Source organism: Protomyctophum parallelum, assembly GCF_964188405.1.
Source record: "Protomyctophum parallelum genome assembly, chromosome: 2".
NCBI classification, from domain to species: Eukaryota; Metazoa; Chordata; class Actinopteri; order Myctophiformes; family Myctophidae; genus Protomyctophum; species Protomyctophum parallelum.
This window is the reverse complement of record NC_139699.1, coordinates 29,650,586-29,721,272: the sequence shown is the minus strand read 5'-3', so window position 1 is coordinate 29,721,272 and position 70,687 is coordinate 29,650,586. Positions and strand designations below refer to the sequence as shown.

The 70,687-nt window shown below is 42.4% G+C and overlaps 6 protein-coding genes across 9 annotated transcripts; 1 reads left to right on the top strand and 5 right to left on the bottom strand.

Moving 5' to 3' along the window:
* Positions 1–313: 313 nt before the first annotated feature.
* On the top strand, positions 314–4,189 carry LOC310855051 (serine protease 23-like). The gene is made up of 2 exons (XM_083759902.1): positions 314–587; positions 1,304–4,189. Exons 1-2 carry the CDS (start codon positions 559–561, stop codon positions 2,448–2,450), a joined length of 1,176 nt encoding a protein of 391 aa, XP_083616028.1. The 5' UTR covers positions 314–558; the 3' UTR covers positions 2,451–4,189.
* Positions 4,190–4,265: 76 nt separating this feature from the next.
* Positions 4,266–19,518, bottom strand: tmem39a (transmembrane protein 39A). Of its 2 annotated transcripts, none has more exons than XM_083759900.1 (9): positions 19,182–19,518; positions 17,642–17,847; positions 16,081–16,303; positions 15,685–15,768; positions 14,346–14,500; positions 12,371–12,728; positions 10,974–11,161; positions 10,452–10,572; positions 4,266–7,149 (listed from the first exon to the last, which is right to left on the bottom strand). In XM_083759900.1, the coding sequence occupies exons 2-9, from the start codon at positions 17,752–17,754 to the stop codon at positions 6,910–6,912; spliced, it is 1,482 nt and encodes a 493-aa protein (XP_083616026.1). In that variant the 5' UTR covers positions 17,755–17,847; positions 19,182–19,518; the 3' UTR covers positions 4,266–6,909. The 2 variants fall into 2 exon arrangements, with proteins under 2 accessions (XP_083616026.1, XP_083616027.1); XM_083759901.1 differs by having other exon boundaries at positions 17,642–17,844.
* Positions 19,519–20,650: 1,132 nt separating this feature from the next.
* Positions 20,651–29,595, bottom strand: LOC310854894 (immunoglobulin-like domain-containing receptor 1). 2 transcript variants are annotated; one of them, XM_083759645.1, is made up of 9 exons: positions 29,358–29,595; positions 28,392–28,562; positions 27,409–27,558; positions 25,618–25,737; positions 25,327–25,473; positions 25,054–25,173; positions 24,476–24,654; positions 21,896–22,525; positions 20,651–21,204 (listed from the first exon to the last, which is right to left on the bottom strand). In XM_083759645.1, exons 1-9 carry the CDS (start codon positions 29,404–29,406, stop codon positions 21,166–21,168), a joined length of 1,605 nt encoding a protein of 534 aa, XP_083615771.1. In that variant the 5' UTR covers positions 29,407–29,595; the 3' UTR covers positions 20,651–21,165. The 2 variants fall into 2 exon arrangements, with proteins under 2 accessions (XP_083615771.1, XP_083615772.1); XM_083759646.1 differs by having other exon boundaries at positions 21,896–22,522.
* Positions 29,596–32,606: 3,011 nt separating this feature from the next.
* Positions 32,607–49,484, bottom strand: LOC310854913 (uncharacterized protein). Of its 2 annotated transcripts, XM_083759673.1 has the most exons (10): positions 49,378–49,484; positions 46,311–46,691; positions 43,595–43,714; positions 39,730–39,786; positions 37,793–37,939; positions 36,809–36,976; positions 36,477–36,605; positions 35,569–35,977; positions 34,734–35,451; positions 32,607–33,825 (listed from the first exon to the last, which is right to left on the bottom strand). In XM_083759673.1, exons 1-10 carry the CDS (start codon positions 49,421–49,423, stop codon positions 33,790–33,792), a joined length of 2,211 nt encoding a protein of 736 aa, XP_083615799.1. In that variant the 5' UTR covers positions 49,424–49,484; the 3' UTR covers positions 32,607–33,789. The 2 variants fall into 2 exon arrangements, with proteins under 2 accessions (XP_083615799.1, XP_083615800.1); XM_083759674.1 differs by lacking the exon at positions 39,730–39,786.
* A 550-nt stretch (positions 49,485–50,034) lies between these two features.
* gpa33a (glycoprotein A33 (transmembrane), paralog a) lies at positions 50,035–54,712 on the bottom strand. The gene is made up of 7 exons (XM_083791696.1): positions 54,509–54,712; positions 53,600–53,766; positions 53,010–53,226; positions 52,608–52,772; positions 52,347–52,463; positions 51,612–51,738; positions 50,035–51,277 (listed from the first exon to the last, which is right to left on the bottom strand). The coding sequence occupies exons 1-7, from the start codon at positions 54,555–54,557 to the stop codon at positions 50,863–50,865; spliced, it is 1,257 nt and encodes a 418-aa protein (XP_083647822.1). The 5' UTR covers positions 54,558–54,712; the 3' UTR covers positions 50,035–50,862.
* Positions 54,713–58,543: 3,831 nt separating this feature from the next.
* On the bottom strand, positions 58,544–68,959 carry atic (5-aminoimidazole-4-carboxamide ribonucleotide formyltransferase/IMP cyclohydrolase). The gene is made up of 15 exons (XM_083793322.1): positions 68,729–68,959; positions 68,387–68,513; positions 67,920–68,063; positions 66,322–66,410; positions 65,709–65,860; positions 64,779–64,935; positions 64,301–64,426; positions 64,070–64,177; positions 63,749–63,834; positions 63,019–63,108; positions 62,806–62,931; positions 62,425–62,517; positions 62,130–62,312; positions 61,339–61,494; positions 58,544–58,836 (listed from the first exon to the last, which is right to left on the bottom strand). Exons 1-15 carry the CDS (start codon positions 68,745–68,747, stop codon positions 58,717–58,719), a joined length of 1,776 nt encoding a protein of 591 aa, XP_083649448.1. The 5' UTR covers positions 68,748–68,959; the 3' UTR covers positions 58,544–58,716.
* Positions 68,960–70,687: the final 1,728 nt, after the last annotated feature.

The window sequence follows — 70,687 nt, the reverse complement described above, 5'->3', positions numbered from 1 at the left end:
TCTCCACATAAATTCAAAGAGATTGCATGCGTGAATGACCAAAGAAATTATAATTAAAATGTAAATTGTATTAATTTGAAATCCACTTTATACATGTAGGCATAGCCATTATTCATGACAGTCATGTTCCCTGCAGTATAGGCCTGCACTCGCACTAATAAAAGTGTCTGATTTGCAACAGGCTAGCTCTGATTTTGAAATATAATGCAGTCTGTAGGTTATGGAGTTGCTGTAAGCGTCATGTGACCAGCTCGGGTCGGATCTGGGATGCTCTCATCTTGTCTCATAGGAGGAGGCAGATCTAACGCCGTGCGGTCCAGTAGGCAATCCACCTCCACCATGACCGACGCTCTTCTCGCACGCGTTGGGATTCCTCTTACCTTTCGCGGAATTATTTAGTTTAAGGATTTAGCTCCCGAGCAACATTACTTTATTGTTTCAGTGTGGGAGTTTACCTCTTTCAATATTTTATTCCTACTCTAGCTTGATCTGTTCTCTGATGCCAATAGCCCGCAGCTTTTCCTTTTCTAGCCCACAGCTCACCTGCAGAAGCAAACCATGTGCACGTGGAGAGAGCTCTCTCGCTGGTAAGTTAAGCTGCCTTGCCTGTCTTGCTGAATGCAGATTCAGAAAACTTTGAGAAATATGTGACAGTAGTATCCGAAAAAGTTTATTTACTATAGCTACTTGCCCGTAGCGTAGGCTATATGGTTGCTATTTTATCTCCTCCATGACGTTCTAATAGGTTACAAATTACACAATTATTATTATTATATTAGGTACAATTTAGCGATAATATAGAAAAGAATTATAATAAAATAAAATCTTAGATAAGCCTAAAATAATCTTTAGATAGGCCTGCACTATTGCATATTATTATGCATTAAAGTAGCCTATCCTATGCAGAGTCAGACAGAATATCTAACAGACCAGTAGGCTATGGGCAGGCTATAATAGCCCACTTAAGGAATTTTCCCTCAGAAATATGGCCTGATCTTTCCCCTCTCTTCCAATAATATTTGTATAATACAGTGGAAGTTTACAACTGGACATTTTCCAGAATAGATGATTTATAAATAGGTCTATACATATTGCTGCTGCTTTTATGGGATTGCTTTTATAATGAAGGTCCAGACATCCGGTTACATTCAGTGTTTGGTTAGAACGTTTGGAACCGCTACATTGGGTCATTGAGTCAGAGAGTGAGTGAGCCACAGCACTGTACCAAACAAAAATTCAGAATCACAGTTTGTTGAGGTCAGCAGTTCGACTCAACCTGTCTCATCTCCTCTGCACTCCCCAGGTTCAACATAATTCTTCCCCTACTCCTCTTCCCTCCTTCCATTTTCTCGTCCCACCCCCAGTGGATTCCCCAGCGTGTCCCTGTGGTTCTTCCACAGCAGACACAGGATCGACCCGCTCCTCACTTCCTGTCTCAAGCCCGGCTCGAGGTCACTTCTGACTGCGACCCAGAATGCCACAAGAGAGTCCCGCCCCCAAGCTACTGGGACCTGCGACGTCTCCTGGCCTATGAAACGCTCCATTCTAATGGACGACTCACTGAGACCGCCATTGGTATCTACGGATACAACCCTGATGCTGGTACAAGTCCTGCCTCCTCCCACCTCAGACAAAAGCGCCAGATCTTTGGCCACGATGGACGCTTCAGCATTGCTGGGCAGGACTACCTGTTGAAATTTCCCTTCGCGGTGGCTGTCAAACTGTCCACAGGGTGCTCTGGAACGTTGGTGGGAGACCGTCATGTTCTGACAGCGGCCCACTGTGTTCATGACGGAAAGAACTATGTGAAAGGAGCTCAGAAGCTCCGCGTCGGCTTTCTAAAACCCAAGCAGAGGGATACACCGTATTCTTCAGCTCACTCCCTCAACTTCACCAATCATGTTGAAGGTGGCGCCGCCCCTTACTCCCCGCCGGTCAATGACAGAATGAAGTTCCAGTGGATCAGGGCCAAGCGCACGCATGTGCCCAAAGGCTGGATAAAAGGGAACGCCAATGACATTGGGATGGACTATGACTATGCTCTCCTGGAACTCAAGAAGCCCCACAAGCGGCGCCACATGAAGCTGGGCATCAGCCCCCCTGCAAAGCGCTTGCCCGGTCGACGGGTCCAGTTCTCTGGTTTCGACAGCGATCGCCCCGGCCACCTTGTGTACCGTTTCTGTCGGGCTGGTGAGGAGACGTCAGACCTGCTGTACCAGCACTGTGACGCGCAGCCTGGCGCCAGTGGGTCTGGGGTCTATGCTCGCATGTGGGATGGGCGCCGGCGACGCTGGGAGCGGAAGGTGATAGGTGTGTTCTCCGGCCATCAGTGGGTGGAGCGACACGGGGCGTCCCAGGAGTTTAATGTGGCAGTGAGAATCACACCTCTGAAATATGCCCAGATCTGCTATTGGATAAAAGGCAACTATGTAGACTGCAGAGAGGGGTGATGATGTAACACCACAGTAATCAATGAAGATGTGCTTGTTACAGGTGTTGTGCTGAGATTTGACACACTGACAGAATTTCACTCACCCTCGCGTAGCCGGGCTAGGGACCTAGGGTGCACCAGAGCCTTAGATATAGACAGAGTTACGCAAACTGCATTCACTTCATGGCGGCTCTCCTACATAGACTATGCATTGAGCGTGGGGACAACCAACTGGGCCAAGTCCTGGCAGAAATGCATTGGACTCAACAGCCCAGCTTTAATGATCTTAAATCCCTTTATTTTAAATTGTTTTGTAGTAATAGTACAACATAAACATTAAAGAGACTTTAGTTGTTACTGTACAATACTTTAAAACAATTAAAATAGCTCTTGCTTACGCCGCCCTTGTTGAAAACAATGTATTTCCAACTCCAGCTTGGCTCAGTTCAGGCTGCATGAACAACGCTGAAGCGCTTGATTTCTTCCCCCTCTATATCGTAACTCTTCTATTAGATGGCTCTGGGGTGCACCACAGGTGGGGTAGAGAGCCGGGTTCTTCTCTGAGATGCTCAGAACTGAGGTGGTGCATGGCAACGGGGCTAGTGTGCACCTTATAGTGAACCGGTATGTTGTGGCGTGGAGGTAGGTGGAGGACTTGGAAGCACCACAGGCGGGTAGGGTGGGTGTGGAGGTCAATGTGGTGCTGTCTTAACCAGAGTGTTGCCAGGCTGGGGTGCACCATAGACAGGTAGATCATGCAGTTAACCATATAAAATTTGAAAATAATTATTTGTCATGACACTAAAAATGGACACAATAGAGGCATTGATTGGATATTGCCAAAAATAACGAGTTGAGTTCATGTCGAATTCTGGTATGGATTCAAATCTCGGCACAAGGGAAAGCAACAATGTACAGTGCCATTTACACATCTAAGCTTGCATTCACGCACATGGACACACCTTATTTACAAAATAGCGCATGCTCATTAACTTACTCCAAAATACTGAACTTGTACCGACAGTTTGAGAGGGAGAGAAGTCTGTTGGGTGTTATGACTTAAGTGATATCACAATATTTATGGTTCAAATGTTGATTTCAATGTTTTTCCACTACACAATTCAAGAATGTACTCACTACTCTCTTCACTTTATTTTCTGAAATAAAACTTCTGAATAGCAAAACTATTCAACTTAAGTTACAGATTGATTCAACAATAAACTATAAACCAAAGTTTGAATATTCTTCAGGGCCCCCACTAGCACTATTAAATCATTGAGGACTATACAGAAGACTTATTGTGCAGAATAATTGTGTTTTAATTTGCATTACAGCCTCTTTACTCTAATACTAAAGATTGTACTGTAGAACCTGTTTTTGCAAATTTCTAATGTAACCAATCGTTATCTTTTGTAAAAGAAAAAAAAAGTAAAACTGTCAGTTGCCAAAGCACAGAACTTTTTCTCCAAATCAAATTGTACCTTTTCACTCGACATAATGCAGTGTTTTCTGTATGTAATATGTATACTTGTGGTCAAACTGTAAATGAATGCAGTTGAATCGCCAAGCCTATGGTTTAGAATAGATCCAATGCATTAACACGTAGCTCCCTCTGGTGGGAAAATGTAAAACTGCAGGAGTCTACAATATTGTCCCAACTTGGTCACAGCCATACACTTTCGAACTGTGTTCTGTGTAACAGTCTGAACAGAAGACCTTTTTTTACAGTTTACAAAATAAACATGGGTTGCCTTCTTACCTTTACTTGCAAATGTTTTAGGAGCAAAAAACTAAACAAAACAAAAAAAAACATGCATGCCAACACATGAAATCCTTAAGTTTTAACACCGTTTTTATTGTTTCAGATGTCAAGAGGCATTTTCAGAAACGCTGAGGGAACAATGAATACTGTAAAAAGCTGAACTAGGACCAGCTTCTCGGACTCCTCCTGCACATTCCATTAACAAGGAAGGCTGATAGACAGATCGGCATCTCAATTTTACAACCTCCATGGTTGCTTGTACACACACAAAAGTGACAACATCGATTTAAGCATTCCGATGTAAAACCACACGCTCCAGTCGCGTTGTCTTGAGTGTACAGGTGGCATAGGGTAGCAGTCGACACTCGACACATCTCAGGAGTTGGATTGAGATCCCAGGCTAGAGGGATTTAGTGTCAGTTTCTCTCAAGTGTACAGTATTGCCCATCTCCTTCTCCTCCCTCACACATTATCCTTGGATGTTCCACCAATCAGAGTAATCTGAGAAGCAAGGAGGTCGAAGGGGACAGGATCTGTTAACAGGGCATATTTGATAATTGATCAAGTGAGAGAGAAGCTGGCTCCAAATCGACCTATACGCTGCCACTTCTTTTGATTGAAGGGATAATGGGGTAATGGCATAAAGGGGTGACATAATACAATAACCATTCCAACACAAATAGTGCTAGGATTTTGGCTCATGCCAACAACATAAAAGACCAACACAACAGCACCATTGACTCACGAAGTCCACTACATTCAATTGGAAAATGTCAATTCATTCAGATCTCCACACATGCATAAGGTGCACCAAGGAGTTGATTTTATGACTGACAGATTTAAGTATCATGGGGCAGAGGAAGGAATAGGCAAAGGTATGGCACTTATATTGAGCATATTCAAGAGTCAAGACTTGAGTTTAGGCCCTGTGCACCACTGGTAATCTAGATTGCGTCTCAAAAATGGTTTCCTCTTCCCCATCTGCAAGTGCTCTTCATCTAGATTAAAGTAAATAGTGCTGCATTCGGGACTGTGCAGAAAATGGCAATTTTTTCAGAAGACCAATTATCAACATTCAGTTCTACGAGTAGAACATCTGTGTGAAGATAAGACGGTTCCCCGTTACATCACCTTACCCACAGCCTGCTAATTAGTAAGTGAGAAGAGTACAAAAGGAAGGAAACCACTTTGAGTTGAGATTGAGATGCACACGGAGTGTGACCCTGCAAGGCAAAATGTAACACCATTTTGGTAACTGAGAACATACAGTAGGCCTATATACCAGGAAGAATCTCACAAACGCACTCTTGCCTCTGGTTGTCTTCGCTCTGGTTCTGTGCTTCTCCCTCATGGGAATGGAAAGCTCAATAATGGGGAGGGGGGTTGTTCTCATCAGAAATCCTACATAGTCGAATCCGTGCGAGGGTGAGTTTACTTTACATGTACATACTTGTCGAGGAGAGAGGGTTATGAGGTATGGGATGTACCAACAGACATGTATATTACCTGTATTCATTCTATGGTCTATCCAACCAACAATAAAAAAGGCAACAATACCATGGCAACATGATCCGATTTGTTATGGTTTAACCACCCAGTCACAGCAAAATAAAATAAAACAGTGACTGATAACCTTAAGGAACATGATTGAAACATAGGCCCACATCATAGCGGAAAAACCTCGACACCTGCCTACATAATGGGAAAACTTAAATAAGACAGGTAAACAACAAAATAACCGACTGTCTCCAGGCTATAGCAGTCGGCTCTTCAAAGTTAAACTTGAAATGCTCGATAACTGGGGCAGGGGTATAAAATACTGTGAGAAATTGCATACATCTGCCCTAAAATCTCATCACTCGCCAATGCCCCAGTATAACTCTCATCCTACGATAGCTGTTGCTGTGAAATAAGACGATGCTCACAATATAATACAGTAACATAACAAATGGATAAGGAATACAGCAGTCCCTGCAGAAGCGGTAAAGCACATCAGGCGTTGCTCCTATTAACTGATCTAGGTACAGGAGTTTTTGCTTCTCTTATAGGTGATGGTATAAAACACAGCCAGAGGCCCTGCTGAAAGATAAAAACGTGTCGAAGCCGCAAATAATGGGAACCATATTTGCAGCTTTACTGAGCTCTTTCGAGTGGTGCAGTGAAAACCGCCAATGCTCCATGTCATACTGCCCCCAACAGCTGCATCAATTTGATCCCCAAATGAAATGTTTAAGGGCCCTGGGGATTTGCAGAATAAGCAGAACATTGGTCAGCATTTAGGCACAATTTGTCTGCTCGGAATCTCTTCTCTGACTGGGTGTGCAAACAATCGAAACTGGCTGGCGCAGGCCAAGTCTACTGTGGGTTTGGCCACCTGCACTTAGAACATCTTTGGTGGAAGTCACCTCCCGGCATTCCCTGACTTTCCTGTCGCCTAGCAACATAATAATACCTCATACCAACGTTGTTGGCGTGGTAATGCCCGGTGTAACTGGAAACAGTATACAAAATAAAAATACTCTTTAAATAGGTATATAAACATTGCATGAAAAATAGAACCGTATCAAAAACGTAGAGTTCACAGTCCGTCCCAAAGCGCTGTCACCAAGCAAGCCCCCCCCCATTCCTGGTTCTTCCACGTGGCCAACCCTTCACCCATCTCCTCTTTACATTCAGAGTTCTTAGGTGGGGGGGCAGGTGGTGGGAGGGAGGGCCCTTATTGTGACTTGAGCCCCAAGCTGTTGGAGGACAATGGGTAGGAGTAGGCCTTTCCGAGGACGATGCGGGCCCGCAGTAATTTAAAAAGGACATAATAGTTGCAGATGAGGATGAGCCCCAGGGAGAGCGTGTGGTTCCAACGCTCGGACCGCAGCAGAGAATAGAGCTGGTACAGAACCACACTGGACTCGATCCAGATCAACAGGTTAAGGATCCGCAATGGCTTATGAAACAGGATCTAGATTAGCAAAGAGAAGAGACTGGGTCAGGCAGAAGAAAGGACAACAGAAGAACATAAGATAGATATATATACACACTATGGCCACATTTATCAATTGAGTGTAAAATCAAGTGCAGGTTTCGTAGTACACCCACGTCGCCACGGCATTTATAAAGTGATCGCAAACAGCTGATCCTTCCTTAATTTCGTTCTGACGTTAATAAATGTGACGGCTGAAATCTATCTGGCACGCCCTATGAAATCAAGCCTCGCCCTCGTTTTTGCGACATGAACACATGCAATACGTCCTGGAAACCCTGGTTACAGGAAGAAATAAAGGTTCTCCCGTGCCTTGGTGTGTTGTTAAATAAATAAAGAACATACACCTGCATGAATTGAATAAAGTTGTAGGCCTACCCTGTCTGTTTCCCTTCACCTCGCTTGCCTTGCTGTCATGCACGCACGCACCATACATGACACATCGACATCGCATCGCCATGAATGGAATACGTTTGTAGGCTGGCCTATATTAATTTTACCCATTCGTACGCAGTGCACGGCGAAGGCGTGAGACTGCGCACTGCTGTTATAAGTCCTGTGGGTGAGTGTCAGTGATGCCTGCAGGCTGCATGAGAGATAGGCTATCATGTCGTCAAGGCAGTCATAATCAACGTTGTAGTGATTTGATCATTGATGAACGAATCATAAACATATGGATGAAGGCTTGCCGCTTGCATGTGTGCTGGTATGTGTTGGCGACGCACGCCGCGGTCCCGTCCTCCCGACCCCCTAAAATGATCTCGCTTTTATCTGAACTGTCAAAGCACTTATTTAAATGGTGAATGATTAATCACTCACAGACAGTACAGTGATATAGGCATCTGATGTCATGCCGCATGCGCTCCCAAATCATCTCACAAGTGCGCTCGCATGACAAGGCCAGTAAAGCACTGTTAGATTAAGCACAAACTAATACATTGTAAACATGTTATATTGTTTTTAATTTTGCGAATTTAATTACTTGTAAAGTTGGAAATCTCTTTTTCTTTTCTTTTACATGTATATGGGTCAGTGACGTGACACCCCCAAAAAAGTGTTTTTTTTTAAACCTTTAAATAACAGGAATAAAAATGATTTACTTTTGTTCTACTCACTCTTATCTTTATGGAAACATACTTACATATGTTTTTAGATATTGTATTGGAATCAGAATTTATTCAGCATTTTGTTGTACCTGTGCCTAAAATCGTCATATGGTGTGACATGTCAATAATTGTTTATAAAATGAAAATGGAGTACACCTTTCTTAAGTTGCTCACTTTATCAAAGTCCTTTATCATAACTAACCTGTGATCAACTATAGTTTTGTGAAAATGTATTAAATCTGTATATTATTTCCGTAATCAACACTCAATGTGAGGGCCATGTTATCGGTCTTTCAATATATTTTGTATTTATTGTGACAAAACTCTCTAAAATTACACAAATATTTGTGACTCTTCCTTAGACTATTTGCTACGTAATCCATGAACATTAATGGTTTCATCATTAATAAAGGTATGATTTTTTTCACTATGTGGAATGTCACACCAAATGATTTAGTGTCACACCGTATGATCATATCTTCATTTTTCAAAGCAAACTGTGTTTTAACCTACTTATTAGTGAGTACTGAACTTTACAGATTGATTTAACAATTACTCAGGAAAAACAGCAACAGGAAAATTGCTTTAACATTGAATAACATGGCAATGACTGAATAAAACGAAATTAAACACAATTTATTGTGGATAGTTGCAGATTTTAGGTGAAAATGTTTAAAACAAATGTTTAAATGGACAAAAGAAGCATGGGACTTTGTTATATCTGTAGGAAAATACAGTTTGTATCATATGGTGTGACAAAAAAGTCATATGGCGTGACAGGAAAACAGTCACACCATTATGATAAAGTGTCACATCATATTACGTTTTCTGCACTTAACATAACATTGAGGCTACTAGCTACACATTAGCATGCTACCATCATGCTAGCTATAACAAAGCAACATAGATTTACATGTAATTATGACCAAAAAATCTAATACCTTTAGCTTTTTTAATGAAAAAGGTGTCACACCCACAGACACTTGGAAGAGTCGCATTGGTCAGCGTTCCAACAAGATCGTATTTCATGAAAATGTTAAAATGATAATTCACCACAGACACCTGTCATGCAAGTGCTGAACAGCCTTAATGAAGAAGTACCTCTCTATCCCAATGGGTGTCCAAACAATTGCCTGTTGAAATGTCCCAAAATGGTGTCACACAATATGATTTTGGTTTGGGGGACAAAATCTTTTTGATCTGAAATGACTGAAAACATTATGCTTGGACTTTGAAAAGATTAGGCTCACAAATAGAAAATGTAGCATTTTTTTCCTTAGTTTTATTTAAGTTCCTACTTTGAGAAACAAGGCCGGGACACTAGTCGCACCATATGATTTTTGCTGTGCTTGGTTGAAAATTCTGAAGAAATGAGGAATGAAATGTTTTAATCTTGAGTATGTTCAAATGAAGCATAATGTCCTGCACAATATTCAGAAGGTTTTTGACAAATATATGTTTTATTTATACATGAGTGACACTGAGGACAGCCAGGGACACCATGTTTTATATTAACATTTTAGGAGTGAAAACATAATTATGCTTAGATGCCTGTGACAGCAGTTCAGACAATGCTGCTCCGCTTGTGTACGACAGAAAAACAGCCGAGGACAAAGCATACGACAGCTCGCGACCAGACGTGACTTTTTGTCCTACTCAAGTTCAATTTCAAGCTTTGGCGGAAATGGTAAATGCCGAAGATTTCGGTAATTTTGCCGTGCACCCATATTTTGGCGTACGCACGGTTGATAAATGAGGGCCTATGTTTATCTAGTTCTTTTTTTGTACCATTTCTTGGGACAACTTCACCCATTTCGAAGTTCCAACCCATCTTCATGTAATTTGGTCCACACTAATACGTATCACAATATGGTACTGTTTTTGTCTACTTGGTCTGTGTGTAAAAGGACTGTGGACAGTTCAGACATCATTGCTAAGTAGTTTTGGACATTTCAAACATTCTGGTCGTTTATTTTATTTTATTAATCCACAATAGTCTATCATCACCAATGCAAGCTAAAGCATGACCGCACAACATCATGACAACTGAATTCCCCTCATGGCATCTATGAATCAGTGTGTGTGTGTGTGTGTGTGTGTGTGTGTGTGTGTGTGTGTGTGTGCATGCGTGTCAAATGAGTGAATGGCTGCCTGCCCATCCAACCACCTACTCACATAAAATCTTGTATGGGAAACATCGGAGGGCAGTGCCACATTATAGGGCCCTACTGCCTTGTAGAGACTGCGACTGTGTCGTACCAACACTCCCTGAGGCCAGACGGTGCTCTCTGACCAGCTGAAAGACAGACAGGTGTACAAGCATGGCTTTATCACACACCAGAAATATTTGACACAAGATTATTCTATGGATTACTTTTTCGATTAATAAAATAATTAAGCAGTGCGTTTTCTGGTGCGTTTCCGGTGTCAACGCAAACAGTGAACCATTTTGAACTTTTAGATTGGCTATCTTAAATATTTTTACTCGTTTTTACATTTTCTTTCAACTTGAAGCCTTAGCCTATAATCACATCACTTAATTATTACCCAAATACTGATTATTAATCAGCTATTAAATGATCATTTGGTTATTGGTTGGATTTTTATAATAGATTATTAAATCAATTAGTTTAGTTGCACATTTTAGTCCTGTGTGTGTGTGTGTGTGTGTGTGCGTGTGTGGCTAGAGGCACTCACAGATGCTGAGGAGCATTACTGTATGAGCCATGCTCTAGCTTTTGCCAGCGTCCTAGATGTGCTGCAGAGCGATGGAGCAGGTCACAGTAGCTGGGCGGCAGCAGCTGGCTCATCAGCATCACAAACGCATTGATCCAGACCATGATCAGATGCTCACACGACCAGCGCATGTCATAGTACTGAGTACTCTACACAAGGGGCAGAGATAAGTACACAAGGGTCAGAGATAAGTAAACAATCTAAACATATACTGAATGCATACACAAGCATTACAACCAAGCATAGTAATCCCGCATAGGGTTAGACCAATGTATATAAAAAAAAAATCTCATGCCAATACGGATACCAGCTTTTTTCTCTTTTCTTTATCAAAGCTGCTGACAGGATACAATATGTATTTTTTTCCTCTCTTTCTTCTTGGAAACATACGAGTAAAAATAATAGAATAGAATAAATATGCCCTGGAACTTGCAAAAATAATTCTCACTTCGGTATTGGACTGTCTACAAACGTCTGACAAACATACACAAGCAAAGTGTATAATATTGTCCACATCCACAACAATCTGTATTGGTAGAAATAACAACATGGGGCCACAGTTAGTCCCAGAGTCCCAGTAACTGGGAACCAAAAGATTCCCAGTTCGATCCTCGGCTCCTCCTGTCTCTATGTTGAAGTGTCGTTGAAAACATTGAACCTAACTGCTTGCGATGAGGATGGTTGGTGCCTTGCATGGTTGCCTCCACCATTGATGTGAATGAATGTGTGAATGGCTGAACGTAACGTACATTGTAAAGAGCTTTTTGTAAAAGGACTCTATAAATGCAGATCATACTGTCAACAACAGCAACAACCAAAACTAAATCTCTCTTTTACATTCATTGGTGGTGGACCAGAGGGATACAGGATACGTGAGCTGTGGGCACTAGAGACATCTGCACACCTTGATGTAAAATTGACAAACTTACTGAATTGTAGCAATTCGTAGAAATGTTAAACTTTAATTGTCGAATGTTTAAGCATGTATAAAACATTTTCCAAATATTGTATTTTGAAAATGCCAATTTAACACTGAGGCAATTGGCACTTTAACAGTGAGGTGCCCACTCCTTGGTACCCACCTATCCTGTTACCAACCGAGTATCCTTTCCTTGGGAGAGCTATTCATGTCAGCTAGGGCAGATATGGACATGCCAATATATATCTGATATTATGAAGAATGCAATATGCAAAAACGATATTTTGGTTGGACCCTACACAGGAACACAGTGGAGTGATGATGACAATAGAAATAGGAAATGCCATACGAAATGTAAATGAATACGATTTGTGTGTCCATAACAATTAAGTCGTGAAGAAAAAGTAAACTAATCACAAATGACATAACAGATACCAACCTTAACAAAGCAGAGGGGCAAGAAGGCTACGTAATAAGCGCTGAACAGAGAGTTGAACAGCACCTCCTTGATTCTGCGATTAAAGTCACTCTTCAGCTCCTCCACCTCAGAGCGAATCAGCTCTGGCGTGTGTGAATGTGTGTGTGGGGGGCAGGTGTGCCTGGGTGTGTGGGGGGTACTGGCAAACTGCTCTCTGAGGTTCTCTCGTAACAGGAAGAGGAAGTCGCGGGGCCGAAAGTACGGTGCATCCGATAGGTCACTCTGGTGGTGGTCTGCTTGGTAATCGCAGTCGGCTGTTGCCGTTTGGCCCTTTCCCCCTTCCTGGTGGAAACAGCAGAGCGGGACGTACACCCCAAATCTGGGATGGACGAACAGCAGGGGAAGAGAGGGAGGACAGCAGAAAAGAGAGACTTGTTGCTTCAAAGATGACTAGATGAGAGTTAAATCTATGATGTGATATTACAGAGCAGTTATGCCTTAAGCCTTGGTCACATCAGAAATCGCCAGTGCAAAATTCCTCTGGTGTAAAATATCAAAATGTAAAATGTGTCTGGACCTAAACTATGTGTTGGGGAGGGGCGTCAACTTGCTTTGTGAGTGTATTAATTATTCAGTTACATTTGTGCACTTGGGAGTTACAAATGGATAAACAAACAATTCACCATTTTCCCAAATCTATGCATACTATTTAAAACATTCACGCACCATGCCCAACAATACAAACGCATAACTTCTTTGGGGGATCGCAAAACAAACGTTTGTCAAAACCACAGATGACTGCTTGTTACACACTGGAAGGATTCATTTTCATTAAAAACACTGCTGCAAATGTTTAGCCATCACAATACCATACCAACAGGCTTTTACAGTAATTTGGAACTCTCAGCACTGACTATCCAGATAACACTTTCAGGAACACCCTGAAAACAGTACTGTGATACTGTAAATACCTCTTCTACTTAATGCTGTTCTACCCTTACTACTGTTATTGCTGTTCTGGTCAAGAACCTGACCTAAATGTCACATTGACAATGAAAAAGTACTACATTTATCGAGGCTACAGTGTGTGTCCAAATGTACAGGTTGCTCATCATCAGCATAACATAATATATGTGAATAAAATTCAACGTCATGTTTGCTCTTGCCAGGCAGCGTGGGAAAGATGCACTTGTTTGCCTTATCAAATCCGGGATAGACTCCACAGACACATCACCACAGGCATCCACTGTTGCCTCCATGAGGTTTTTCTGTGAGTGGGGGTTGTGGTCATACACTCTCCACCGCCACGTTGTGAAAAAATCCTCTATTGCATTTAGAAATGGGGAATAAATGCTAGCAACGGGAGAAAACAGAGAAGAAAAAATAAAGAATCTGGGTTGGCATTGAACCAGGTGTGAACCTGGTGCAGCACCATCAGATGCAGCCTGGTGGAATCTCACATTATGCAAAATGACAATATACTGGGATTGCTCTGGTTGCCCTTGTTCTCGTTCCTGTTTAAGAAAGCTATTGTGCAGCTGATCTATAAATTATAGGAGTTGTAATGTGTCATATGGACCTACTTTGACAGGCTTTGGCATTGTTAGGATCCATTGTTCCAAAGCACATGGACAGCCCCATTAATCGACTCTGTGACTGTTTTGGGAATTGTGATTGGTTAGGCTTAGGCTTAGTATTTGCACCTGGAGATAGGTGTGGTCTCTGAGTTTTGTTTGTGTGATGACTCAAGTTAATTAAACTTCAAGCATGTTTTGCTGAATGACCATATATTTCAATTAATGATTTATTGGTCACTTTTGTGGGAAGAGTTTGTATAAAGAATTGTGATTATTGAACTGTGGAAACTTGTGTGTGTGTGTGTGTGTGTGTGTGTGTGTGTGTGTGTGTGTGTGTGTGTGTGTGTGTGTGTGTGTGTTGGAGGTGACAGGGGTAAGGGGTTGTGCGCAAATCGAGAAAAACTGTAACACAGACTCACGGGTATCCAAGGAAGAGGAGGTTGAGGACAGAATGGTTCTTGCAGAGGTTAACCAGTGTCCAGCAGAGCACCCAGCCACACATGGTTAGCAGGCTGAGCCGGGCTGCAATCAGAACCACATAGCGTACCAGCGAGCCACCACTGCTCTGAGACACCTGGAGGAGTACAACCAAACAAGAGTCAGGGAAGTGGTTGTCAAACTTTTTTTAACACAATCCATGCTAGCCCTCTAGGGGAAAAAGTGCCACCAGTGCCAGACAAATGTGTGAAAAACCAAGAAAGAAGGAGAGGCCCCCTGACTAACCAGGACGTGAATCCCTCATACAGCTGTAGTAGCTGTTGGAGGGTCAGCATCACCCGGCGGTAGCATCAGCATTAGCTTTTCATGTTTTATAACCTCTTAGTTCGTCTCATTTTGAGCAGAAATTAACAAATAAGCGTGCGCGCACGTCGGATCCGTATGTAGGCTGTCTAACATCTTAGTAAAAACAAAACAGAAAAATATATACTGGATTCAATTAAATTGAAGAAAGACGAGTTCCCTCGTTCTGGCAGAGGTGGGTTGTGGAGAGAAAACGAGGTCCCGTGTTCGTGGCAACGATTAAGTGTGTGTGTGTGTGTGTGTGTGTGTGTGTGTGTGTGTGTGTGTGTGTGTGTGTGTCCTGAGCATGATGTTAAACTGCTCCGTTGTAACTACCACCGTTAATGTAGTGGGTGCAGATTTAAGATGCATTTGCAACCTCTGTGGACTGTGTGCTTCAACACGATCGCAAGCTTGCATACTACAAGGCACTGTTCACCGATGGGAGTATACCGACAGCCGGTGCTGCTTGGTGGCCCTTCCACAGCAGATACAGGGAAGAGAGGCGTTGGACCTGGCCTTCCGTCCGCTGTTGGAACAACAGTGGGTGGATTTTGGGCCCATGGGATCAGCCACGCTACGGAGAACGATATGACACTGGGGGGCACTGCAGGAGTGGACTGAGAAATTGTTTTCCTCTGGTAGTCCAGCCTGGAACATACCCGCGGACTGGAGGAGGTTTAGAACTTAGGATGCCTACACTACTTGTGCCCATGGAATGCTGGGTGACATGACATGCTTGTTGTATCGTGACTGAGGACATATGCCTTGATTTTGTTGATGTAACTTTGCTGCACCTAAACTATATAAGTCCTTGTATGCAATTTCCTCTGTGTGGACATAAATAAGTTGTTAAAATGTGTGTGTGTGTGTGTGTGTGTGTGTGTGTGTGTGTGTGTGTGTGTGTGTGTGTGTGTGTGTGTGTGTGTGTGTGTGTGTGTGTGTGTGCGTCTGTGTGTCTGCACGCGCGCATTTTACCTCTGAAACAATAGTCCAGACCAATCTCCTGGCCAACATGACTGTGATGAAGATAACCAGATGGTAGTCCATCAGATGGAAGTTCTGTACAGATGCAACACAATCAAACAAAAGGAGGACATAAGACTAATGGCATTTTTGAGGGACGCTAGCCCCTCCCAAGCACAGCTGTGTGTGTGTGTGTGTGTGTGTGTGTGTGTGTGTGTGTGTGTGTATACCACGGAATGTGATGATTTGATTGGCTGAGCACGGAATGTGATGTATGATGATAAGAGCGCCCCTCACTTCACACAAGTGTGATTTTTTTTACTCTGCACCTTTTAGGAAATATCTGAAGATGTTAATTAAGTCACACAAGTAATAATAATAGTTAATATAATTTGAGTATGTTCTCACCAGCGAGGTAGAGGCAGCAGGATGACTGTACGGGTACCACCAGACAGTCCGATAAATGTTGATGTACTGAACAAACAAGGCCACCAGCAAATAAATAAAGAGCAAGAACTCAAACAAGAGGCTGCTGTCCAATGGCAGCTCAGGGATCCTTGAGTGACGGACAGGCTCCGGGGTGATGAGGGCCGAAAGAGGCGGGGCAGACAGACCCACTGAATTACCATTCCTGCAAAAAAACAAGCAAACATGCATGTGAGCGCACACACACTTTTACCAATCTCAGAGGCATATTATCGTGCCTACTAGCAACACTGGTCTGTGATGATGTTCTGCAGGAGACGGTGTGGCAGTTACCTTTAACTGCTGTATTTATAGCACAGAGGAAGTGGTTAATACAGGGTTAAAGGTGATAAGTGATCAGCATCTACACCAGGCGTGCAGCAGAAATGCCAAAAACGACCCGAATGTTAGCATTTTTGGTGATGGTGTTAAAACCATTTGCAAAAGAAAGTCAGTAATATGGTCAGCATTTATGGATTACTCATACACATTACACATAATACGCTCAATTAGGCCCAACTGATACAGCTTCTAAAACAGTGTTTCAAGAAGCCGTTTGAAAGCAACGGAAGATATTACGATGAGACCATTTCCGTTTTCTGCCAATTGCCAAAGCAACAGATTTATAAGATAAGATTCAATGTATTTTGATAAGATCAGATTCATAATACACTGTGAATGTGCAGAGAAAAGCCATTTGTGGGCCAAGCATTGCTTGTGATTCACTTCACCGCTTTTTCTGGATCCCTATATGGACATTGCTTGATAGTGCACCACAATGAATGATGCTGAAGCTTGTGTAATAATATTGTTATGCGTTATACGTTAACAATAACTATTGCTATAAAAGTTAATAAAGATGTGTAGTATAACGCTTACTATAATGCTTACTGAGAGAACTGCATATTACAGGAGGTGCAGATGAAAATGTTTGTGTAATCATTATGAGCAGGCCACATGTGGAATTGTCGCGTCGGATCACACATTGTAAGGAAGCGGCAGGATAGCACCAGGCTTGTTGTTGAAAAAGACATGAAATTATTTTTTAGCACCATAGTAGCCGTCTGTCGATGTCGGCTCTCAGGTGCATTTTGCAACTTTTATTCACAGTGGTTGAGAATGCACCCAAATACATTTCAATTGTGCACAGCCTGCAACATATAGCAGGGTGCTCTCTGTGTGTGTGTGTGTGTGTGTGTGTGTGTGTGTGTGTGTGTGTGTGTGTGTGTGTGTGTGTGTGTGTGTGTGTGTGTGTGTGTGTGTGTGTGTGTGTGTGTGTGTGTGTGTGTGTGTGTGTGTGTGTGTGTGCGCGTGCGCACCGTGCATCAGGGGTTCCGGGGGTCCTTGTGGGGGTTCCAGGGCGTCCCCAGCTAAATGATAAATCGTTAGGAACCAAATTGGCCCTTACAGGTTTGTAACTCTGAGAGTGTACAGATGGAACAATGCACACCAAACTGGGGGTGCTTGAAATAAAAGAAAAGTTTGAGAATCACTGATCTCATACCTGTTCCTGAGGCCCATGCCATTGGTGAGGTTGCCTCCTACCAGAGTCTGCAAGGAGGGCAGAGCAGAGCGGCTTAGCTGCTGTCTGCTAGGGCCCCTGCGACCTCCTGGCATGGTCGCCAGTTACCGTGGTAACCACGGGCTACCACCAGCCGACAGACACTCCTCCCTCTCCTCTTCAGAGACCCAGCAAACACACTTAGACTGCTGGGGGAAAATATGAAAAGGTAAAAGTTCAGAGTTAGTAAAGAAAGCCACTGTCACCATGGATTATGTAAGTTATTAAAGGAGCACTTCGCCCATTTTCAACAGACCTACCTTCATATAATTGGCCCTCACTAATGCTCATAAAATGGCACCAGTTCTGTCTACTTACACCCAACTACCAGTCACATAATTGGTAGGCATGTTTGGTTATTGCAAACTTTTAATTTGTTTTATCAGTGGCTTCTATTGAGGCATGCTAACTTTCCAGGAAGACTGTAGTTTAGCTTGGAATCACCATCGATGTCACTGACAGTAGGCATGTTTCTGAACTGTGCACAGCCCGCCAATGAGACAGAGTGAGTAGACACTAGACAGTTAATTGTGCCAACTTATGAGAACCAATTATATGAACATATAAGGTTGAAAATGGGTGTGAGTGTGCTCTCCTTTTTACTTAGTTACAAAGTAAACAATGCGAAGACAGATGTCAGGTAAGTTATACAACAGTGCTTATTTAAACAATGCCATAGAGCAGCAGAGACTAAAGAGCAGACAGAGCTAAGTTTTGGATGTCATCATGACTTGGTTTGTAGTCACACAAACACCATGCAGATAAGTCTATCTGTCCCACAGAAAACAGCAGTTTGTAGACACCATATTGCAAAGGGAGCAGAACAAAACAAAACCAAATCAAACCAAAATGCAAAAAAAGGAACTGAAAGGATGTGAAGAAGAAAGAACGGACAATAAAAATGCTCAAGAGTTCATTTAGCATTTTGTAACACTGAGAAGTGTACAAAAGTAACCTTTAAACATCTGCACAGGATGCATTCTATGGGGGATGTTACTGTGTAGAATGCTGACGTGAATAATGAAGTAATCAAATCATAAGTAGAGAGATCAGTTCAACTCGTGATTTGTTGAATTGTTAGATAGGGGTTATTGTTCCTGTTAGAGGCTTGCTACGACATGCATTCACTCCATTCTAACACACACACACAGTCTCTCACACACACACACACACACACACAGCTCATTTATCAATGTGTAACCCTTGAGTGCACAGATGTATGCAGACGGACCCTTATTGCGGGGTCCATTTGGTCACATCTGTACAGTGAAGAGTTAAAGTAAACAGTAAACACTGAGGATTGTTTTACTGTGCCAGTCTGTCTGAACGGTGACATCACGCATTTGTTGTCTTTTTTTTCTCTCCTCCAACTTCTCAACACACACGTGACCTGACCAAAGCGCTGAGAATTAAAAAACGGTATCCTTTTAATCCGACAGTGTGCACGTACACGCACACACACACACAAGTGTTCGTTACTTACACGGCATCAACGTGTAACGGAGGGTGTGCTGAACGAGGATGCATCAGTTCAAGTCGACACAGCAGCAGCAGCAGCAGCGCGCCACACAGCAGTAGCACTTCTTTTCTCCATTCCCACCGTCAAATATCCTAAACTTCGCCCATGCGTTGGTGAGCTGCGAGGCCTCCGACAGCGTTGTACACTTAATTGAGCCTCGGATGAGAGGGTAAGGGCTTTAAAAACTTGTTTAAAGCTGCCTGCCGCTTTGGATGAGCAACAGTGTGAGGCATTGCACACACACACACACACACACACGCACGTACACACACACTCAAGAGAACCGACGTGGCAAAACTGCACCTCCTCCTCCTCCTCTGAACCCCGCGCGTCATCAGCACTGCGACGTAGACTGCTGAAGACCGCCGCACACTGACGTCATCAGCTGTGCGACGTGTCGTGAACTACTAAAAACAAACAGTAAACACACCTACAGCAAACATGCACACACGTTCTGTTCTGAATCCACAAACATTCACTTGGAAAGTAGTAGGCCTATAGATTTCTCGTGACGATATGTAGTACTATATTCCATGCATTTGTTGAGTAATGTGTAGTTTAGGTTTTAGCTGGAATTAAACAATGAAACATTGTTTGAGCCATAGTGCCGTACACGTGCATTCCTAGGTGTGACCCTTAAAATAGAAAAACTACAACCAGTAGACTGAGCTGTGCTTTATTGATTGTCATAATATGGCTTCATTCACACTATTTTTGAAAACACTGAAAACAAAGTGCTGTTTCACTTCCCTTCATTCACCTACTAATAGGTTCTAGACAAACATTTATCAGGCTGCAGCAGCATTCATGTCATATAGCCTATAGGTTTTCATAAAATAAAGTTTTGGTAAAATACAGTTACTTCAACACATCTTGAAAATATGAAACAAATCTGTACAAAATACACCATGTGGAGGGGAAATGAATGTTTTCATTTAGTTGATATTAGATAAAAGACCCATACATTGGCTAGCAACAATAAAAACACATGAAATGGCTTTTACAGACAAGTTGGTATAAAAATACAACAATGAACAAAAAACAATGATAATAAACAGCACCTGAGTTGGACTAAACACCCTGGCTATAACCCTCTGATCCAGTAGAGGGGGGTATTGCAAAACCTATAACTACAGCTCAGATAATACATTTTAATTACATTGTCATGGTAGAGCGCTTTTAAATCAAGATCTTATAGGCTATTCACACCAAGGCCATCTCTATGCTGACAAATCAATTACACAGAATACCTGTTCACTTCAAGTTAAGATTCAGGTTTAAAAATGTACAGTTAAAAAGAACATGAGGCCCACAAAAATAAAAAAATAAATATAACATTTCATGAATTATTGCTGTATTTGCCAAACCAGCTGCCACTTAAGGATAATTCCATGCTAGAAGGCTTTCTTACCTTTCTTTGTACCAACGAGGTCCAGGTGTTTTTTTGTGCAAAAACTCCTTATTGGCTATTCCTCCTACCATAAGCCCTCGATGAATTGAATTGAATTGAATTGAATTGAATGGGGCTGTGGGGTGTTGTGCTAAATCGCTTATTTCCATCGAAATAAGTAGTAAAGTGTGCCACTTGGGCTGCTTACATTATAAAGAGAGGGTATATACAAAAATATAATACTTTTGAGCGATGGAAATAAGCGAATTAGCACAACAGCCCCATTCAATTCCCATTCAATTAATTTAGGGCTTATGGTAGGGAAAATAGCCAATAAGGAGATTTTGCACAAAATAACACCTGGACATCTTTGGTGGGGACGTAACAACTACAAATAAAAGGTAAGAAAGCCTTCTAGCATGGAATTCTCCTTTTAAGTGTTGGTACCCAAACAGCTGCTCCTACAGTTGGCATCTACTTCACTTATTGTTGGTAAAAACAAAACAAAAAAGTAACCATCTTAAGTGGAAGCCACAGGATGTCTGACAGCGGGAAGGCTCAGACGACCAAACTGGTGCCACTGCGAGAGCTCTTGTCCTGAGAGAGACACACAGACCCACTATATCAGTGTCGACGCCTCTGTGTAGCTTTGCAGCCATGCATGTAAAAACAAGACATAGTCTAATGATGCGTCTTTGGAATTGTATTTTTGGCAAAATGTTAATAGAAGGAACATGCATGCAGCTTTGATGATTTATTGCTGGGATATTGATGACATTAGTCATCTTCAAATTTGGGCAAGGTTTTTGCCCAATCCGTGCCCCCACTTCCATAACAACAATCGCAGGGCAACGGTGTGGCTTACCATTGAATCTCTGGGAAGATCCTAGGAGGTTCGGTGGGATAGTGGATAAGAGATTAATATGAATTCACAACTTATTTTTTCACAAAATGTGAAAATTATTGGGGGACCGTCTTCCTCGTGTACAAGAAATGTTGTACTGATCTATGTAATGGTACGCAAGATTAGCCATGGACAGACATAATACTACAGAATGTGTGTGAATTCTTACTCATATTAACCACTTAAACCCTAGCACCCCTATAGTGGCCACATAAGGTGAACACTTGATAAAACTAGGCAAAAAAACATTCTGCAAAAATAGCCGATCTAAAAGCTCACAACACACTGCAACATTGTGATCTTGTACATCAGCCAATTCAGACCCTTGGGGGACACCGGTTAATTAAGCATGTAGGGTTTCAGTTAAAGCAGTGTGTTTCTTACAGTGTAACGATCATTCCGCCGGGCTCCAGGTTTCTGCCCAGGCTCATACTCTGTGTAGCTGGGAGGCTTCTCAGCCCATCCTCCACCTCCACCTCCACCTCCCCGTCTTCCACCTCCTCCTCCTCCTCCTCCTCTTCGGCTGCTGTCCTCGTCATCGGAGCTCCATGATCCACCTCTCGATCGCTGCGTGGCCGGAGGAGAGTAGTTGCTCCGAGACCTCGTCTCAAACAGGTCGTCTCGGGAGCGGGAACGAGGGCGGCCAGTCGCTCCCGACACCACACTACGACCCCGGCCGTCCAGGGACTCCTGACTGTAGCTCCGAGGAATGCCTCTGGAGCGCGCTGGCGATGGATAGCGCCTTGCTCCTCCTCCCCCTCGGTGTGGGGGGTACCCGCTGCGACTGCTTTCGCTGGAGCTTGGAGGGCGTGTCCTGGGAGGAGGCGGCATTCTTCCTTGGTTCTGCTCTCCTATTGGCGGAAGAGTGATGACACGGCGCTCTGCGGGCCCGTTGTGGTGGTCATCAAGGGCGGAGAGCATGCTGGGAGGGCCCGCGGAAAAGGGAACAGACTGAGGCATGTGATGGGGAGGTGGAGGCATTTGGTTGTGGGGCTGCTGGAGGTGGAGGGGCTGCTGGAGGGGACAAGAAGAGGAGAAATGCGTTAGGTACTTTATGCCTAAGCATGGCTATTCTTCCTGGGGTCCGTCACACCCAAATACACATCATACACAACATACAGATACAACAGGTTCACCTACAAAAGTTAAGAAATATATTTCAGAAATGTACAAATTTACAATATTGTACATTTCATGATAAAAGTAGAAAAGGGTTACCCAAGTAGATACATAAAAATAAATCACACCAGTGTGAAGTGAGTGGTGCAACTCTGTGTGGGGGTTTCCGGGGGGAGGGGGGGGGGGGGGGGTGCGCCCAGGGGTCCAGGTGGTGAAAAACAACCATGCTGTTTTCGTGCTCATACCCAGCCAGCCAGGCAGGCAGGCACCCACACAGCCACCCCCACACATAACTCCGTAAGGGAGTGGTTGCAAAGAAAGAACTGCCCGTGTCAGTCAAGTTGAATGCTAATGACTTACCATCTATCCCTTGGAACTTTAACGTCTGTCAACAGATTTGTTTTAATTAACTGAACTTACACTGTAGGCTAAAACAACCAACCTAACCCTCGAAAAGGCATTTCAAACTTTCAAGAGAAGTGTTGTTATCTTTTTCTTCCATATTAGTCGTTCTGTCAATTCCCAATTCCCTTTGTCAATGCTGACCCCTATTGGTTGGTTCATTATGGAGGGTGTAGTTTACAGTGTTTCCCAACCTTTTTTCTGCCAGGGGCCAGGGCACACTTTTCATAGCCAAGAAATCCCAGGGCACACTTAGATATACGGGGGTGTGTGTGTGTGAGGGCACACGTAGATATACGGGGGTATGTATGTGTATATATATCTGCTACAATGTATTCGAAACCAGAACAAGTTTTAAGTTTTAACACAAATATTTTTAATATTTATATATTTTATTTCCTGACCTACCAATGCGAATACAAATGCTTTCATCACGTCACACATGATCAACAAAGTTTGAGTGCATGCAGTGCACATTGCACACACAGAAAGTCACTTTCTGACGTGTCTGTGTTGTGTGTGCCTGTGTCGCTCGCAATCTGGACACGCTGAATCACACATGTTTGTTCATGGCAGTCAGGTAAGAAATACTTCTCCCTAAAGTTTCCATAAAGTTCACTTGAAAGTTACGTTTTAGAAACATATATAAATTATAAATTGACGGTATGACAACAGCGAACGTTATTATGAAACATGAAGGACCTGGCACCTAGCTACTCTGCTTCTCTCTTATGTCGTCTCACTCATCTGCCGTTACTTCTCCACATGCAGAGTTAGTTCAGCTGTAGCTCCACCCTGGCGTTTTGTAAGCCCATCACTGCCGCTTTTGCAACACAGTGTGGGCTTGTAGGTCCGCTTAAAAGACAACAGCAGGCTGGAACGCACGGAGGCAAGCGGTGTTTTTTTTTGTACGTGCCAGGAGAGTAGGTAATACAGTATGTCCCCATGTAAACAACGCCATACATTAGCATTTATATGGCCGAGGGTCGTTAGACTGGTGGGGATGGGCAACAACAATCGCAAGCAGCTCAGTATCTATTTCTATCGGGGGAGGGTTACTTTTCTTCCTGGAAATAAAAACGTCTGGGTTGCCGAGGCTACTTGTGTTCAAATCAAACGGCACACCTGGCCATTTCAAACGGCACACTAAAGGTTGGGAATCACTGGTGTAGTAGACAAGCAGGAGCCACATCTGATACAAATTACATGGCCACTCACTTTTCACACAAGATACATTTCTTTACTTACACCGAAAGACTTTTAAAACAAAACAGCTCTGTAATGGATGTGTAAGCGGGGTACTCCTGACAGTACTTTGGATACAACTTGTTTTAGCCTTAATAGAGTTTAAACTGACTGTAATTATCAGACATTGGTATACAGGGAGAGGTAACATAAAATGTTGAAGCAGTATGGTCCTGTGACACAGCGTTCACATATTACCTGTAGAAGGGGACTGGTCATGTCCATCCCCCTCACCTGGCTCTCCAGGTAGTCAAGCATCTGATTGCTAGAGGGCGTATGGTTGCCATAGGCACTCGGTGGAGGCATGCTGTAGGCTGAAGGGTGCGGAGGGGGGAGGGGCATAGGTTGCATAGCGATGCTTTTGCCCGAAGCAGATCCTGAGGAGATACAGAATACAGAATTAAATTAATCTCATGAGTCCCCCATGGGGTCTATACGTGGTCCCCTCTTTCCTCCGCTCTACATCAAATCTTTGTCAAAAATAGCTGATCTACAAGCTCTCAATGCGTCGCAACGTGACACGATGTGCGATGTTAGATCGGCTATTTCTAGCTTTTATCTTGTCTCAATCTTTTTGTTTCTTTGAAATTATATTTTCGTAAATTATGCTGCTATTGTCGTTTTGCAGACGTGGTGCACCAACAGTTCACTGCTTGCATCCGTATGAGTGAGTGACAAATAAACCCTCCTTGATTCTTGGTTAAACACATTTGGGATCAGGGCTAATGCTGATTTCCAATAGTTATGCTCTTCAGAGTTGCTGGGTATGTGTGTACCTGAGTACAGCAGTGGATTCATTTGGGATCCATTGCTCATTTGTCCGTATATAGGCTGTCCTCCCATCCAGGGGGCCATGGCCCTCTGAGCTTCCTTTATCATACGATGCTGCATCACCGCTATACAGAAAGAAAAAGAGAACACGTTTTATATAAAAAACAAAATATTCAAAAAACATGCAACGTATTTGCCCCCCCCCCCCCGCCCCCAGTTCAGTGCGTGGTACATTTCTACAAGACTCAAAAGTATTTACTCATTGGAGAGTGAGGTACCTTTTTCAGGACAGCAACATTGCTGCGGACAGCAAGGGCATCGGACATAGCAGCAGCATTTCTGAGGACAGCATTGGCAGCAGCAGACACACAAGAGCAGGATCAAAAGAAGACATCCGATTACAATGAGGAGTACCGTTAACCAATCTGGAGGGAGGAAAGATGGAGAGGCATCCTGTGATAAAACTACTTTGTTTTAACTGCATTGTGCATGAAGGTGAACATGATCTTGATGAAAAGACATTCCTGCTTTCCAATGTTCATGTAACCGATATAGGTTTGGTTTCTTACTGTAAACGATGAGTTTGATTTCTCTGTCAGAATCTCCACTGGTGTCTCCAGGAGCATCAATAGAGCAGTAGTAAACCCCGTTATCCCACCACATTATCTCGTTGATCACCAGGTCCGCCTCTGTGTGAACACAAACATATATATTATTTTCACATCCAGATTCAGACAGAAATATATTAATCCCCAGGATGTTGCTTTGGCAAGTTGATGAAAGAACAGTGAGGAAATAAAAGTATCCCTGCTACTTATTTTGGTAATGTGTTGCTTTCTAACCCCAAGTATTTTGTAACTTATCTTCCTCCTGATGAAAACAGTGTTTGTGTTTGTAAATTATATACATTTCCTAGTGATTGTTCAAACATGATTCCCACAGGGCATACAGTCATAGCCTACTTTCATCTGAATGTTTCATTAGGATTTCTGTGTTAACCCGTAAAACCCAGGAAAGCATCAGTGGCTACGTTTACATGAAGGGTGATCATTCCGAATAAATACTTCCGAATAAAATACATCCGATGTAATATTTTTTGCCGCGAGTTTACATGGGAAATGGTCATTCCGAATGAGTGTTTATATGGAGAAGTGATAGAAGACATGATACATGTTAATTCACGTGAAACTACGCCATCTGTTGGACACATAAAATATAGGCAGTTCATTCATTGTGACTTTCAGACGAAAGACGACACTTTGAAATCCCATCATTTCATTCCGCAGTAGTTTTGAGGCTGCTGCTTGGATAGGGACGGACATACATGTTTACCGTCTTTTTTTCCCCACCTGCTCCGCTGGGAAGGTGATCATCTCGTTTTTATGTGTAGCCTACTTTATTATCTACAGCACGGCCAGGGCACGCAACACACTGATTATTATTGTATCGGGTCGCTCGTTATTTTTGAGAGAGAGAGAGAGAGAGTGTGAGAGAGAGACCGTTGAACACACACACACACACACACACACACACACACACACACACACACACACACACACACACACACACACACACACACACACACACACACACACACACACACACACACACACACACACACACACACACACACACACACACACACACACACACACACACACACACACACACACACACACACACACACACACACACACACACACACACACACACACACACACACACACACACACACACACACACACACACACACACACACACACACACACACACACACACACAAAATGCACGAAATAACGCGCTCTATGTGCAAACTCCTCGGCGCGCCTTGGATATGAGGCTTATGAGCGCCTTGGAGTTGGAGCGCAATGGAAATGAGCATGCTCAGAAAGACCAGAATGAATTTACATCCGAAGCAGTGTATACATGAGTCCAATTTTCTTTCAATCGCATTGAAAATCGGAGTAATCCGGCCAGTGACATCGGAATGGTTTTTAGATCGCATCGAGCGTTTTCATTCGGATGTAAGTTTTTGTAGGTGTTTACATAACAACGTTTAATAGGATTGAACTTCTATTCGGAATGAAAAGGGGATTTAACTGCTCATGTAAACGTAGCCAGTGTCATTTTTACGTTGCCTATTCAAAAATAGCAAAGCTTGAACATCTGCTATTGTTGAGAATTTCTGAAAAATCTTGAAAGTGTGGGCATTCCTAGTATCGTCCTCAGGTCTTAATGGGTTAAGTTAATGTCTTTTACCAATGACAACATTGCGTGACAGATTATTAAGCTTTATAGTGTTATTGGTCTCAAGATACAAGCATAGATCAAGATCTATCCATCTTTTATAATAAACTCACTATTTTGCATAGAGATCCTGCGCTCACGGTACTCTGCGCCCAGAATAGCTTCATTGGTTCCTCTCTTCTGGGCCACGGTGCGCACCGTCCTCTGACGATCTGGGCAGTCATTCGACGGGTCCTGACCCAACTGTAGAGCAGCCTGGTATGCTAGAAAAAAAAGTTACATTTTGTAAGGGATTATTGTAAATAGCATTTATAAAATCTGGCATAGGTTTTAGCAGTAAAGCTTTGGGTTGATGAGAACTCATTTTCATCATCACAATCTTACTAATACAAAGTAACACAACTACGTGTGCATAGTGCATACTAGTAGGATGACAGTGACTGGCCGAAGTCCTTACAATGCAAGGGCCTAGTAGTGTAAAGCTTGCATCTTCAAAACCAATGTAAATAATATGTATAAGCTTCCATCTGGAACTGTCTTACCTGCCCTAATTTTAATCAACTGTATATATGAAGTTGCTATGATTTCCAGATAATTCATCGATGGTGATGTGGAAGGTGGGGGTAGTAGCTAGCTAGTTAGCTTGTGCGGCTACCTCCCTGCCTCTGATCTGCTCTGTCATAGCTATAGCGCCACTAGCTAGCCAGATAGGCGGTACAATGAGGTGTCAATAAACAAGGAAGGAAGAGAAGAATCAAAGCGACCAAATCAGTCAAACAAAGATTAAAAATACTTAACGGCTTCCGCGCCACAGGAGATATTCGCAGCGGCATGTATGGGTACTTATACTTCACATATTCAGAAGCCCTCACACGAAAAAATGTCGTCAAAGAGCGCAGACAGGCGTTATCCACGTTGTTTATGTTTTATGTATGTCCGCGTGGCAGGATACTGCTGGAACAGGACCCAATGGTCTGTGTCGTCAAAAAGTCAGAAACTTCAGTACCATTGGGTTCTGCTTGGAGGGCTACTAGCTAGTGTGTGTGTGTTAGTGCAGTGCTCATTTTGGTGTGAAAGAATGAGTTGCAGTCTTCACCTGTGGAGTAGAACTCAAGCACTGGGTCCTTGCAGAAGGACTTGAACCTCCAGGTGACCAGAACATCTTGCAGGCTAGCGGAAGTGGAGTAGTCACAGCGCAGAATCACATTGGCAAACAGCATCGTGCTGCGGTCTTGCTGGGCAACAGTCACTTGAATGCATGACAACTCTGGGCAAGAGAGGAAAAACAGAATGTTACTCAACAGGTGTTTGCTTATATAGCGCCTCAAAGTCACTGTATGTGTAAGTTTACCATTAGGAGGAGGTAGTAATGAATACAGGTAATGTGATAAGAAGATCCAAAGGGAGCTTTTATTTTAGTGTGTAGTATTGTTGCATTATTTCAAAGATGAGGTCCACCTCTTTCTTACTACGTAAGAAATACCATTTGGGTTTTGTAAGTGAAAAGTTAAAACAGTGAGAGAATGTGTGTGTGTGTGTGTGTGTGTGTGTGGCCTGTCAGAGTGGCAGAACTAGAAAAACAAGTAGTCTGCACAGACAAAGAGACAGGAAGAGCCCTGAAACCACCAAAGTGATATTCAAATGAAAGAATGGACATGGTGAAGTCTGACTGTCTGCACCAGCATGTTAAGAGGTAATAGCAAAAACAATCAACTCATAACCTTATGTAGATCACATTTGTGCACCATAACAGTCGAAATCATCATGTGTTAAACTTGTTTTACTCCAAATTTTAGGGGACCCAATCAAGTATTAAAATCTTAACCTATTAAATAAGTTACAACTCCATGGATAGTATAGTAGCCTACTGGATATGCCTGCCCATCATATCAGGATGAGTCATTTGGAAGATTGGTATCTATCTAGTAAACAAAACCCACTGTCACGTGACCGATACCCCTGCACTGTCCTGGTTTTAAGTGTTAACTGTTTTAAAAAATGCTTCCGGGCAGCGGCTCAAACTAAAATTAATTATTTCAAAACGTTGGAAATATATAATTACCTTTTGGCAGTAGAAGTAGAATGATCGCCGAAGCAAACAGGTTCCACATTGTAGTTGACTGAACCACACAATTGAATTCAGACGGCAATAAACGATCTTCTCCAGGGGGGAAAAACAAAAAGACGCTCAAACACGATTTAGTGGCACAAAACTAAAACGGAGGATAGGCTACTAATCGTCTTAATCCGTGCAGATTATAGGTCATTCTAATTAAACCACCGACCGTTGCTTCATTGTGGGAATGTCTCTGAGTCTGTGAATGATGTTTGATGCTTCAGGAGTGGAGTCATCATCATTGGCCACACCCCGAAACAGGTGCATATTTACCACTAAATAGTGACGTTGACGTAGAACAGATCTCTAGACTAGAAACTCAGTCACCACTAGAATGTGTGTGTGAACTATTTTACAGGCTATGGTAATGAAGACGTTAGGCTATGTAAAAAGTAACAAATTGGGCTGTATGGAAATTTGTCCAGTTTGCATGGTATAACATGGTTGTTCTGTTTACAAAATGAATGAAATAGAACAGCTCATCAGTATTTGAATACACCATGGACACATTTCAGATTGAACCACTAGGTGTCAGCCGAAGCATGTTGATCATAGACTGTAAAACGTATGAATGCCCAACTGGACTTTTGCACTCTTTGATTTGTGATTGTGAATAGGCCTATTTGTTTGATATAGATGCTGTAAAATTAAACAGTAAATGTTATCTGTCACCTGTATTTCCATATTTCCTTTGAATACAGAAAAGTTGTAAATGAAATTATGTACTACTGTATAACCTACATATTTTTGCAATTGGACTGATCCATATTAAAGTATTTTTGACCAAATTCCTTGATATATTGTTGTGACTTGACAATATTGTGGGGATAACTATGTATGCTTTCACAAAATATCGACACAATGACATTCATTCGATAGACAATCATAAGTAATGGCTAAATATAAATAATAACTACCGGCAAGTGTTTTAAGTCAAATAATAGAACTGCTAGAACAGTCAACATTTTACTATAGGCCTAATGCAGCCTTTAAAAATTGGAAAAGACAACACTATTATGATCCAAGATGATGTCTAGTGTCATCATAACCTAATATGAATAAAATATTGATTTAATGCCCAGTCTTCCTGTATGCTTGTGTTGTGCTTAAGTATGCTATCCCAGTATTCTCAAAGACAGTTTCTCCTCTCCCTAATACACCCACACTGCATCTGTGTGTGAAGTTACAGCCTTCCAGTACCTTTTCCCTGCTGTTGTACCCTCCTCCAAGGAAACTCTGCCAAGATCCACTGTGTTTTTCCTAGTGTGTCCTGTTTCCCTGTCCTGCAATTAAACATACACAGATAGTCAAATCCATTGTCTCTTGGAAATGTATGTGGTTAAAACAGGTCAATTTGATTTAGATGTGTAAAGCAATTGCAATAATTATTCAGTAGTCAGAATAGACTTATACAGTTTAATACGAGTCTGTTTCTCAGGTGGAGAGGAGTAGGATGACAGGTCAAGTTTCAGTTACTGGTAGATGCAAATTCACACGCACGCACATCGCACGCACACGCGCGCACACACACGCACACGCACACACACACACACACACACACACACACACACACACACACACACACACACACACACACACACACACACACACACACACACACACACACACACAGAGTGATGTCATATGCTGGTTCTTCTCTGAAGGCCAGGAGGGAGTTGCTCAACTACATTCCTAACATACTGTAGTCTACTGTGGTGAGTGGTCACTCTTCCATCATTCTCATTATACTAACTTTACTGTATGCACATTTATACACAATATACTCATACACAACAATACTGTATAGTGTATAGTCATATACCTGTTCTGATTATTCTAAATGTCCCAGACAAATTCAGAAACTGGAACTAATACTAAAACAATTATACACAAAACTTAACATTTTAAATAGTAATAACTAAACTGAAACAAGCAATATTGGAACCACTAGTGGTTGAATTGAAAGTAAGGAAAATATAAAACTAGAATAGCCTTCACAGTTACAATACACACGCACGCGCACACACACACACACACACACACACACACACACACACACACACACATTATATACATTATGTAATTGTAAATATTCTCTGCGTCCTCTATTAATAAAACACCAGCACTTTGGCTATGAGTGTGTGGCCACTTTTTGAGTGGTGCAACCTGCACTCCTACAACCAGGAATGTCCGTGTGTATCATGTATCCGTCATGAGCACGAGTGGTGTGCGCATGCGTGAAACCAGCAATGGCCAGCAATGTCGGGGTAATGCTGTGTGCGTGCATTTATTAATACCAGTAGGGGTGCCAGAAACAGAGAGGGGTAGTGCTGAGAGAGAGAGAGAGAGAGAGAGAGGGGGGGGGGGAGGGGGGAATTGCACCACTCGGTTCACACAGGTGTGATTTGTTGTCTTGGACCGGCACCACTACAAAGACTAGTGTGCGTAGCATCCTTCTGCACAACATTATGTAATTGACTCATAAATGTACATTCTGATGTCATTAATACGTTAAATTGAAAATAACATTGAATAACACAATATATATTTTGGTTCTTAGTTTATGTAGATTTTATTTACTGAAATGCTGGAGTTAAAGTCTGTATTATGAGACATGCTGTACCTTTTCAGTACTGTTTATTAGCTGGCAATGGACGGTAAGTATTACAAAAACATTAAATAAGTATGTGTTGCAAGACAAAACATTGAAAACAACATTGCAGCTGTAATCTGGCTGAGTAGGCATATCGGTGTGTTTGTTCCGAGTGTGTCCAGATTGTTTTGACCTAGTTGTATTAAAGGCAGCGTGTGATTACAATAGACAAAGACATTGGGGGTCATGACTCATACTAAATGACACACTGTCTCATACAGAAACCTAAGCAGTCATCCCTCTCTCTCTCTGTCCCTCTGTCTTTGTCTCTCTCCCTCACTTATCCCTCGTTTATATTCCATTGTACTATGCTGGTCCGGCACTCACTAACAGTGAGGTTGATCTGCTATTTTTGGCAACTGCATGGGAGTGTTGCACTGTTGTATGATGAAGTATAAATCAGGCGTCTCTCTATCTCTGTCCATCTCTCTCTCTCTCACTATGTGTGTGTGTGTGTGTGTGTGTGTGTGTGTGTGTGTGTGTGTGTGTGTGTGTGTGTGTGTGTGTGTGTGTGTGTGTGTGTGTGTGTGTGTGTGTGTGTGCGTACACATGCGTGCGGAGTGTGTCCACGCACATTAGATATGTTGGCTTAGTCGTTGATAACAGCAGTGATAAGACAAGAAAGGGCATCATTAATCAGAAGAAAAAAAGAACAAGATCTTAAATACAGTCACAAAACACTTAAACAATGTACAAACTATACCAGTAAAACATCACATACAGCTCAAATGCATAGGTCAAGTTCACATATAAAAATACATCATATTCATATCAATGTTAAAAAAAGAAAATATTAAGGCAAGTGCTTTAAAAATGTACAAAAAAGGTTTTCAAAGAGAGAACTGTCATCTTGTGCAAACTCTTTTTGTTAAAACCAAGATTAGATTTTCAACATATATCAAAGTTTTCTGTTCCTACCATCTTTGAGTATTAGTTATTTGTATTTAATTCTCATCTGAAAAGCTCTGGCTGGCATGCTCATGCTAATGCTCATTAACATAATGCGCTTCCGCTGACGAATGCAATCACTCCATGGCACTAAATGATACAAATACAGCGTGTGTGCTTGTACTGCGTTGAAGCTACTGTAGGTCCTTTACAGTAACGGTGCTGTCACATACCTCCTGTCTCACAACCATGATTGTTTTATATTGTCTCATCAAGTGAATATGAATGCACTCATTGTGCTGGGAGACGATAGAGAAGGACATGGAATAGAGCACTTTCTAATGCGGCCACTTTCTAATAAGGTCAGTGTTAGTCTAACTGAGACATATGGAGTGACCGGAGACAGAAACCAAGAAGCCATGACTTCATCATCCAGTGACGTCAAAGCGGGAATGCATCAGTTTAGATGCCATTGTAAAGTTGCTTGTGAGAAAGATGGCCATGCAGTGAGACAATGTATTCTCGACAGCACACATTCACCATGCTCTTTGTGACTTCTCATGCTCCACGTGTTTCTCATGCATATATATATTCTATATTTGTCTATCAATATTGTCCATTCCTTAGTAGTTCATTCCTTCATTTGTCTTTTCTGTTCCTGTCAGAATGCCTATTATTATTTGGGGGTGGGAATGAGCTGTACCATGAACATCTGCTTCAATCGACAGTCGACGTCTCCTGATGTAAGTTATTCAGTCCATTGCTTGGCATACATTTCCCGTTGTCGCCGATGGCTGTATAACATGTCCGCTGCATGTGTGGCTTTAAGTCCATCGATCAAACGATGAGAGAATCTCGGCTGAGAAGTGTGTTCTGGTGAGAAAGAAGAATGTCAGTTTGGATAGGAGATCACAACAACATGAAAAGATCATAAGTAGCCATGAAAACAGAGGATTAATTTAGTAGAGTCAGTCAGATGGTGAAGATCAAAGACTTCAGCTTTGTTAGGCTGTGAACTTGGGGGCGCGAACCACAGTGGACCAAATTGTATTTCAACTTTGTTTCAAATTATTTTGAATGATTTGTTTGATGCAACTAGAATGCATTGTGAAATCTTTGAAAAGATGTTGAATATTATTTTGGCCCAGGTGTGGTAGAGGGGGGTGAGGGGTCACCCAGGGGTCAATTGTTATGAAGAATGGTTGGATACATAACCTAGTTTTCATCCTCGTAGCATCTGAACCTGACCTGTCAAAGGTACAACAGCAACACTTAGGCCTATATAAATTATTGCAAAGTCAACCATATGCAGGCTAACACTGCACTAGTTCTGGGTATTACACCTTACAGCTCAGTTCAGTTTGCTATGAGGTGTACTGCTGAAGTAATACAATATATTATCTAATCTTCACATTTCTAATAGCTATGGAATGACTTGAGTTAGAGAATAGAGACAAGATGTGAAAAATTAAGATGCCCCAATGGGTTTCATAAACTGACATGGATCTGTCGATTTATAGCATACAAGTCAGTTGTCCATAAGCCTACACAGTAAAACCCACCGTTTTAACATAACTCCATTCGTACACTTGGAGTTACATGAACACTCAGGATTTTAACTACTTGAAACCTAGTATCCATATTCTGAGGGGAACATTGGCCAAAAATAGCAGAACTACAAGCTCATGTGAGCTTGTAGATCTGCTATGTGTGCTGAAGAGATTTGGTGTAGAGAGAAAATCGCAGTCCAAGTAGAGTTGCAGTGTGCAGAGGAAACTCACCACTTTCTTAGACGTGTCCCTGGGCTCCTCTCTGTGAGCAGGCAGGACAGTAAGCTGTGGAGAAGGTCTGTCAGCTCTACCTCGTTCAGTCTCTGCATACGGAGGCAGGAACTCTAAGTCGCGCCTGTTAGTAGGTGAGCGGCTACAGTGGCGGCTTGACTCACTGCTGCTCTTTTTAGAGCTGCTCTTCGAGGGCGTGTCTGAATCATCTTCACCCTGTGACCCACTCCTCCCGTGGCCGAGCACTCTCAACTTGGACTTGCGCTCCAAGAGTCTGTTGAGAAACGTGCTATCGTAGTCCTTCTCTCTAGAAGAAGAAGAGGGGGGACTGGTCCGCGGCGGCGGGGGGACAGGATGCTCAGTCTCCCATGTGCCACGCCTCTTTTTAGGTGAGGAAATGGGGCTTATGTGGCGGCCGTTTTCCTTGCGCCGCCTGTGATGCTCCTCCCGGTCATCGTTCTGTCTGTGATGGCCATCGCGGTCGCGGTCGCTGTCGCTGCGGTGATACTCGTCGTCGTTGTGGTAACGCTGTGGAGGAGCATCACGATGGGAAGGGTGTATGCTGTACTCCTGGAGCTCCATCTCATAGTCCCCCCTGTCGTCTCCTCTGGCTCCTCTTCCGTAAGAGGCAGCGAACTCCTCCAGCTCGTCCAGTGAGCCCGTCCGGCCGGCCGTTCGAAATTCCTTCCTCTGCAGGTGTTCTGAACGAGGATTCCACCTAGATACAAGAGAAATGCGAGAGAGATGTAAGAATGTCACAAATAAAGTGAGAGAGAGTTGCAGCAAAAGGGATGTAGGAACATCAGTGTATGTGTGTTTACACCTGTCCTCATACCTGTTCTGATGGTCATCCTGGCTGTGGTTGGGCCGGTGCGGGTTGCGGGTGGACCTGTTTGTCTGAGAGGAGGGGGGCGGGTCATCGCTGTAGCGTCTTGGGGGAAGGGGGTCATTGTAATGTTTGGGCTCAGCACTGCCGTTGTCATGGTAACGTCGGGGTGACGAGGGCCCGTCCCGGCAACGCTGCGGCTCCGTGCTGCGGTCATCACGTTGACGTTGGGGATCAGGACTGCGGTCATCACGTTGACGTTGGGGATCAGGACTGCGGTCATCCCGGTGACGTTGGGGCTCGGGCTGCGGGCCGAGGTCAGGGATGGCGGGCAGAGCCTTCTTCTGGACATTGCGATATGACTGTTGGAAGCCGTTTTCTCCTTCGTGGAGAGAGCTCAGCTCTGACACGCTGCAGGCTGCACGGGACACGACCACAAACGGATGAATGATTGAATTAGTCAAACTAGTCAGGCAATCAAAAACAAATATCCTCTTTCGATGGAGCTGAACAAATAGGATTTAGAGAGATAAAGATTAGAACAATGGAGAAGCTGTGAAAAGAGAGTAAAGTAAGATTCAAATCATGCAAGTGATTGTCAGTACAGGACATGTCAAATGCATGTGGACATGCACATAATGTAGCTGTGACTGAGCATCAGCTTTAAATAGCAATGAAATCACAAGAATGTGCAGGGATCTAGGAGTACAGAGAAGCATGCTGAGATGGGAAAATAGGGAGAGTGGCAGGGCCAGAACATGCTCTATTTCAGCTCATAAATAAGCGCACGGTAAAATCCTCATGTATCCAGTTGTTAACTGTCAGTGTTACATTTGTACACTCATTACCACTGAGGATTTTACTGTGTGATAGTGTGTGGAGAGTAAAGCCACACAGAGCTGACGCTTGAGTCTTACACTGGTGGCTGTTGGACTTTGCAGGGTTGAAGTGTGCCAGCTGTTTCTCTACATACTGCAGCACCCTGAGGGAGTGCTGGTCCTGGGATGACGGCACACGGTATGGGACTGCCACTCCATGCACTGGCACTGGAGACACACACTCAGCCAATCAGCATGGAGGATACATTTGATTGTGTGTAATTGTGTATAGTATATTACTGTATATCTATGTCATCATGTGTCTATACATGTTTTAGCTTATCATAAACAAATCACAGACACAGTCTGTACACACGCACGGTGCACGCACGCACACACATACACTGTACACACTAACACTTAGATCTCACCTCCCGCCAGCAGAGTACTGTCAGAGGGGGAGATGGAGGACATCTTCTCGACCAGTGTCGGAGGAGCAATGGGGATCATGGTTGGGACACCAGAGACAAAGTATGGAGCGTAGGCAGCCATCTGCGGGGTGGAGGTGCTCGTCTTTATACCCTTGCCTGCCTCATACACTTGATGGAGAAATTACATATTAATTAACGTCGACCTTTTTCATTTTGGAAATGTATGATTATGTATGATTAGCATTATTTGCAATAGAATCTGCATCACAACAAATTGCTACACAGTAAAATATCTCGCAGAGAAGGCGCCCTTGACTCAAATACACTAGAGTAAGGCCAAGTGTGGACAAGGACACCGCACAGACGAACAGTCTGGTGACCCTGAGGCAGGAAGCAAACGATAGTCCTAGAGACCTCTCAGTGCCTGATATCCCCCAAAAACACACAAGGCAGAGAGAGCCTCCTGTTGGCTCTGGCATAAGAAAAAGGACAATAGGTGGGTCCACGGGGGTGCCATGGGCGCGGCTCTAAGAAGATTGGATCCACCTGATGAGCTCTCATCCAGGCCAAAGCTTTATCTATTAGAAATGTATTATAATCGCATCTTTGATGTATTTACAAACTCTAGTCTTACTATAATCCCGAATGTAAAAATGGACCAGCAAGGGTTGCACCACCATCTCTCAACATTGTCTCTCTCGAGATATAGAAGCATCTTGTTGGCCAAAACCTTAAATAGTATCTTTGTTCCTGACCTTCAATGTGACTTTGACCTTTTCATACGAAACTTAATAATCTTTTCTGGGAAGCCTTTAAGTTTGGGGGTTGGGGCTCTGACCGGTTAACGAATATTTCTCCAGTGCTTGCCCCAAGCGCGCCCGCCCCTCTAGACCAGAAAGCACGCTGGCTGGGCCAGGCTAGAAATTATGTACATTGTAACATTGTGTTTTGTTTTTGTAATGCACATGATGTGTTTATACTCACAGTGCCTGGGGCAGCAGCAGGTGTCAGGGCAGCACCAGCAGCTAAAGTAGCAGCAACAGGAGTGTGGACAGCACTGGCACCAGCACACCCCCACCAGCAACAAGAACAACACACCACCCAGGGCCACTGCTGTTACAAACAGCCACTCTGGAAACACACACACACGCACGCACGCACGCACGCAACACACAAGCACGCACGCACGCACGCACACACACACACACACACACACACACACACACACACACACACACACACACACACACATTCTAATTGAAGCTAATTCGTAGAATTTCAGGAGCAGGACCACCACACCTCAATCAAGTCACTTCCGTTCTCCGACCTAGATGCTGCCTTTCAGCACACCCCTCCCCCCATCCTGCTACTCTTCCAATTTCTTCTACTCTCTCTCTGATCTTTACTATAGGGACTCCCTAGCCTAGTCCCTATCTTCCCCACAATGACCTCAACAATCAAGTCTCACACTTTGTTCTGTTTAATTTCCGTTGTTTCTTTCAATAAATCTGCTAAACTCATCTCAATTGATGGTGTGGTCCTTGCTCATGAATGATAGTAGGCTGACCAAAACAGAGCATTAAAGAGAGATTAAATCAATATGATTCAAATAGTTCTCCATGTTTTCAACCATGTTACCATGTATTAGTTGCAGAGCATTTCATGTAACATTCACAAAATTGGGAAATAACTTTATGAACCATGTTTGAATGTTTAACTTCCATCAACTTGCTTCATGTTAGTTCCGTGGTCTTAAGCTGTACAATGTGATGTAAATATATATAGGCTACCCACGAGAAACATACTCATAATGCACCCTGGTACACATCATCACTGTCAGGAAGGCTCTGTGGGACCTCAGATTTCTCTTCAGTCAATATAGTACATAGTGAAGTCTTTATAGCTTCAAATTACTACATTGGCAATCAGTAATGACTGACTGCACACACAAAAAAACTCTGGCAAGAAGACTGCATTTTGATGCGCACACATAGTGCATTAAAAAATACACCACACAAGTCATGTAAACACTTCACAATCCACAATCCTGTTGTGCCATAAAGGGAGGGAGAAATCAGTTATTGTAAGTGTATACTCCTTCACCCCCCCCCCCCCCCACCCCCTCTGGAATGGGAGAAGATAAATGCAATCCTAGAATCACAGGAATCCTGATTATGCTACAAAACAGAGGGACACAAGTTGTGCTGTTATTCAAGAGACTGAAGATGTGCCTACTATTTTTCATACAACAAAGTGATAATGCAACATCTCACACTCACACACACACACACACACACACACACACACACACACACACACACACACAAACGCACGCGCACACACACACACACACACACACACACACTAATACAAGATAAGCCTGCAGTTACCACATTGGCTGGGTGAATCATACCATTGTTGCTAAAGGGAGCTATTCCCATTTAATTTGAACCATTCCTTCCCACAATCCCACACACTCCACGATGACAAACTGTCTGACAAGAATTCAAGGCGATAAACTGAGATGACAAGCTAACCACAACCATAAATAATAAATGCCACAGATATTTTCCAACACAGCTTAGCGGAAGCCAAGTTGTCAACTTATTGCTTGATTGGTGGCGATCATTCTCAAAATGGTTCCCGCTTACACTGTACTGCGAGAGCATCCTAATGGACTGATTCATGAATACCCGTTCATGTGCATTAGTACACAGTAAAATGCAATGTTAATTTATCTATTTATAACATGTAACCAACTGGACCCTTACGGGGTCCATTTGTACACTCTATAAGAGTTAAATTAACACTGAGGATTTTACTGTGTAGTGAACTAATGATGGCAGCTGATTGGATAGCGTTAGGACAGATGGGGTTAGTTTGGACAGAAGGGGCCAGGGGACAAGAGAACATGTCCCTACCTGGCATAATCTTCAAGTCAAGGTCTGGAAGGAGGTCTTGAGGAACACCAGAGAAGCCTGCAGAGAGACAGGGCAAGAGTGAGGAGTTTTGAGGACAGTTGAGGAGAGGAGAGGAGAGGAGAGGAGAGGAGAGGAGAGGAGAGGAGAGGAGCGGAAATGAAGGTGAAATAAATTGGAATGTCAGATTCAAAGATAGTTATGTAAGCAGCAGCATGCATGGAGAGACATGGAAAGAGAGAGAGAGAGAGAGAGAGAGAGAGAGAGAGAGATTGGCAAGCAAACACAGCAGCATGCATCAGAATGTAATTGGCATAGTTCCAGAGAGCCTGGAATAGGGTGGAACAGAGTTTCTCTGATCGACAGACTAGCCTTGGATTTCTCCCACTCTACTGAACATCATGTAATGTGTTCGTGGTGGCGAGCTGGGGAATCTCACCATCCAGTAGATAACAAGTGCCAGTAACACACACACACACACACACACCCCTGCACTTCCTGCAGGGGTTCCTCAAACCAGTCTTTTGCTGTGTGTTATTCACTCTACCACTCTCTCTCTCATGTGGCTAGCAAAGAGTAGGAGGATTATTTAGCCAGAATTAAAGATTCGTAAATCTGAATTGACCTCCCTCCTCTTCACAAATACATTGTTCTAATAATTCTATTGTTACAGTAATTTAGACTCGACTCGAAATAAGCCAATGATGACCAAGAAGTTTAAAACAATGTCGTATCAGCTAACTCATTATCTTTCATTATATATTATATTATTATATTATATTCTCAGCTGCCATAAAATCTGTGAAATAAACTGGTTTGGCTTCAGCAGAGGTTTGAAATGAACAGTCAGCCATATACACATCTGTTATACTAACAGGATGGTATTACATGAGATCATAATCAGTCCATCATGCTGTGTGTTTGTCCACAAATAAATCCTAAGTGTTAATGTATCCATTTGTAATGGATTATGCAAATGGTCAAAGGGTCCATTTGGATGTAATTGTACAATCAACCCCTCACTGTATATTATCTTTTCCCCTTTTACCTCCTTTTATGATGATTTCAGTTTTTTGTTATATAGAAGTGTATATTTGTACGTCTCTAAATGTTCTGATTAATTGAAAATGGTGGACCCTATTGTAAACAAGTGTAATGCTTTATTGTGTCGTCCACAGTTAACAGATTTTGTATTGAGTTGTGCTTGAAATGTACCTATTCTGCATACTGTTAAATCTTTCAATCAATCAATCAACACCGTGGATTTCACAGTGTGAGTGTGCTACGTCATGGGATAGGGGACAGGGTGGCTTGGATGGAGAAAGGAACACAGCAGAACCAGGCAGCAGACTATCATGACTGTCTTGATTTAACACAGGTTGACACCGTGTGGACTGTACACAGTGTGTGGACCCCCCTCCCCCTCCCGGCTCCCGGCCCCCCTACCAAGCAGCATTAAGACAGCTCACCTGTGGAATCTGTGCCGTCTACTGAGCTCTACTGCTGTCTGTCTGGACTCTGGAGGGTAGCAAACAAGCTTCAGTTCACATGCACATGTTTCTGCTGCCCTTTGTTCAACCCTGCCGAGTGTGCCAGAGTGAAGACCTTTCTACAGTTATGACTAGTGTCTCTGTGTGACCTTGGGTTATCTATGTCATGCTTTCTTTCGCTTTGCTTCACCCTCACCCACCACTCAGCTTTTTTGAGTCTTTGTCATATGGCATCATCGTTCCATCTGTTGCTCCTCTTCCCTGCATCATTCAATCTTCCGTGTCTTTCTTCCTCGACAAAGTCTCCCCGAGCCCATTCCCCTGACTGGCCCCAGACGTTGTTATGGAAACACTACAAGTGGCTTGCACGGCATGTTAGCTACAGCTACACCCATACCAGGAAATCTAGTTCTGTGTAGCCTGCACAATAAAACCAGTAGTGGTGATTTAACTCTGAAATGTTTAAATTAATTACTTTTGCTGGTGGATTTATGATATCTCATATCAAGGAATTTAAAGGTCAAATCATGCTAAATGGTCTGCATTTCTAACACCTTTATCCAGACCAGGGCACTTGCCAGCAGAGTGTGTTAATGTATCCATTGACATGCAGACCGTGGAGGCAACCTGCATGCAAGGACCCAGTCTCCTCATCGGGAGCAGTTAAAGGTTAACTGGGCTATCGAACCGGAACCGATAATCTACCGGTAGTTTGTACATGCCATAAATGGGTGCCATCAATTCTCGCAGCAAACACAGTGTGTGTGTGTGTGTGTGTGTGTGCGTGTGTGTGTGTGCGTGTGTGTGTGTGTGTGTGTGTGTGTGTGTGTGCGTGCGTGCGTGCGTGCGTGCGTGCGTGCGTGCGTGCGTGCGTGCGTGCGTGCGTGTGTGTGTGTGTGTGCTTTAGACAAACTCTCTCTATGCGTGGTGTAATTCCATTTGTATCCTGTTGTTTCTTCACAATGTCTGTGCACAGTTAACAAGTGTTACCATAGCGATGGTTGAGGCGCCATGCGGCTACGTTTGCTTGAATTCACTCTGAGGCTGGCCTTTATTTGAGTGACACCATGTAGTACGTACTACATGGTAGTACGTACGTACGGTATATACTGTATGGGGGCGCACACACACATTCACGCACACAGACAGACAGACAGACAGACAGACAGACAGACAGACAGACAGACAGACAGACAGACAGACAGACAGACAGACAGACAGACAGACAGACATGCAGACAGACAGACAGACAGACAGACAGACAGACAGACAGACAGACAGACAGACAGACAGACAGACAGACAGACAGACAGACAGACAGACAGACAGACAGACAGACAGACAGACAGACAGACAGACAGACAGACAGACAGACAGACAGACAGACAGACAGACAGACAGACAGACAGACAGACAGACAGACAGACAGACATCTTATTTTTTTTCCCTTTCTTTCTTTTTTTTTTTCTTTTTTTTTTTTACAAATGTAGAATAGTCAATTATTTTACCCCTTTTTTCTCCATAACTTAAGACTTTATGCCATTTGTTGTTCCAATGTACCATACTGGCTCAGCTGCCAGTGAGGAGCCTCGAGAGGACATAGGCTAGCGCCTACATCCAATGGGAGGAGGATGACAGGTGGCATCCCAGCCTGTAGGAGTATGTGAAGTGACAAACACCCTCTCCGCTCAGCTTCTCTCCTAACCTAGCCTTAAACCACGGAAGTCCTAATCATAAAACTGCAAAGTTTGTACAGTAAAAGTACACACACACACACACACACACACACACACACACACACACACACACACACACACCGCATGACCTCATGTTCCCAGCATATAGCACCATGTTATTTGTAGCACTGAAGTGCTCGTCGCATATTTGCAAAAGCATTACAGTATGCTTCAGTAAAACAACCAGAGACATACAGTATGACTATATGAGTGAGCACAGTCCCCATGGTTACACTGCAAGCATGGGAAACAATGCCCAGGCAGAGCCAATGCTTCCGATAAATCAGCTCGTAAACGAGCTCTCTTTGTCTCCAGTGATGAATATGTTAGCCTTAGACAGGCTTTTTACATAATAACAACCTTTACAAACGGAACGTGCAATGGAGATGTGTACGTGAGAGCACGTATATGTGGGGAGAGTCTCTGAATACACTCTAAAATCCAGAGCTATAGAAGCTATCTATGAAATCTATGTAAAGGTTTAATTTGCAGCACAATTTCATACGTGTAGTGTATGTGTCCCTGCTTCATCTTTCTCTGGGCTAAAGGGTCTGAAAACGTAGAAGACCCCTGGATTAAAATTATGTTCCAGATTGCAGCTTTGAATTGAACTGTTATGTTGAGTGAACACCCGAGGCTTACCCAGCACGAGTAGCTCCACGCTGGCTTCATTTTCCCCCTCCAGGTCATCAGAGATCACCACTTTACAAATGTAGATGCCGCTGTCGCCCCACTGCAGCTCACCTATACGCAGGTCTGCTTCTGTATGGGTGGGCCAGAGAGAGGACAGGGATATGGGAGTGTCAGTAGTACCCCATTGTTTTCTAACTGACAAACTCATCTCCCTCTGTGAGACATGAAAGGCAGGAATGGAATGTATGTATGCTGTCATGATGTTGCTACAAGTAAGATCAAATTCACGGGCTTTCAAAGGCATCTGCATTCAAGGTTGTTGCCGGAATAACATAGTACAGTGTGACTAGTGTAGGTTAAAACCTGGGTCACATGCATGGGAAACCAAACATCTACCGCTCATTTAAAAAATCACACCCGTGTAAAGTGAGGGGCTGTTATCATCATACATTACATTCCGTGCTCAACCAATCAAATCATCACAAACATCATTCAGGCTAATCACAATTTGCGTCTTCACTTTTCTGTCCTCACGTTTGTCTTCAATGGTTGTGTTTACACAGACACCAAAAGCTTGGTCATGGGCATGGGAGGGGCTGCTGGCGCCCCTCAAAAATATATATTCTTATGTGCGTCGGTAGCTCTACTCTGTGACACTTGCATAGACCTGACTGGATTCTGTCTTCGATGCAAGGTGGTCGAGTGTATAAATACACCCATTCAAACTACAGGAAATGTTATACTTCCTTTTCCTGTTGGCCAAGGATCGGGGAGGAGACTCAGGCGTGTCCGATTCCAGACTGCTGTGTAAGGTCTGCCAGTGACCAGACCTCAAAGGTAGAGTATAAAATAAAATAAGTGTTAAAAATCTCTATGTTGTGATAGTACTCATTGCTATAGAATGTTTGTTCAGTCTCCATGTCTCTCCAGCTTTTTATTAACAGTTTTACTGCGGGATAAAATGGACATGGTGAACGAAAGTGGTATTGCACTATGGGCCGGCACTATGCATGGAACTATGGGCCATACGTGAACGCACACTATGTTCCATTATGTGAACGCGCGATATGCTATGAACGGCCCAGCGCGTTCATGTATGGCCAATACCAATCCCAGAATGCACTCTGTTCCAACCCGGAAGAACGCCTCATGCGCTGGGTGAGCAACTCAATACAAGTGGATGAGAGGAGAAATCCGGTGACATCTCTATTATATATAACTCGATATATGGGGAAACCAGGCTGTAAGTCTTAAAACGTATTAAAAACGTTGAATTAAACTATGAAAACATAACGTATGTAACTCGTGAACGGGAGGGAAGCTGTTCTTTATCAATTCACTTGTGTAACTTGTGAATGGGAGGGAAAGTGAAAAACAAAAACAATACCTTTTTGTTATCACTTTAGGCTACCATCAACATAATAACTGGTGACTGCATTGCATACATAATTGCATAATGGCTCAGTTAAAATGAAATCAATGTAATTGTGATATTATTTGAACAGAAGAGAAAGGAGGTCGCACTGACTCGCACAACTCATAGTAGCGATTCATCGTTTCGACAAAAAATGCCTTCTTCATACCTTGAAGAAGGCATTTTTGGGCAAAACGTTAAGAATCTTAAAATAAAGTATTGCATCGTACATCACTACGACTTGTGCGACCTATAATTTATCTTCTGTTCAAGTTAATCTCCCGTGGTCAGCACCTCCCCACTATTGGTGCATGTGCGCTCCTACCTCTTTGTTTGTTTAGATTGTGTAATATGCCTTTCTCTTATTATCTACAATATTATTTTGATGACGAGACTTTTGTAGCGATATACAACTTAACGGGAGCCCAGAGGGGCCCTCAGATTCCACTAGGAACTGGACGTCAAGTGTGAACACACAGAACCTTTCAGGGATACTGACCACACATTACAAGGGATGAGGAGGAATGGAGAGCAAACATAGAGATAGATCGAGAAAGGGGAAAATGAGGGAAAAGCACTAAATCAAATCACATCAGAGGGGATGGAAAAAAACATGTTGGCATGAGGTCAGATCTACAGAGAAAAAAGTGCAAGATTGACATTAAACTAGATCAGAGGGAAGAACAGAGAGAAAGAGAGAGGTCAGGATAAATGAAACGTTCAAGCCTTCTCTTTTGTCTGTGCCTGGCTAGTGAAGAGAAGGCTGATTCTTTACCCTGAGCCAGAGATTCATAAATCTGAGGCCTGCAAACAATGCCACTTCTATGTCTCTGGCACACATATGCACACACCTTAAACCGAATTTATGCTGCTGCCTTCAGTGATAAAGGGCAGCATCAACAGTTTTATTTAGATTTATTTATTTTGATTGTTCTTGGAGGACAGTGTGATCAGAGAAGTTAATGATAGAGCAGTGAGTACAGGATAGTACGCTGTAACGCTGGGGCAAATAATAATAATACTAATTCAGTCAAACTAGCCCAACATGAAGCACTTACTGCATTAAGAGAACCTGTCAATGCTTGTGGTGATGATTTTGACAAAAACTAAACTATATAGAAAACAATGATAAAATAAATGTGGTTTCATATGCCCTGCGTAAAGGGAGTTTCCTTGCGTGTGGACACCTGACCAATAAACAGATTCTGATTATCATAAGCTTGACTTTCTTGCACACACACAAGTGTGTAAATCTAAAATGTATGTGAAAACAATCTAAACTTCAAAATGGAGACAGCCCTGCAGACTTACTGTTGATGATGGAGATATCTCGGTTCTTGTAGTACTCTGACAGTGTGACTGAAGACCCAGAGATGGATGCCACCGTGCGGACAGTCCGGCTGCTGTCAGAGCAGTCAAGGTGGAGGTTCGCTGTGGTTCCTGTGTCGTACCCTCCACCCACTCTTCCACTTCCTCCGCCCAGGCCTCCACTTCCACTCAGGCTGTCAGAGAAGCTAAACGCGTCTCTTGTGCGGTCTCGACAGTAGGACTTGTAAACCCACTGCACGACAGGGACCTGAGTGGACACGCTGTTGAAGTGGCACGGCAGCACCACAGACTGGAACAGCACCGCATACCTCTTCTCATCTCTCACAAACACCTGCACCCCAGAGCAGCCTGGTGACAGCATACCTAGGAGGGAAGAGAGGACAGTGAGGCAAAGGCAAACAAATGGTCAATCTGGTATAAATTAGGGAAAAGGAGGCTTGAAAAGAGGACACTGCTGTAGAGTTCAGAAGTTAGTTGATGTGCCTTGCAGTAGCTAATAGGTGGTTAGCTACTGGTGGTTCAATGGTTGGGATAGAATGAAAATTATGTGAATATAATCACATAGTAGATAGCATATTCAAACCCATGGGAAACAAAACATCTATAACTCAGGCAAAGGGGAATCCCTCTTGGTCACTGTAGATATATACTGTATGAGAAAGACCTTGGCTTAAGGGCATCAGGCAGAGCTACTCTGCCAGATGAACGAAGGCCTCATGATGATGGCTCTATACTGGAGCCATTTTGAATTGACAGAGATTTTATTTTATGTGGTTGTATTACTTATCATATTGTTTATATTTTTATGTTGGTGTGCAGGTACTGTAGTGTAGTTACAAGGGAACATCTAAATAGCAATGCTTCAATACTGTAATACAATCTGTTGCCTAATTCATCAACTGTGGAATAGTGCAATGTCTCAATGATACACAGACTACATTTTGGTTGGACATAATTAGACTGAGGAAGACTAACAGGTCATCTTCCTGTTCGAACACGTGTCAGTAATAAGTAGTCCTGCATAATGAGAGGGATTAGGCCTATACTATGCCAGACAGTACCACATACAGTTCTGTATTTGTACAGTGCTGAGTCAAGGTCTGGGTTGGAGAAAGGGAGTGACTCTTAAGCCTAATTAATACTTTGTCGTATGACTGCCGCTTGCAGAAAATAACGGATTTTCAAGTGAAAAATGTGCTTACTAAATGTAATGCCTCAACTCCTAATTCCAAGTGCTTGTCAGGGTGGGGGTCCCCAGTTCACCTGACGAGCGCTTGAAATTGTAGGAGCTGAGACATTATATTTAGTTTAACTCTGTTTGATGATCAGCTATTTAATTTTACACACAATATTTATATATATCTGTGGAGATTCTGAAAATATTGTGTGAAAATAGCCGATTTACATGCTCATGACTCGCATTGCAAGCAGTGATCAGTTATGTTCCCAAAATGTGCCTCTTTCTTATATTATTTAAAAGTTTTACATTTAATTAATTATCTTTTTTTTTAGGTTTTGGTATCTATTTAGGTATTTAATTGTCACTTTACTGTCATCTGGGGATGCCATCCCCCCTGGGGTTCCCAACCCATAGGTTGAGAGAACCACTGTTTACAAGTGGAATGCATGGAAAGTCTTGGTCAACAAAGACCAAACTGGACGGTTTGTGTCAGGCTGACTGACTCAAAGAAGCTAACTGTGAGCTGTGTTGATCTAAGACTGTTTTGGAGCTTCTGAAGCTGCAGGGATCTTAGTCACATGATGTCCATGAAGGGGTTGGACTGCTGCAGTCCAGAGTAGGCATGCAACACACATGGAGATGCTCCTCTCTCACCTCCTCGCACACACACACACACACACACACACGCACACGCACACGCACACGCACACGCACACGCGCACACACACACACACACACACACACACACACACACACACACACACACACACACACACACACACACACACACTTTATCCAAGCAGTGGGAGGTATGACTAAAAGTGAGCTAGTGAGCAGAGATCAAAAATGTGTGTTGGGAGGGGCAGCTTCATTTAAACCAGGTTGTATTGTTTTCTTTCAATTACTGAGAGGCTGTGCTTGATCGAGCTTCCAAACTTGTTGTCACAGAAGACAGACTAATAGCTCAGCCAAGCGAGAGCTACTCAAAACATTCAACAGAGAAGCATAATTGTATCTTGTTATTATTTATACCAGTGTATATAGATAAGACCTGAGTAGGCTATAATATCTCTAACTCTTTATCAGAAAGCTCAAACAAAAGAGTTAAATAAGTCATAAAAGTCATAGGCAAACAAAAAATATATTGCAGACAGTAGCGTATCAATTTCCTAGGGTACACTTATTTCAATTCTATGAGCTTAAGGGGGGGGGGGGGGATTTGCTTTAGGGGGATGGGGAGGTGGGCATACCCTGGGGAATACAGGCTTTATTAGTTTTCCTTGTAGGACATTTCTAGAGAAGTAAAAAGGAGGAGTGCAGTTCTCAAGAATGGGTAACATATTGGAATACCGGTATATCTCATTCTACCTTAAACTAAAGAGAAGGGGGAAAAAGTAGCCTGACCTGGCTAAGGCCAGTTGTTCCATTTAAGTTAAAACCTGCACCTGCTAGTTAACTTTAGTTGTTAGTTATTATTGAATGGAAATTACAATGTAATGCTTTTAATAAATTTACAACCAGGCCAAACAACTGAATTTCTAGCTTAGGCCACTTCAAAAAGGGAATATTTTTTGTTTTTAGGATTAAAAAACTAAGAAACCAGTGCTTTTCAAGCAACTGGTAAAAAGAACATGCTCTATTATATGCAGCTAAATGTCTGTTTAGAAGGGGCTTTGCTCTAAGAAGGATCGGACTCCAACATGCTTTACCAAATTAATGTTCAGTTCACGAAAAGTTATCATTATTGTAAATCCATAGCAGCATGAGCAACAACACATTCTAATTAACACAACAATAAGAATCTCAACAACAGGTTATAGGTATAGCAAACAAACAAAAACTATAATATATATTTTTATAATCACCTACCTGCCAAGCAAATTATAGGAATCCACCAACTCATCATCGAATACATTTCAAAATGATATAATTCAACTTCGAGAAAGTTACATGATTTAGCTACATCCTCTTGCTCAGTCTCATCTCTTGCAAACAAGTCTGGATAATTTTCAGATAACGGGACCGCACCACCACTACAAGAGTGGGGGTGGGGAGGCGCTTCGGTCCGTTAAGGACAATGGGTGGTGGTGGCTGCGAATGGACGGGGTGGGGGCGTTCATAGCTCAATGTTAATCCATGTGTGCTTAATCCCTGAAACATGATTAGGCTGCTACACTACTATATTTCCTTTTTGTAACAGGTCTGGACTCGAGTGAACTCGAACGTTTGTTACGTTTTATGTCTTGAGACCTTGACATATTTTAAAACCGCGTGATACGGGCATGCGGCAGACGATTGATTAATAGTGAGATTGTTTTAATTTGCTTATAAACGTCACATGTATAATTAATTCTGGATTGAAATGATCACAGGAAAAGAAAAGCGCACAGGAAGAATAGTTAAAAAGTCAAAGTTAACTCGTTTATCGATATTATAGAAAGATAATGGTGGCGCCATCTAGTGTTAAAAGCCAATATAGGGACATGATCCCTATTCTGAAGACATCAAACTTCACACAACTTGTTTTCCAAACAGCTTTATTTGACAAACTTTATTATTTGATACTGGCAGTATTTCTGTTACATGTATTTGAATAAGTGAATAAGTATTTAAATGTATTTTGCATAATTTGTAGCCATTATTAAACAGGCTGAATTGTTTGGCACTATAGTAACCTAGTTCATTTACATTAGAATTTGTATCCATTTCCAATTAAATAAAATTCAAAACTTTATAAAAGAAAAATAAAATAGTCTATTTACATGTTAAAATTGCACTATTGCATTCCAAGAACATTAAACACAAAATTAGTCTACACAAAAATAACCATGATTTAGCAAAGCAAGAATGGTATAATTATTCACAATATAAATTCATTCATTGAATTCTAAGTCATAGGAGAACAAACATTTGATAATGTTAAAAACATGATGTAGCGGCCCATTTGTAATGATATCGACTGGCCTGAGGTCTAGTGGAGGAAGATTGAATTTTCAAAGCAGTCACACAGATCATATGAAATACCAATACCAAATGCAACTTCCATTTAAAAACCACAATGCATTTATAAAACGTTCAAACATAAAATGTACAGTATATTAATGGAGGCTTGTTTATACAGAGGGCTTAAACTAGCCTCCAATGTGATGTATGTGCTCAACACACAGTCAAACCCTTTGATTGAAAGCTACGTTTCTCACAGTAAAGCCTTAAAAGAGAAACAGACAAATACAGAGTACAGACACTAATTCATTTTCTTCTGTAAGGCTATGTTCTGTAGTAGCAGCCTTTACTTCCTCACATCAATGTGTTCAATGGACCAAATAAGAGGTTTGATTTTCTGGATTTAGGATTTTAGTCATCGTACTCCACCCTGGATGGCTTGGAAGGCACCTTGGGGGGTCTGCGGTCGTCCTCGTCATATGGCTCATCGTAGCGATCATCTTTGTAGGAGCGGTCTCTGCGGTCATCATCATCGTAGCGGCGGTCATCGTCGTAGCGACGGTCATCGTCACGGCGGCGGTCGTCGCGGTCATTATACTTATCACGTCGGTCGGAGTGGTCACTGCGCCGGTCGTCATAGTCGCTGCGGCGGTCGTCATAGTCGCTGCGGCGTTCGTATTCCCGCTCGCTTCGCTCTTCCTGTCGGCTGGAGGCGTTCCTCACACTGGACTCATCGTCACTCCGAACACTCTCAAGCCTGTCTACATGGGGTCTCTCTCCATTCTCAGGCTGCTCTTTGTCACGATACTCGCCTTCTTCACGAACCCTGGAGACGGAGCACAGACCAGTCAGGCATGTGGTAGTTGTGTGTGTATTTGTGTATCAGAAACTGAATCCAAAGGAAAGCACGCACATCTCTAAAAACGTTCAGGTGCTGAACAAAAAGATAAGTACAGGAGAAGGCGAAGTAGTCCGCAGTTCCACACACTGTTTCGTAGCTTCCCCAAGCTACGAAACAGTGTGCGGACTACTTCTCCTTCTCCTATTTGTGTATCAGCCCTGCCTGTATGCTGCCTGCCAAAAGCCTCATATCTAATTATCTTAAATCTGAATCCAGGTGGCAACATAAATTGTGTGCATGTTTTGTTAGCATGCCATACCCCATGGCATAGTCCTCCTCTTTCTCCTTCTTGCGGCAACAGCAGCAGTAGATGACGATAATGAGTACAATTAAAGCTGCCACGGCCCCACCGATGATCCCCGCAGTAGAGCCAATGTTCATGGATGCTAAAGGAACGAAGCACAATGGAAACATCATGGCTTTTATTAAATTAAAAAATATATATACGTTTCGGCTCAAGAGATTTTTTAAACTCAACTGAGCGAGTGCCTTAATTGGAACCTTTCTCAACCCTGTTTTGTCATACTTTGATGTCAGCCTACTACTAAGGCAGAAGGAACTTAAATAGGTTTACCAAAAATAACTAATGCTGAACAATTCCAACTTCGTCAGCTTTTACCAGGGCAGAGCTTCCAGCAGCATTGTACCCCATGTCACCGACAGTATCTGACCAACCAGAGTGACTTAAATAAATGCAACCTTGTCTTATTGGCATCTACAATCTATCCTGATTACAGGAACATACTCAATATTCACCCACATCCCACGTTAAATGATGCTTCAACAAACTACTCGAGGATAAAATGTATCCCTGAATACACCTGTAGCTACTATACTTTTATCAGGTGGTGGAACACAGGGCTGCAACCAAAAGTAAAGGTGCATATTTTTCCTGGTAAACAGAAAATACATAATGGATGTAATGGCACAAGTGAGGCAGTCTTCACTACACAGCATAGGACAGAGGTTTTAAATTAGGTGGAGTTGCACTCACGTGGCATGACAGCAACGGTGACGTTGCAGGTTGCAGCGCGGATCTTGTTGCTAGAGGTACAAATGTAGTATCCAGAGCTTTCCTTGGTGAGATTAAAAAGAGACAAGATGCCTCCCTCTGAGAATGAGACAATTAGTTAGTGCCTGAATGTTATATTTCATGGTACAGTATATTCCTTTACTAAACAGTAAAATACTTAGTTATTTTAACCGACACAAACACATGCACATTAAACACAACTTACACAAGGTTTGTACTTACTATCAGTGGTCCTCGGGTCTGGAGCACGAAGTGTATTCCTGACATCCCGAGTTTCCCACTTATATGTTGGTTTTGGGGAGCCTTCTTCAGACACACAAGTCAGGTTGATGTTCTGGCCAAACTCTGCTGAACCCTCGATTTTACAGATGGGTTTGGATGGAGCCACTGGCAAAATGAAAAGAACCATTTCATGTGATTAATATGAGAGATTATGAGACAATCGGAGTGGGATGAGTGAATGAGGAGGGATTTGAGTATAACTTATGATTGATAAATGTAAAGAATAAGTCACCTCAAATCTAATCCCATCCACATCTGAATTCATTGACTGCAACAAAATTAGGAATGGATTCACTTTGAATGTGATGGTGATTTAAAATACGGTATATTACGGGCCATTACCCAGTACTATCAATCGTGTGGTGGCAGCTGGCTTGCCCTCATCGTCCTTAGGGATCGACACTCGACACTCAAACACCCTGTTCTCTGCCAACGTGATCAAGCTCAGCTTCAAGTCGGCCTTTCCAGTTGCAATGTTATGGTCCAAAGTCACACGACCATTATACTTTTCTTTGATGTCAAGAGTCTTACTCGTGGAATAGTAGGTGAGGATCTGAGACTGTTGAATAGCAAGAAGAGCAGATCATTAAAGAATGAACAATTCAAAGCCTTGTTCGATGGCACAGGATTCAAACATGGAGAAAAAAAAGTAGACTATTCTGCCGTTTTGCCTAATGCCGATCCAGTGACTGGCCGCACGTGTATGTCTGCATACATACACACGTAGGCTATGTATCATTTTTAAATCATTAATCTGTAAAAACATATATAATTAATAATAATTAATGCGACTCTAGTCTGCAGGTCCTGAACCCAGTTAATGTCAGGTCTCTTATGGGGATTAGACACCATTATGGAGCTAAGCAGCATCTGCAGGCCTTCAGAGTAACTCGCACAACAAAACACACACACGCACACACACACACCCCTACCTCAGGAGCGCCAGGTTTGTCTCCCTCAGCAGTCCAACTGACAATAACGAGTGGGTTGGTGGGGTTCTTGGGCACGAATTTGCAGGGCAGGGTGATGTTGTCTCCTCTGGCAAACTCATACTCTTTTTGAGGAATTGTTACCTGGAGAGCCGCGGCCATTGACACCACTGTAAACATAAATGGAAACAGAGGTAAACATATAGCCTATACACATAGATAGTAGCCTAGGCTATAATACATGGGATAATGTGCTATAGATGTCCCTCACATGAAGGCTGTTATCTCTCCAAGCCATCTAATCATCGGCCATTTCTCTTAATAGCCTATGCCTATATTGAGGGGGATCGTTTGTTATTGAGTTTGTTACAAAATATCGTAAACGTCCTTTAAACAAATTATAGCTAGACTATAGGCGCGCACATGGGCTACACTGTTAGGCTATTCCTGCTGTAGCATTTTGAATTCCAGTTCAACCACCCTCAGTTCCGTTCAACAGGCCTACAGGCCAAGGCCTAACGGAACCCCCTCCCCCTCAACCAGTTTGTCAATAAGTGACAAACAGAATGTAGGCAAAATGGTACCAACCTAAACATATCTTAGTAATATCAGTGTTTTAAACAGCATGTATTAATGTTCGCAATCACCTCATTATAGGCAACGGCTGTGAACTATTGTTGAGGTGCCTGCAGTGTCACTTGCTTGCTAAAATTTACCAAATATCTTCAGTTCTAAAAGCATCAACAATTTAAACAAATAGGCCTACAACTTCATTGTTATTTGTAGCAATTATTGAAGTGTTATGGGGCAGCCATAGGTGTGGCGCACACATTTTGTAGGCCTATATGAGACCACAACCAAGAACATGTTTAATTAATAGGTCTTGCCGGGGACCGCCGGAGCGGGACTTACCAAGGCTCAGTGCAAAACCAATCCGCATGATCCGCTGCATTATGGCCATATAGTTGATATTGGGTCAACCAGACCAAAATCACCAAATCGATCGACCCAGCTAGCGTCTTCACTTCCAACTCCAAGTAGAGGTCTGCGCGACACGCCCGGTGCGTATTTGCATCGATACCTGCCTGGTGCGCCCACAGGTGCTGGGTGTGACCCAACGAATGACAACAGCATCCGCCAATGACAGCGTCTGCTTCTTTATTTCTTTCTAGACAACATTCTTCAAACAGCCCTTGTCATGTTACAGCTTGCTCAGTCACCAGAATGCACATTTTACTACAACACTCCCATATTTCACCCTGCACTTGTTTTGGAACATGTTAGGTAGTTTATATTTTTTGTTTATGTTATTTTTATTGATTGATTGATTTAATACTTTATTATAACAGTTTGCAAAAAAGAAGAAACACAACATGCACAGCACAGCACAGCGGATACGCCTGTATAGCCTATACGGATGCTAAAAGAATATAAACCCCCAAAAGCATGGATTATTATTATTTCCATTGAGGTCCTGTGTATTCATGTTTCTGTCAAGTGTAACAATAAAACTAAATCTCATTATCAATAAACAAGGTTAGATATTCGGCTGCAATGCTGCATCATAAGAACAAAACAAAATGTAGGCTATCCTGAACCAACATATATTTCACATTGCTTTTAAAACAATTAGCCTAATATTAAAGGAGAATTTAATTAGGCTACACCTATACAGAACTAACAAGTCATGAAGCCAAGGTAAACCCTACTACTGTATGTCTTTGGAAATAAGAGAAGCATCTGTCCAGTTAAACTGGTTTGACAAGGAATTTCCACACAACCCCCACCGCACGCGCGCCTCCTCCTCACAAAACAGAGAACAGGTATCCACATGTCTGCGTGAGAATGAAAAAAGGAAAAGAAAATCATTTTGAATTTGTGTTACTTTTGATTGATTGATTTATGTATTAACAGTTTGCAGAATTACAGTACATTTCAAGCACAACTCAATACAAATTTACAAGAGACGTACAAATAGACACTTCAATATAGCCAAAGAACAGAACAGGAATTCATCATAAAGGAGGTAAAAAAGGGGAAAGAAACATATACAGTGAGGGGAAAAAGGGGTACTCGAGGCTATTTTTATCACACATTTATTGATCACAAATAGGCCGGCCCTAACTGATTTTATTATCTTTGATGAATTGAACAATGTGGACCCTGTTGTAAACAAGTGTAATGCTTAATTGGGTCGTCCACTCACAGTTAACAGTCTTTGTATTGAGTTTGTGCTTAAAATGTACTGTAAATTCTACAAACTGTTAATAAATATTTCAATCAATCAATCAATCACATTGTCTTCAGTGACTCTTTTCCACTGTTATTGTGTAGTGTAGCCCCCTCTAGTGGAAGTTGATCGTTACTGTTGTATGTCTCCAGCTAGACTTTGTTTATGAGCACATGCCTGGTAGAGATTATTTTTTGAAAGACATTTATGAATGCAGTCTCTGAAGATACCCATGTACCTGTCTAAATACTTCCTTAATGTAAACGTCCACACCCACAACACCAGAGGGAGTGCAACAAACCATGTAAAACCCAGATTCGGCACAAACAAGGGACTAAATTCTTTTCGCTCCTATGCCACCAAAATGTGGAACGCCCTACCAACAGTCATAAAGTCAAGACATGTGAATCCCTTGACTCCTTCAAAACCGCTCTCAAAGGGCACCTACGGACGCCTGCACGAAACTGCCCCCGTAAAATCTGAATCCCCCCCCCCCCATCCCTTTTTGATGAATTCCTGTTCTGTTCTTTAACTATATAGATAGAAGTGTCTATTTGTACTTCTCTAAATGTTTTGATGAATTGAACATAATTATGATAGATATATTTCCACCATATGTTTTACTTTAGGACTGTATTAAAATAGTTACTATAAATAGCTTCGACAGCAGAGCTGAGATCACCGAAACACCGGAACTCTCAAAATACTTCGAATTACAATATATATTTAGCTTTTACCAGGATACTTTAAGTAAATAGCCAATATAAACAATGTTACTTTAGGAGAATTACCTTATAAATACCGAAATGTTACCTGAGTTCACCACAGACGAGAGATCCATTCAGAGTGAGGGTTTTAGTCATATTTTATATTGATTCAGAGAGACAGAACGAGATTCACATACAGCATAATGATAATTTACAATCAGATTAGACAGACCCCGCAGGGCCGGTCCAACGCGGTCTCTCAATGCCGTTTCAAAATGGCATTGGGTATTTATACTTCTTAACTCAAAATGGAGAATGATACAAAATAGACATGGCAATACAGAGGAGCATCTAACCAATGTATTGGGATATGTAGTTTTGGGAATGACCTGTAGTTCATAATTCAATCACTGGCCAACCAACAGACCCTAAACCGGAAGAGCACAGAGGTTGGCAATGCATGGCACCCGGCTTTTAAGGATAAATTGTCATGCAGTCTCGGCTATGGCAACGAGCTGATAAGGGAACGCCCGGCCTTCAAGGTCAGTTACATGCAGGGTTCTAGACACTGAGACAGCGTGAAGTAATAATGTCTACATATGAGTGGAGCACAGGGCAACCAGATTAAAAAGGTCAAAGGAATCACTGATCATTCACCCACAAAATACAAAAAGCATAGAAAATACCTATCAGTGGACCCTGTTGTAAACAAGTGTAATGCTTAATTGGGTCGTCCACTCACAGTTAACAGTCTTTGTATTGAGTTTGAGCTTGAAATGTACTGTAATTCTGCAAACTAAATATTTCAATCAATCAATCAATGCTGCCTTACACAAGCGCTAGTAGCAAGTGAATGTTTGAACTAGTGTGTGAATTCAAGCTTATTTGTATGTTACAGTCTGTGCCAGTTTTTGCTACCGTTGACGAAAAGAATCCCTTGATTTATGAAGTTGTAAAATACTCAAACTTGAATACTGTAGGTGTCATGTTACTAATGTACCACAATAGCAATGTCAAAAGATATGCAAGGGATTACGAATGGCTAGGTGGTCAATGCTGATAAATCACTGACAGGGTCATTAGCCACAAGTTGCCCCCACAGAGTGCAACACAGTCGAAAACAAGGAAGTAAGTGGTGATCAAATGGAATCCATTTTTGGGTACTGCATCGCCTATTTCTCGCTTCGAATGTGTTCGAAAACATTCTTTAGATTTACATTTAGTTGTAAATGACATCGTGTTTGTTTACGAATACTGGACTACTCGCCCCGGTGCTTGCGCGTTTTTCCTCCCGGAATTTTCCCCAGTGAGGGGGATAGCCAATGCTATTGGCTGTTTGTATTCTTTTTGGAAAAATATAAAAAGATACTCCTGTGTAAAGGCTGTATTATTTGACTTATATTGAACCTATAAACAATTTAGTATTATTTAGTATATGTAAGGTTTTGCCCCCTCAAATGGTACCTCGTCAGATAATCCCCACATATCCTACAACAACTTCTGTGAACAGACTTCACTGTAGTAGCTTTTCATAAATTATATTTCTACTTAGTCTGTTCTGCTGTCATGAAAGTTTATAGTTAGAGAAATTCAAAGTCCTGCAGCCGTCTGCTGTCCAGCCTCTCTCACCCCTCACTGGGGAAAATTCTGGGAGGAAAACAGAAACGGGGCGAGTAGTCTTGTTACCTTTGTTTACATGGCTGTCATGTTGGATACAGCACAAAATCCAAGCAGTGCAGCAGATGCTCTGAGGCTTTGATTAGGCAGCAGTCTGTTAGAGCGGAGCGGCCACTATCAAGAAATAACACACAGCTGAATTCAGCGATTGATCAATCAGAATCAAGCATTCCAAGCAGTGTAATAAACATTAGTAATATTATTATATTGTATTATTCTACTGACCTTTACATCAGCATTACAAACCCTATATACTGTTTAACTGCACAAAAAGTACTATCCCCTTAGCCAGAGGTAAAAAAAACAAAACAAGTACACAAGTACTAAGAAAATTTATTCTACATTTCTTGGCAGAACATTGCTTTGAATGATCAGTAACAGTTATCAGGAATGTAACTAGGTGTGTTTGTGCATCTTAGCGTTAAGATTAGGAATGTCTAAGGAAATGTTGCAAAAGCAGAAGAAAAACGAATGGCAGCAGTTCAGGACGAATAGTGGGGAGATGTTCAGTGGTGGAAGAGACGTAGGTTGTGGTGCACCAGAGTGATGCCCTGCTCGTTACAGGCATTAATAACCACCTCGTCGGCTGCGGAGCCAGCCGGGGCAGCAATGTATTCAACACCACTCTACAGAGACAAGAGGGGTGGGGGAAATCAACAAGGTCAGTTACACAACACAAGCCGCTATTTAGGGTTAAATCCCCCGTATTATAGAGCGTCGCAGTCCCGCCCCCTTTCAGAACGACGAGGGCCCAGGAAATAATTCCCCATAGACATTTCAAAAAGTATTTATTTATAGAAGTTTACGCCGGACAAAGCCAACTCTTGTTGCGACAAAACAGGACAATAAACACAATGTTTTGGGCCGATCAAATAGTAAGAAGTACCCTGCCTTTTTCTTCTTCTTACCAATTATTTGATCTGCCCAAAACATTGTGTTTATCGTCATGATTTGTCACAACAAGAGTTGGCTTTGTCCACGGCGTACACGTCAATAAATAAATATTTTTTGAAAAGTCTATGCGACTGCGACGCTCTATAGTAGTTATACAGTCCATACTTGAGTAAAGGCATTACAGTACAGTACAGTTTTTCTTATCATTGTTATGCTGATGACACACAATTGTATTTTTCTTTTAAAACCTCTCAGCATTCTAATTTATCTATTTTAAAAGAATGTCTTAATTCCATTAAGGACTGGATGTCCCAAAACCTTTTACAGTTGAACCCTGACAAGACTGAGATCCTAATTATAGGTCCAGAGAGCACCCACTGTGAAATTCAGCAGTCTTTGGCTGTTACAGCAAATTATACTAAGGTATCAAAAAACCTAGGTGTTCTTTTTGATCACAAAATGAGTTTCGAAGCACACGTAAAAAAGGTTGTCCAAACATGTTTTTTCCAGCTGAGAAACATTGCTAAAATTAAAACTTTACTAACACCACAAGACCTGGAAAAACTTATCCACGCTTTTATTTCGTCTCGCCTGGACTATTGTAACTCTTTGTTTACAACAGTGGCTACGTTTACATGAAGGGTGATCATTCCGAATAAATACTTCAGAATAAAATACATCCGATGTAATGTTTTTTGCGGCGAGTTTACATGGGAAATGGTCATTCCGAATGAGTGTTTATATGGAGAAGTGATAGAAGACATGATACATGTTAATTCACGTGAAACTACGCCATCTGTTGGACACATAAAATATAGGCAGTTCATTCATTGTGACTTTCAGACGAAAGACGACACTTTGAAATCCCATCATTTCATTCCGCAGTAGTTTTGAGGATGCTGCTTGGATAGGGACGGACATACATATTATGTTTACCGTCTTTTTTCCCCCACCTGCTGCGGTTCCCCTTCTCCGCTGGGAAGGTGATCATCTCGTTTTTATGTGTAGCCTACTTTATTATCTACAGCACGGCCAGGGCACGCAACACACTGATTATCATTGTATCAGGTCGCTCATTATTTTTGAGAGAGAGAGAGAGAGTGTGAGAGAGACCGTTGAACACACACACACACACACACACACACACACACACACACACACACACAAAATGCACGAAATAACGCGCTCTATGTGCAAACTCCTCGGCGCGCCATGGATATGAGGCTTATGAGCGCCTTGGAGTTGGAGCGCAATGGAAATGAGCATGCTCAGAAAGACCAGAATGAATTTACATCCGAAGCAGTGTATACACGAGTCCAATTTTCTTTCAATCGCATTGAACATCGGAGTAATCCGGCCAGTGACATCGGAATGGTTTTTAGATCGCATCGAGCATTTTCATTCGGATGTAAGTTTTTGTAGGCGTTTACATAACAACGTTTAATAGGATTGAACTTCTATTCGGAATGAAAAGGGGATTTAACTGCTCATGTAAACGTAGCCATTGAGTCGCTCCTCTATTTACCGCCTCCAACTTGTGCAGAATGCGGCTGCTAGACTGCTAACTAACACACAAAGGAGGTCACATATCACTCCTGTGCTTACAGCCTTGCATTGGCTTCCTATCGACTCCAGAATTCAATTTAAAAATGTATTAATTACTTATAAATCTCTTCATGGGCTGGGCCCAATTTATTTAAGTGAACTGGTGCACCCCAAGGTGAATATGAGACAACTTAGGTCTTCAGACAAAGGTTCTCATTATCCCCGCCACTAAGCTGCGAACCAAAGGAGATCGAGCTTTCAAATTTGTTGCACCCACACTGTGGAATGATTTACCACTCTGCTTGAGAAACGCTGTGTCTGTTGAGATCTTTAAGAAACTACTGAAAACGCATTTGTACCGCAAACATTTTGGCTTGCTCCAGTGATTTCTATGTATTGTTTTATCTTATCTATTTCTAGGTACCGTCTTTGCTGCTCTGTTTCTTATTTCATTGTTAGTTTACTTTTGATTGAAATGTTCTTATTTTATTCCTTTTATTTTATTGTACAGCACCTTGTAACAACTGTTTTGAAAGGCGCTCTATAAATAAAATTACCTTACCTTACCTTACAGTACAGTACAATACAGTGTTGTGAGATAGATTACAGTACAGGTATGAAAACAATAACAAATCTAATGTCTCATGCTCTGGACTTTTCTTTGAGTGCCTGCAAATTGAGTTGCTTACCCGTTTAGCTCGGTCTACATTGTCTCTGAACGGGAAGAAAGCATCAGAGCTGAGAGCCACGGCCTGGAGAGAGCTTATCCAGTTCCTCTTTTCAGTCTCTGCCAGTGGCTCAGGAACCTCCTCAAACATAGACTTCCACAACTCCAGGTCCGGGCCCTGCCACAATTCAAAACATACCGTTAACACTTTTGCCTGGGAAATTTTCAGAATAAAATAAAGGCGTTGACTAGCAACGGCCGATAAATAAATATAAAATGATTTCAGCGATCCCGTTTTATAGAATAAAAAATGACCTAAAGACACACACGCCTGAGGCACCCCACGGTTTTATTTGAGAGGACGTCTTTAGCAAGTGTTAAATGCTATGATTTGATTAAGGGGATATGTAATTACCGGTATATCACAGTCAAAATGGAAAATGCGTTTCTTGGTGGTTAGATGTCGGATCAGATCAAAGATGGCGCCATGTTGGAGCCAGGGAACAGTGCTGGCCAGAAAACGAACACGCAACGAGTGGCTTCGTCGAGTCTGTTTGAGCTCTGACTAGTCCGTTAGCACATCAGATCTGATCTGATGTGCTAACTAAATGAGCTCTGACTATGTTCACCTTCAAGTGCAATAGACAAACCAGGACTGATTGTTCACATATCTCATCATCATGCTTTAATTTAATTTGGCCGTGACATAAATGCGTCTACTCTAGGACATGCCAATCCTAAAATTCCATCTCGCTTGCCCATCCATTCTGTGAAGTATGTTTCTGTGTTCATGCGTGTTTGTTGGCCCCGTACTTCTCCGATGGTGCCACTGACATACTGGTCAATAGCGTTGGCCATTTCTGCCCGCTTCACACCACTGCGGAACTTCATGCCGAGAACACGTGGATGATGTCTCAGCCACCAGTTATCTGCTTTGTCGCCCGCAAGCCGAGTGCAGTGGATGCGAGACTGCTGACCTGCGCCAATGCCAATTACCTGTTTAAAAAAAAAAGAAGAGGGGGGAAAAATACACACGATTTCTTGTTTTCCTTACTCCTCTGATTCCTTACCCTTTGATAGTCAAAGGCATCATTACGGTAATATGTACCTGTCCATCCTTTGCATAGCAGACAGAGTTGGACTGGGTGTACTTGACAGCAATGCTGGCCACGATGAGGTCTCTCACAGCGTTCTCAGAGAGCTGATTGGGACAAAGAAACAAATAGGCTCATGATTGACAATACTGTAGACTGCCATGATAATGGCAATTATACAACAGGTTGTTTTGAGGAAGCAATCTGATTGGTTGAAACGAATTTCTAGCCGTGAGTTGTGAAAATTGTTAACACAAATCTTATTCATGAGGGTCCCTGGCACCAAATCTTTTCAAATGAGAGGTCTGCAGCCAAAAACATGTTAATTTGGCCTGGGGTGCCTTGACATGAATGCGTTTTGAAAACCACTGCTGTACATGGAATCAAATACTCACTGAGCCCTTGGAAACAACGTTGCTGAAGCGCTCCTTATCAATGAGGGCTCCGTTTCTCTTCTGCTTGAGATAGAGACCAAACAACACTCTCACCTCAGTCTCATCAGGCACATAGTCTGGGTCCATCTAAGAGAGGAAGAATGCTCTTTAACAAAACACCACATCTCCAAATTAATAAACCACCATACAGGAAATCATCATTTTGTTTCCCACCTGAAGTACACAGTAGTTGCCGTTCTTCTTCTTAGAGAGGATCCTGAGGGCCTCTTCTTCATATCCAGGGGCAATGATGCCATCAGACACCTGAAATCAATCACCAGGCAGCAGCAGGTTGTCACCTGGATAACCACTTTCTATGCAGTTTATTTTTCAATGCATTTGTAAGCCTGTCAAATTCCAATCCTGATAATGCATTTAGTTATAGTTATGTTACATTTATGAACTAAATACAAATGCATTGGACATAAAAAAATATTGTAATACTACCCAATATAGACTGAAGTAATTAAAGCGGGACATGTTTGGAATTGGAACAGCATATTCAATAATATATAAGTACTAGTCCTTACCCGTTCTGAATATATGAATAGTTGTTTTTGACGCAAATTTAATTAAGATGAATGTTAGAATGTTTGGCGTGTGTAATGCGGGGCAGATTGAGGTTGGAGGACAGGGCTGCGTGGCACTAGGTTCCGTGAGGCTGTTCGTGCATCGTGAGGAGGCGCACAAAGCGAGCAGCTGTCTTGCTCTATACTAAGGAAGTATTCTGAAAGACAGCGACCGAGTGAAATAGACAGCGGGGGAGCGACCGCTAAATTAATAGATGGATTCCGATATTAACCTGTGGGCCACATTAAGTGAAGGTGGGAGCCACATGTGGGCCCCGGGCCGCCAGTTGCACATGTATGGTCTAGGTAGGACAATGAACATAATGAAATCTAACCTCTCTGGATATGATCCTGGCGGTGGGGACATCACACACATCTGAGAGAGCAATGAAGTCTCCAAAAGATGACATCCTGTCTGAACCTAAAGGAGAGTCAGGATAAGTTCAAAACAGGAATACCGGTACACAAAACAAAAAGGTCTGCTCAAGTAGCCAGCACTTTTAGAGCCGGAACGAAATATAATTTTGGTTGATATATTGGTTATATATAAGTTCTTTGACAACAGTTATCTATCAATTATTTGTTTTTGCGTATATGTTGTCATATGACCAAAATCTGGCATCGCTCTGGCTCTATTAGATTTGGTATTTTCTGACCTCTAGCCCTGGCGTAAGCTGTGGCCAGCGGTGTGAGGTCCTTCAGCAAATCATTCACCATGCACACTTTGGCTTCCTCCTCACTAAGAGGAACTCCCACAGCAGCACCTTTACCGCAAAAGGAAGAAATGCATGAATTTATTTACTGAATGTCTTCCATTAGTAATATGCATCTTTGCTTATAGGGTGAAATGTGCACTTATCTCATGGCATTGCCAGCGTTTATCTTACCAGCAGGGCTGACATGTTTGAAGGAGGCTGCAGCAGCCATGCCCAAGGCTGTCTTTAATTCTCTGACCAGTTGCCAGGCATTGAGTGCATCACACAGGTTGATAAAGCCAGGAGAGCCATTGACCACTAGGAAAGGGAATGATAATGACATTTAAGATTTTAACTTTTTTTTAATTGTACAAAATAGTTGATCTACAAGCTTACAACACGTTCTGAGTGAGCTTGTAGATTTTTGAAAAATGTATGGACATTTTTCAACATGGAAACAACTGACGATTATGCAAAAATAACGATTATGCAAAAATAATTGCGATTATCTCAAATAATTGTGATTGGGTGATTATGTAATAATTGTGACAGGCATATTCTTTAATCATTATCATCATCATGCAGAAAGTCTACGTTTTCTAAGCAAAGTTTAGTTTTTATGTTTGGTGCACTGAACAGAAACACAGGTACATTTGAGTCCATACTGTACCTGTGAGGGGGAGAGAAGGCCGCAGTGTGTACAGCTGAGCAGGTGCTTGGTGGGGGTTCATGCCATAGCGTAGGGACAGCTGGGAAACCCCACAGCTATACTGGCCACGGAAGTACTCGGAGATGGCATCATCGTACTGTGCCGTGTGCGTAAAGGCCTGAGTAGGAAAGCATAGAACGTTTTCTGTTCACAAAGAACAGGCTATTGTGGTATTGTGGTCTACTACAGCTGAGGCTGTAGTATCAATGTATCAACTTTTAGTCATTTGATATTACCAGTTGGTGATTTAGCTTAGACAGACGGGTTTGTTACAAATAAATTGCTTCTCTGTTGTGTACCATTTATACAGATATAGGCCAAATTAGCAGGGGGGTGGACAGAGTTAAAATGTATCCATTCTGCTCAACATGCAGCTTATGGGTAAACCAAGAGGTGAAAGGTCAGAGGTAGAAAGGCAGGAGATAAACTGGCTCTACACTAGCGATAAAGTTCTGTCTAGGACTTTGGTTTGCGCCCCCCCCCCCTCTCACTCTAGGGCAAACACAATAAAAAATAGAGTAAATGAAGAGGGGGGCTAAAATTCCTCAGGGTCAGTCGGTGCACCTTATGACTGAGGTCCATCCATTATAAAAGGCTCAGTAGTATTACTTGGTCACAATTGATTATTTGAAGGCAGACCAAATCCACTGACTTTTGAACCAGAGCCACTGACCTACTTAAGTTTCTGAATTTCTAGTGCCTTTTATCCAAAGCACAGTACAATGTGCATTTACATGCACTACAATACAGTGCATATATAGTACACACACAATCTGCAGGTTCAAAGTACCCCTTTACAAAAATCTCCTCTTGCATGAAAATATGCCAAAGCAATGACAAAGACTGAAGATAAAAACAAAGACAACATTTTAACAGTTTCAATGTTGTTACTTTGAGGGCCAACGTCCTGCGTGTTTCATGGGTTGTATCATTGCCATCTGAACCCTCCATCTCTGTGGCAACCAATGAGTAGTCAGCAGGGTCACACACAATAGTGACACGGGCATGGTTCTTAGCTGCTGCTCTGAGCAGAGTCACACCACCTAGGAACACAGAACACACAACATTATATCCATCTAAATCTATACATACAATTGAGAAGTTGTGCATGCATAACTTCGTGCACAGTTCGGGTTGCCAAGTCATAGACCGTCACGTATGCAGAGTAAGCGGAAATGCTGTTTTCGCCTGTGCGTTGTGACTGTGATAAGTCACTGACTTTACCTCCGTGTTTACAACCACACACAGCTTTACTTTCCCACAGCAGGGCCAGCTTTTGCAGTTTCCCTTTCTATGATGCAATTGTGTTGAGCACAGAAACATGGTCCGTGGCCAAAGACACATCGCTGTCTGCCTTCGTTCAAAATGTACGCTTTGTGTCGGACACACGATATTCACTGAGAAACAACGCGGATGCGTGGCATTAGACGTGAGCACGCCACAGGCGTGAAAGCTTCTAGTGCAGTACAAGCTCACATGCATCTCTCTATACATCACTACTCACCAATATCAATCTGCTCCACCGCATCTTCCACTGCAACATTGGGGCTAGAGATAGTCTTCACAAATGGATAGAGGTTACACACCACAACCCTGTAAGGACCGGCACAAACAGAGTTTACACTTATATTGTGCTACAACATGTAGTATTAAGTAAGGAATAATGAACAGCGAGCGAGGCAGAAATTATTTGAGAAATAAAGTTTAGACTGACAAGATGATTCAAGGTCCTGCATCACCCCGTTATGGTTCAAATAAACAATGGTTTAACAATTCATTTAAATTTCAAAAGGTAGTTCATTAGCTTTCCCAGAAAGCTGTGATTGGCCAATACAAATTGTGCATTCAATGGAGAATCTACTGGTGTTTTGCATGTTAAAGCTGCTCCACCATTGTTGTGCGGAGCTGTTCACAATACATTGAATCCTCCAATCATTGAGGTGCAAAAGTGCAAACATTTCTCAGCAGAGGTGCAATAATCAACGTGGTCCAATCCAGAAAATGTTTCCCCATGTTGTCACAGTTCTTTCAGATTTTAGCTTAGGAAGGGATATTCATGTTCAGGAATACTGACACGATCATCATCAAAATGTTGTCCAACTTTGTTAGATGTCCATTTTAGTGAGAACTCTGAATAAAGTGAATCAGTTCAAAAAGCCATTGAGACTTATGGGGTCACGTGATAATATTACTCAAACAAGCAACCAACCCGATAACCCACCCTCCTCCACATGCACTCATCAAACAAAGAAGCTCCTGTATGGATCGGTTACCTCAAGGTACCCAAACGTATGTGGATCAGGCAGGGCTCGCTTAAAAATCAAAAAAGGTTTTGGTGGCCCACCGTGAACCATGTTTTTCTATTGTGTTCCGGATTGGATCAATGGAAACCAGTATAGTTCTTATTTATCAGTATCACAACATAAGAGTTTTAAAGAAAGAATACTGTAATTTTCTTACAATTAATTCTGCAATATTAATGTTATATTATGCTTAGTGTTAGTGTTTTGCATATTATCCCATTGAAACCGGGAAAGTATCTGTAATTTTGTATTTTTGCAATGGCTATTCAAACATATTCAATTGTATTTCGATTGTACATCTGCCATTTATTTTCAAATCTTGAAAGAACTACTGGTTTAGAAAGTATTCGTAGAATTGGCATCGGGTCTTAATTGGTTATTTGGCACTTCCAATATCCTCACCCGGGATTCCCACAAGTTGGGAATGGGCCTACTCTAGGGCTGAACAAGAAGAGTCACAAGGTGTGCTTGTAGGGGCAGCAGTCTTTCAATTAACCACTAAGTTAATTTGTTAGGCATGCCTCCGTGACTCAACACCACAGCCAGTACTCCGCTACCAACTTTGCTCAAGATCTAATTGTGATACACCAAGATCACATGTTTGACATGAGTGTCTATTTTATAGTGCTTTCCCCACACTCTCAATGTAATATACCCAACATAATCATATCCATCCACGCTTTCAATGTTGTGGATCAATCAACCGTTTAAATGTGTTGTTAAAAATACTAGCTAGCTGTCAAAGAACCTGCTTATGCAGAAAGAGCAGACCGTTTTACAGAGAGCATTGAAGTTCTACCTGACCAAGCTGTATCCCAGCTTCTCCATGTCTGCTGTGTCCGACTGAGTGTCCCTGGCCAGTATACCTGCATGGACTGCAGGATGCAGAGTCTTCACCCGGCCTCCCAGCATCTCTGGGTGTCCAGTCAGCTCCGACACATCCCTGCAACAAAATGGGAGAAACTATGATCTTCTATTTTTACATTATTCCCCCATCTTTTTTGCTCAATTCAAATGTCCTTCTATAATACCTTTCTTTTGCGAAAAGTACACAATATATTAATTACCTTGTTGAAAATGAAATGTGCTAGAATACAACTACCCTTGTTATGCCTTGCCACAGCCCACATATCATCAAAGTGACTTCCACTGGCCACTGATTGGCAGTCAAGTTTATTCATACTGTATGCCTACCTATTACTAACGGTAGGCTACCACCATATAGTTTATAAAATATGAACATATGAGTCATGACTCATGACCCACCTTACAATCAGTCCAGCATCACGCAGAGCTTTCGCTGTGCCACCAGAAGCAACCAAAGACAGACCCACGTTAACCAGTCTTTTGGCAAAGTCGAGCAGTCCGGTCTTGTCTGAAACGCTCAAAAGTGCTGCGGTAGTTGTCAGATGAAACAGAGAGAGAGATGTGTAAGTTTACAGGCTGTGAAGTTTAAAGACGTGAGCAACTTTCACAAGCCAGCCACGTTTTGCGTCTGTGCAGGCTAACATTAGCCACTGCCTCTTTACTCATCACGATGCAGGCCTACAGTTTTACGTTTTATAGACGACAAAAAAATAACAAATAACTCTCAATTACAGAACTTACCAAGTTGGGAGCAGGCCATGTTTTCACAGTTGCAAGTTGCAGAGATGTCGAGCAGCTTTCAGGACAGCAAAGAAAGAGTGAGATTCAGTTTCAGCAGGATGATAAGGAGGAGAAGAGGCTTGAGGCACTGCAGTGAATGCACACACACTTACTTCAAAAGAAGAATGGACCGCCCTTGAGTGACGTTAGGTCTACGGACGGCCCCTGGGGAATACACGAGGGGTGTCGCTTGTCGCTGAACAGATCTATAAGCGAACCAAGGAACAACGTGTTAAACGACACCCTCTAGCGTAAGTTACGCTATTACATGCGTTTAGACGGGTCATTCAACGTATCAAATGCGCATTTCCCAGTATTGCGCATGGATGTGTATTATACACAGTTTATTATATTGTTGAAGTAAAATGATCTACCTTAGCAGAGTTGACCTGAGATAGAAATGAAAAATATTACTTTGACGTAGCAATTAAACCACTTAAAGTTATCACACAGCCTAATGATGTAGGTTGCAAATCAAGTTTATTTAAGCCCTTATTATAGGCTACACTTTGCAAGTTGTAAATGATTAATGAAAGAAAAAGTGTGTGGATTGGCCTACGTGTTATAGGCCTAATTCCATAAATATTATTACTATTTTGTCCACACACATAGCCTACACCTACAGTAGATGCATGATGACGACCACTATGCAAAAACCTATAGTTTGTAAAGATGATTTTAAGCTGACAATGGTAACAACTGAGTTCCCTTCAACCCCACAAGGTCACTGGCCACAATATTCCCTCCAAATTTCTCAGAGACTCGGCCATCTCTATAGCTCCAATCATCACCCACATAATAAACCTCTCCATCAAACAGGGGCAGGTCCCCCAAGATTTCACACTGGCCAAAGTAACCCCCCTGCACAAGAAAGGGAGCAAATTAGACCCCGGAAACTACCGCCCTATTTCTATTCTATCTCGAAAGTGATGAAAAGAATAGTCTATGAACAGGTTGAAAAGTATCTTGCTACAAAAATAAATATGTACGAATTTCAATCCGGCTTCAGAATATCCCACTTCACTGACACATGCCTCCTCTATTTGAGCGACCACATCAAACAAGAGGTGGATGCTGGCAAATACTGTGGCATGGTCATGCTGGGCCTCCAAATGGCTTTTGACACCGTGAACCACTCCATCCTGGTTAACAAGCTAAAAGCAATTGGTTTTGATAGCACATCAGTGAGCAGGATGCAATCCTACCTGGAGGGGAGAGAACAGATGGTGGAAGTGAACTCCCCTCCCAGTGAGCTGTGGCGTTCCACAAGGAAGCATACTAGTAGGGGCTTTACTTTACTGTTCCTAATTTATGTAAACGACATGACATCCGCTTGTGACTGCAACTTGTTCCTGTTCGCAGATGACTCAGCACTGCTGGTCTCGGACAGGAACAAACTGCAGGTTGAAAAGGCCCTCAGCTCTGAACTCGGTAGAAAATATAAAGTGCACAAAGACCTGCACACCGTCTGCACTTGCAATACGAACTTTATTTATAGGCAACGTTTCGGTCAAAGACCTTCTTCAGGCCACATTTGGATGGTTCCTATGCCACCAAAATGTGGAACGCCCTACAAACAGTCATTAAGACATGCAAATCCCATGACAACTTCAAAACCGCTCTCAAAGGGCACCTACGGACTGCTGCAATTCGAAACAGGCCCCCGTAAAATCTGAATCCCCCCCCTCGCCACTCACCCCCTTTTTCCCCTCACCCTATATGTTTTTTGCCTCTATGATTTCCTGTTTTTGGCTATATAGAAGTGTATATTTGTATGTCTCTAAATGTTTTTCATGAATTGAAAACGGTGGGGCCTATATTGTAAACAAGTGTAAAGCTTTTATGGTGTCATCCACTTACAGTTTTTGATCTGCGCACAATCAATATTGAGTTGTGCTTGAAATGTACTGCAATTCTGCA

Bases quoted from the DNA above. Each gene is read 5' to 3' on its own strand.
- LOC310855051 (XM_083759902.1), top strand. From the start codon at position 559: ATGTGCACGTGGAGAGAGCTCTCTCGCTG. The intron at 588-1,303 runs GTAAGTTAAGCT...TGCACTCCCCAG, and splicing joins TGGAGAGAGCTCTCTCGCTG to GTTCAACATAATTCTTCCCC.
- tmem39a (XM_083759900.1), bottom strand. From the start codon at position 17,754: ATGCCAGGAGGTCGCAGGGGCCCTAGCAGACAGCAGCTAAGCCGCTCT. The intron at 14,501-15,684 runs GTAAAATGCGCG...GTACTCCTCCAG, and splicing joins TCTGGACTATTGTTTCAGAG to GTGTCTCAGAGCAGTGGTGG. The intron at 12,729-14,345 runs GTGAGTCTGTGT...CGTCCATCCCAG, and splicing joins CTCCTCTTCCTTGGATACCC to ATTTGGGGTGTACGTCCCGC.
- LOC310854894 (XM_083759645.1), bottom strand. From the start codon at position 29,406: ATGTGGAACCTGTTTGCTTCGGCGATCATTCTACTTCTACTGCCAAAA. The intron at 28,563-29,357 runs GTAATTATATAT...TCTCTTGCCCAG, and splicing joins TCTACTTCTACTGCCAAAAG to AGTTGTCATGCATTCAAGTG. The intron at 22,526-24,475 runs GTAATATGTGAA...TGTCCCCTCCAG, and splicing joins TGACCAGTCCCCTTCTACAG to CAGCCCCTCCACCTCCAGCA.
- LOC310854913 (XM_083759673.1), bottom strand. From the start codon at position 49,423: ATGTATTCGATGATGAGTTGGTGGATTCCTATAATTTGCTTGGCAG. The intron at 46,692-49,377 runs GTAGGTGATTAT...CTTCCCTCCTAG, and splicing joins TCCTATAATTTGCTTGGCAG to GTATGCTGTCACCAGGCTGC. The intron at 35,452-35,568 runs GTATGAGGACAG...TCTTGTATCTAG, and splicing joins CAGGATGACCATCAGAACAG to GTGGAATCCTCGTTCAGAAC.
- gpa33a (XM_083791696.1), bottom strand. From the start codon at position 54,557: ATGGCCATAATGCAGCGGATCATGCGGATTGGTTTTGCACTGAGCCTT. The intron at 53,767-54,508 runs GTAAGTCCCGCT...TTATGTTTACAG, and splicing joins TGGTTTTGCACTGAGCCTTG to TGGTGTCAATGGCCGCGGCT. The intron at 53,227-53,599 runs GTAGGGGTGTGT...GCTATTCAACAG, and splicing joins ACAAACCTGGCGCTCCTGAG to TCTCAGATCCTCACCTACTA.
- atic (XM_083793322.1), bottom strand. The intron at 66,411-67,919 runs GTAGAACTTCAA...CGGTCCTTACAG, and splicing joins CTGGGATACAGCTTGGTCAG to GGTTGTGGTGTGTAACCTCT. The intron at 63,835-64,069 runs GTCAGAAAATAC...ACTCTCCTTTAG, and splicing joins AGCTTACGCCAGGGCTAGAG to GTTCAGACAGGATGTCATCT.